Raw genomic sequence first — 52,384 nt, forward strand, 5'->3', positions numbered from 1 at the left:
CTCCCCGCTCTTCTTTAGAGGAGCAATTCCGCCAAGGGACGGGCAGGCTGGCATTCCAGGGGGCACGCAGTGCAGGGACGGGGGCAGCCGTGGGGCCAGGAAGTGGGGCCCCCACCGGACCCAGACAGTGTGGTGGGGAGGACAGGGGGGGTCCCTCGACTGAGCCCTGGGCTGGGGATGCCACAGTGGGCGACTTAAGCGGGGGGGGGCGATCGCGCATGCTCCCCCAGATCCGAGCCCCCTCTGCGCTACCTCCGAGGACACGGCGCTGCCTGCTTTTGGGGAGCCTCCCGGGCCCACGCTAGGAGGGGCCGGAGGAGGGCCGGGAGGGCCGGCCCGCCCTGGCGCTTCTGCCCGGGAGCCCCGGCCGCCCCCCTGCCGAGAAAGGGCGCCAGCGCGGCCGCTCTCGACGGGCAGGGCGCGGGCAAGCGGGCGCGGGCCTGGGGCGGGCGAGGCCTGCCGGGGCTCCGACGGCGCCTTCCTTACCTGCGAGGAGTCCGGCCAGCGCGCCCACCAGCAGCCCCGGCGCGCCCTCCCGGCCGCCCGCCGCTCTCCCCATCGCCGCCCGCCTGCCTCCCGGCCCCGCCGGCGCGCCCGCAGCCGGGCGCGGGAGGGCGAAGGGGAGGAGCCAGCGCGGCTGCCCGGCGGCTCGCTCGCCGCGGGTTCCTTCGCGGGCCGCCTGTGCCTGCTGGGGCGGCGCGGAGGCGGGCGGCGAGCCCGGGGCGCGGGAGGGCGAGGCAGCGGCTCGCCAAGCGGGCGGGGGGGGGGCCCCGGGGCCGCCGGCCCCCTGGGCTGTGAGGGAGGCCCCCCCCCAGCTGGGCTGGCCGCGTCTCTTAGGCTGGTTACCAACAGGCCTGGAGAAGAACGCCCCCACCGTGCCACACCGCCCCGGAGCGCCTCTCCCCTCCGGCTCTTCTGCCCGTCTCGGCTCGGCTGGTCCCCGACCGGGGTCAGTCAGTGGGGGACAGAAGAACTGCCTGGCATCCAAGATCTCCCCCCCCACACACCCGTTTTCGACGGGATGCCCTCCCCTTGAAGAAACAGCTCCGGGCTCAGGCGGTGCACCTGGCGCCGGCCCGCTGCTGGAAACTGGCGGGTACCAGGAGCGCCTTTTACCAGCTTCCACTGAGGGCTTTCACGGGCAGAAAAGATCCGCTCTCCTAGAAACCTACCGGATCATCCCAGCTGTCTTCAGAGGCTCTGCCTGCTTTGGGTGCCCCACCTGCTGGGTCACCACACTCCCCTAGCCGGTGAAGACTTCTTTTTTTCATCTGTGGCAGGTGGGCAGCCGTGCTGGTCTGCGGAGTCCAGTGGCACTTTAGTGACCAACAAGAGTTTCAGGGTGTCAGCTTTTGAGAGTCACCGCTCCTTTCTTCAGACGTGAGTAGGAAGGGACTGCAGAAGGGAGCTGTGCCTCTTGAAAGCTGACACACCCTGAGACTCTTGCTGGTCTCTAAGGTGCCCCTGGACTGTGTTCCTCTGCTGTTCCAATCATGAGTTGTCACATTTTAGTGCTGAACTTACTATTTATTTAGAATATTTCTACGCTGCCTCTTGCGAGTCCTGCTTGAGGCGGCTTACATTTTAAAAACACAATATAAAAACAAGCCACTAAGAAGCCATTAAAATGCACCCGTGCCGTGGAAGCCCCCTCCCCAGTGAACGTATTTTTTCTTCTCCTATTTCAGTGGGAGTGGACAAGGGCCTTCCGCTTGCACAACTGCCGACTTTTGCTTTAGACCCCCTGTCTGAATGATCCCCCTTCCAAGTACCGCCCTGCTTAGCTTCCAAGATCTAATGAGATCGGGCTATGCCCTGCCGCCTCCCCTCCCTGGAACAAGGTAGCGTCAGCTAAGACAAGTTCTCCCAGACACAAGCCATCCGGGATGGGGTGGAGGGGCAGCTGAAGCACACGGGGCCCCTCGGCCTGGTCTTCCTGTGCCCCGTTGAGCAGGCTGGAGCCCTGCTCTTGAGGAGGACACCGTGCTCCCTGCCCTGCCTCTTCACAACTCAGCCATCAGTCGCAGGGCATCACCTTCCAATACCTGAACACTGAAGCAGATTCCAGTGGGGATCGGCTGCAGCCTGGGCGGGGTTGGCACTGTCGGGCAGTTGCCGAGGTCTAAGGAGGGTGCAGTGGTGCCACCCTCTGGCCAGAAGCGGAGGAATGGACCGGCCTCGAGGCCACACAAGCCAGAGGAGGGAGAGGGCCCGATCCACCCTCCGTATCTCGCTGGCATGCAGGGGGGGCTGAGGGGCCCCTACACGGCTGGCAATGCAGCTTCCTAGCCCCGAATCTGTTTCTTTTTTCTGCAACAGCAGCACAGTCTCCTCCCTCCCTCCCTCCCTCCCTCCCTCTCCTCCCAGGCAGCAGCAGGAGAAAGCAGCAGCCCTTCATGCCCTTCGCTGTCCCGCTTGCTCACTCTGCCGGTGGGCGCAGCAACAGCCGCTTGCTCGCTCACCTGCTCCCTTGGGACATGGGTGCCTCGTGCCTTCCCTCTATGGGCTGGTAGTGGGCGGGGTGGGGGGGCACCAGTGGCATCTTGCCGCCCTCCCCCCTAGTCTGACCATCTTTTCTTGGGGAAAGTTGTGCAAACATACCCCAAATCTCTGGACAAGGGAGTGTGTGAGATGGTGGGAGCCCTGCCCAGACTGACGCCAGGTGTCCGACTGCCAGTTCTGCAAAGTGTGCTGCGTGCCTGGAAGGATCTTGGCAGGGGCCCATCCTTCGCCCCTCATGCCACCTCTGGTGTCCAGCACAGGCCACTGTGCCCGCAGCCATTCAGTTCTGTTCCTGCCCCATCCTTTCCAGGATGTTCAATGAGGCAACAGCAACAATCTGCACCAGCAGCCCCACCAAGATGGCCAACCTCAGCCAGAGGAGGGTCCCGCCGTCTCCTGCAGAGGACGAGAAGGAAATGGGGGGTGTGAGGGCAGGGTGGGAGGATTACACGAGCAGGCCCACTGGCCATTGCCCTGGAACCTGATGGCCACATGGGGCAACAACACACAACTTCCCTCTTTGTCAAGAGGGCCAATGGCCCCGCATCTCTCCTGGGTCCCACCTCACGAGGAGGCCCAGCACGGTGCCGTGGCAACTGCCTAAGCGCAACTCCCATTAGGAATTAACATGACAATAATGACTCAGATTGGTCTGTCGATGTGCCGTGGCCATTTGTGGCTACCGCGGTCTCCGAGTCCAAGGCACAGTACAATTGCTGCTTGGGATGGGGGGCCCCTGTTCACCAGTCTGGGGGGCCCATCAGAGGTGCAAGCCAGGAATTCATTGGTGGGGGAGCAACAGCAAAGGTGCCAGAGGCTGCCCCTCCCTCTCCCCCCCCCTTTGCTGTGTCCAGCTGCTACGCAGAGACCCCACAGCCCTGGGACTGCCCGGGCACCTTCCAGTCTGATGTCTTTTGCCAAGGGTCAGGCCACGACCCTTGGACTGGCAAGTGGAAGACGGTGTGGGTTGCACTGGACGGCACTGGATGGCCGCCTTTGCCACAAGAGGAGTCAGCGAAGCCAGTTTCACTGTTAAGCAGTTCTGCTGCAGTCATCTGGTGGGTCCGAGAGGACGGGAGGCTCCCAAGAGGTCCATGTTGGGAGAGGGGGCTTGGGTTTCTAGGGCTGCCTGCCACACAGTCAGTCCACCCTCTCAAGGAGTCACTTTCTCCAGGGGAACTTCTCTCTGGAATCTGGAAATCAGCGGCAGGTCCAGGAGATCTCCAGGACCCACCTGGAGGCTGGCAACCCCAGATCTTGCAGGCGGGGCATGCTGGGGGGCAGGGCGTGATTTCTTTTTAGCAAAGCAATTGTTGACACCTCTGCACAGGAGAGAGAGAGAGAGAGTGTGTGTTGTGGAGCCTCTGGCTGGGCCTGGCTGAGCGGGACCCCCGAGCAGCTTCTCTTGGTTGCTGAGCTCCAACCTGCAGCTCCAACCTCTGACCGAAAGGGCCCTGAGCCAGAGAACATGTGCATGCGACGGCACTTACAGTCTGTCTTCCCTCCACCGGGGAAGTCCAGGAGGTGCTGTGCAGGGGGCTCCTGGCAGACCCCTCCCCTTGGCACCTGGCCCCTGCTTCCCTTCGACAGCATGAGAAGAGCCCCGTTGGGTCAGGCCAGGGGTCCATCCAGACTCGCACAGCGGCCAACCACTCACTCTGGAGATCCAGCCACAGGGCGCAGAGGCCGAGGCCTCCCCCGATGTTGCCTCCTGGCACTGGGATTCAGAGGCTGACTGCCCCTGACGGTGGAGGCTCTCTTTATCTATCGTGGCTAGTAGCCACTGGTAGACGTATGTCTAATCCTCCTTTAAACCTGCCTATGACTGCAGCCATCACTCCGTCCTCCAGCAGGACATTCCACATCTTAACCACTCGTCGTGTCAAGAAGTATTTCCTTTGGTCCGTCCTGAATCCACTGGCCCTCGGTCTCCTCAGAGGCCCTCGTGCTCGGAGAAGATGCCCTGGGCCCACGCTCCTGGGCGGGCTCCCAGCACGGCTGCTCACGTCCCCACCTGGCACCCCTTGGCTGGCTTCTGGGCACTGGTACGGTTGCCAGTGTTGGCCCTGGGCCGCCCCATTGCCAAGGGGGCTGGGCTCCTCCCAGGCCTGCTTTCCTGCCTGACTCTGAGCCAAGAGGAGAGTTGGGGCACCAGTACTGGCACAAATAATCAAGTCGATGCATCCCCATAGGCGCTTCCTCAAAAGTGGTCCTGGGGAAGGACACGGAGGGCAGCTGCCCTGGCAGAGCTTGGCAAGGGCAGAATTCACCGCACTGGCCAGGAGGGAGGCCTGTTAGCCTGCATGGGCAAGGGCAGTGGCCAGTGGACACTGGGAGATCTCTGTCTTTTGGTGCTACACCTCTGAAGATGCCAGCCACAGCTGCTGGCGAAACGTCAGGAACTACAATGCCAAGACCACGACAATACAGCCCGGAAAACCCACAACAACCATCGTTCTCCGGCCGTGAAAGCCTTCGACAATACATCGCAGTGGCCAGTGTTGGGGCCGCGGTAGAGAGTCACGCAAGTTTTGCCTGGGGCGATGCTGCCTAAGCTGAGCTGCAGCAGGGATGGGAGAGAGGAGAGGGGAAAACAGAGAGGGAGGGAAGGGAAGCCAGGAGGGAGAGCTGAAAGGTGTAGGAGGACAGAGAGAGGAGGAAGAGTGTTTGGGGGGAGGATCATTGATAACAGTCTGGGGCGTACATAGGGAAAGAGGAGAGCCAACTGGCCGTCTCCCTCTTGCAAAAGGCCCTGGGGCACCCCATGACACTTGACGAAGAGTTCCGAGCAAGCCAAAGGAAGTGGTTTCCCACACAGGGTCTACTGAAGATCTAAATTAACCCGTAAGGGACTCGTGGACCGTGAGAGGGGCTGATGGCCACCGCCTGAGATGCCTTTAAACGGAGACCAGATAAATTCATGGTGGAGAGGTGGCAAAACGGAACGTCTGTTCACAAAGCATCCTGTGGGTGCCAGCAGCCGGGGGCAGCGGGTGCCTTCCTGCCCTGCGTGTGGACTTCCAGGGGGCATCTGGTTGGCCTCTGCAAGAAGCAGGACCCTTGACTAGACGGGTCCGTGGCTCGATGTTCTTAGGACTTGCATTCAAATCCTTGTGTGACTCACCTTCATTCTGGCAGATGCTCAGCAAGTCAAAGGAGACGTTCCTTTGCTCAGCAGGGTTGCTGAACAGGCAGGTGAAGGTGGAGTCCGAGGAGTCGGGCAGCCAAGACAGGTGGAGATCCGTGTCTGCAGCAGAGAGCCGGTACCAGTCCGAAGCTCCTTCTAGGGCACGGAGCTGCTTCCCTCTTCTCCAGGAGACGTTAATTCCCCCCCTTTCAGGTGCCAGGCACTGCAGCGTCACATTGCAGGCATCCGCAGTCCTGGAGACCAGGCGGTGGCGTATCTGAGGGTCTGGGACAGGCTCTGCTCAGAGGAAATGGGGGAAACTCATCAAGGGGCTTCTCCTTGGAGGCCATCCCAGCATAGGACAAACGGGGGTGATTCCCATCGGCAGCTGCGTGAGAACCCAGGCAAGGGCACTTACCAAAGATGGTGAGGCGGAAGGTCGGCTCATGAATTTCAGCAGTGGCAAAAAGAACGCGGGCTTTGAACAGGCCGCTGTCCTCCTGCTCCAGGGCCCTGATCCGTAGCCTGGTCTCGCCAGCCATTTCTAGCCGCTGCCCAAACCCGTCACGGGTATTTTGCCGCTCCAGTTTTCCATCCCTGAATGTGGCAGTCAGAATTTCTGGGCTGGACCCCCCTTGAAAGAACCACTCAATTCTGTCCACCCTTTGTGTCGAAGGTACCATCAGAGGAAACAGGGCAGATCCTCCCCGGATCCCGTTCACCTGGCAGGGCGGATTCTCTGCCGGATTGCCCCCAGTGCCTGCATTATAATTATTTAAAGTGGGGGCAGGAGGGAAAAGAGAAGAAACGGTTTCAAGCAAAGGAGGAAATGATGACTTTTCCACATCAGGCAGATTGGATGGGGCGGGAGGGCCCCTCACTCTCAGCCCGGCTGCCATCCGAGAGAGACATTCTTCTCTGCCTGGTTTGTGTTACCATCAGCCCTCAGCAAATCATAGAATCACAGGGTTGGTAGGTACCTCTAGGGCCATCTAGTCCAACCCTCGGCACAAGGCAGGACATTCACAACTACGTCCCCCACCCGTATGCTCAGCCCTGCCCCATGCCCCAAAGGGCAGAATGGTGGCAGAGAGCCCTACCAACCAGCCTCATTGCACCTGAATCCATGGACCCACCTGCACACAGGTGAGTGAGGCCCTGGGAGGATCAGGTGCTTTCCTTGCACCAAGCATCATGGACAGGTATCTTAAACCAAGGCAGCCTGGCCCAAAGGCCATAAAACTCACCTCCCCCCCCAGAGTGCTGCATGGCCTGTGTCAAATTACGATTGCCCCGCTGTCTTCCTTCGACTAGCAGAGCCCCCCCCCCGCCCTTCTACAAGTGTCTTATGAAACTTCCTCGTGTTTCAGACGTGGCCAGAAGGGAACGAAAGCCCTGCCGGGCCACCAGTTCTCAGTGGCCTTCAATGGACCACCGGCACTCGCCTAAGGTGAGGCAAAGTCTTGGCCCTCAGATACTGGCCTGCCTTTTGGGAAAGCTCACCTGAGGGCTGGAGAGTCAGCAACGGCAGCAGCCAAAAGCTAAGGGCCTCCATCCTGGCTCCTCTGCCACCGCCCACCTGCCCTCACCGCCGATCACGAGCTGGGCTCTGGCTCAGCATCGCCTGCCTCTTCCGGCACAGCCCCCAGCCCCCGCCCCCACCTTGACCACAGCTAGTTCCTCTTCCTTCAGGCCCCCGAACGGCTCAGTCTCGCATAAACCGCTTTTCTGTGTGGCTCCACCCTGGCCCTCCTTTGCAGCCTCTGTGGTGGCAGAGGGTTCCACAGGTTCAGTGGGGGTGGGGGGTGGGTGGGAGCAAGACTTTGAGACTATTGAAGAACACTGTGAAAAGAAAATCCCTTTCAATGTGAAGCTACAGCCTGCCTTGGGAGGTGCCCCTGCTGAGCCCGGGGGCCGGGGCCAGGACGTTTGCCCCCAAATCCGGTCCTGAAGGTGCCACTGTCCGCCCCCCCCCCCCAAGAAGTCTCAGTGGCACAAACATGTCTGTTACATTCTTGCCCAGGACTAAAGAATCATCCAGACTCTTGAAAGAAGGGAAATTGTGACTTGTTTTGTGAGGGAACGGATCCCTGCCAGGGAATCTCAGCGCCTCCTCAGGGGAGGGAGTGCCAGAGGGTGCGCCCAGAAGATTTCTCACAGACAGACCAGGATCAAGTTCCTGGGGGAAGGGGAAGCCGGTTTCGTGGCGCAGTCTGAACCCTGAGCCGAGAAATACGGGATCTGATGACCGTCAGCACTGCACCAGTTAGGAAATGAATTTGGGATTTAGTCTCAGCGAAGGGTTGCCAGGCTCCAGGTGGTGGCTGGAGATCTCCCAGAATTACGACTGATCTCCAGGCAACAGAGATCCACTTCCCTGGAGGAAATGTCTGCCTTGGAGGGTGGGCTCTGGGGCAGTCTACCCTTCTGCCGTCCCTCCTCCCCTCCCTTAAAAACTGCCCTCCCCAGGCGCCACACCCAAAATCTCCAGGAATTTCTCAACCTAGAGCTGGCAACCACGGTTAAGATGGAATAACCAGTCCTCCACCAAATCTAACTTCCCAGTCCCTTCAGGGGTGCCAGGCAAGGAAGGAGCAAAGAGACTCTCCAAAGGGACCCAGGGGAGGTAGCAATCTGGCCCCCAGGCTGGTAAAACTGAACAGAGGATTATAATCTCATTCGGACAATTTAGTATCTTCCTAAATCAAAGATTAACCCTAAGTCTGTGTCTCAAATAGATTTACACTCGAGTTGTCATCCAACTCACCCTCACTCTGGCAGATGCTGAGCAAGTCGACGGAGACGCTCCTCTGATCGGCAGGGTTGCTGAGCAGGCAGGTGAAAATGGAGTCTGAGGAGCTGGGCCGCCATGACAAGTGGAGATCCGTGTCTGCGGCAGAGAGCCAGTACCAGTCCGAACCCGCTTCTAGGGCAAGAAGCTGCTTCCCTCTTCTCCAGGAGACATTAATTCCCCCCTTTTCAGACACCGGGCACTGCAAGGTCACGTTGCAGGCATCGGCAGTCCTGGAGACCAGGCGGTGGCGTATCTGCGGTTCTGGCAATGGCTCTGTTGAGAGCAATGAAGATGTTTCAGCTGTAAGGAACTGCGTAAGGAACACAAGGCCGATCCTGTTCCCTTCTCAGTCCAAAGACGGGGTGGGTGGCCCTTCCTTACCGTGTACAGTGCAGTGGAATGAATGCTCTTCGACCACAGCAGAGGCCAGCCTCACACGGGCCTTGTAGACCCCCCGGTCCCCCGGCTCCAGCTCTACAATCCTCAGCGTGGCCTCATCCGCCATTTCTAGCCGTTGCCCGAATCTGTCTCTGGGATTGGGCCGCTTCAATTTTCCACTGATGAATTCAGCGATCACAAGTGTGAGGCCAGTTTGGGGCTGAAATTTCCATTCAATTTTGGCCACTGTTTGAGAAGAGGTTATTGATACACGAAGCAAGACTGATCCTCCCCGGATGCCGTTCACTTGATGCCGAGGAGGATTCTGTGCTGGAATATTTGCAGTCCCTGATCATAAACAGAATGGGAAAGAGTGAAGGAGAGAGAGAGAAAATAAATGTCTCTGTGAAGACAACAAAGACCCACCGTCCTTACGCCCGAGAGCAAAGAAAAAGCATCCGTCTAACTTCAGCGTTTCCAAGTAGGATGTCTCCGGATTCCAAGGTCTACTTCTTCCCGTGAGGCCTGCAGTCAGGAACCTGATGGAAGCTCTCGCTCTTTACCCGGGGATGCTCCACTCCTCACATCACACCAGCTGGCTTAGGAAGCCTCAGCCCTCCTGGATCTCATTTGGACCACTTAATGCTAAGTCTGATTTCGGCTCACATTTGTGGAACGCTCACCTGGGCATTGGAGAGCCAGCAGGAGCAGCACCAGCCAAAGGTCGGGGGCTTCCATCCCTGCTACTCTGCCAATGTCCACCCTGGCCAGTAAGCTGGGCTCTGGTTCAGCAAAGTCCGTCTCTTCCGGCACAATCATCAGGTTGGCTTTTCAGCCCCCACCCCCCAGACCACAGCCCCCAACCACAGCAGTTTCCTTTTCAAGCCTCTGAACTTCTCTGCTTGTATCTCACTTCCCTTTCACTGCAGGCCGTCATGAAAAGTTATTACTTTGTGTCCCCCCCCCCCACCAAGCATCATATCTTTTCGCTTGATAGTAGATGTACTGCTGGGAGCAAGTCAGTTTTCCTCCAGCACTAGCTGATGTTCGGCGGGGTCTGCCTCTTCCTTCCTCTGACCTGGGCATCGTGGTCTGTTGCCAGATGAAAGGATTTTTCTGGCCGGGGTCCTATTTCTGCCCATGGCCAGCCAGACACCTCTGGGAAGCTCATGGGCAGGTGGAAATCTTCTGTTGTTTGCTCCTGGCAACATCTAGCACTCAGAGGTATACTTCTTCGATTCATGGAGGTTCCATTTAGCTGCCATGCCTAAAAGCTGTCTTACATGCCAAAAACATTCCAAAATTGGGGAGGGGCTCAGTGAAAGAGCACCTGCTGTCCACGTAGGAGGTGGACGATTTGGATGGTCCGTCAGTTTAGGCACCTCTGGGGGATTTTGAGCGCCTCCCCAGTGACTCTGTGGAGGCCCTGGTAGCGGCATGGAACGAAGGGTGGCTCGGGTCAGAACCAGAGTTGCTCCTTGGCATCATGTTCCGTGCTCTACGATGCCCCTGGCTCCTTGGTTTACCAGGGAACGGAGCAACATGGAGTGGACTGGAAGATGGCTAGAGCAATGCTGGCGGAAGACTTAAAACGAATCACACAGAGCAAACGGGGACAAAGATTTCCTTCTCCACCCTGCCCCCATTGCATCAGCAGAATCTTGTCCAGTTTAAAGTGGTTTGCAACCAGTGGTAATGCCCAAGTCCAACCTGGCAGTGAAGAAAATTTGGCCCATAGCTGCGGTGCTTTTGCAAGGTTCTTTGCTGTCAACGCTTCTGTCTTCCGTTCTGACTTGGAGGCCAAGTGGAGAGCAGACGCCTTACCAGAGGGGTCAGAAGCGCCGGCCTGACCTTTAGTTGTGGAGAGTTCCAGACGGAGCCTGTCTACGGATGCTGGCAGGGTCCTTGGGAGTGTCAGGGCCCCCACTTGTGCTCTGGACCCTTGTCCATCTGGGAAAAGCCATTAGTGAAAATAGTCCATTCCTCCCTGATGGAGGGGGCTCCCCCTAAAACTTCGGAGGAGGCAGAAATTAGACTTCGGCTCAACAAACCTTCATGCCGTGGCCAATGATAGGCCTGTCTCTAGTTTGCCTTTTCTAGGGAAGACGACGGGGCGAGTGGTGGCAGAGCAGCTCCCGGGGGTCCTGGATGGCACCTCTCCCCCTTGACCTCTTCCAATCTGGCTTCAGGCCTGGACTTGAGACCAAGATGGTTTTAGTTACACTGGTGGACAGCCTTCACTTAAAACTGGGGGCAATCTTCCCTCTTGATATTACTAGATCTTTTAGCGGCATTTGACACAGTTGGCCACTCCGTTCTTACCCACCAGCTTGAATATGGTGCGGGTGTTAAGGTGCTGTCTGACAAAGTCTCCACCAGAGGCACAGAGGTGGGATTTGTCTTGTGGGATGCCACAGGGTTCTCTTCTCTCATTCTGCTTTTATATAAACATATTAAATGAGATCATCCAGAGCTTTGGGAGTTGGGTGCCATCGATATGCAGATGACGCGCAGCTCTGTAGTATTTCACTATCCAAGCCTCCAGTTGCGTCTGTCTTGGTTCTGAACGGGTGCTTTGAGGCTGTGGTCAGGAAGCTAAGGCAGAACAAATTGAATCTGAATCAGAGGTGCTGCTAGTCAGTATGGCTGGTATAGAGGGATCGAGTCCACTTGCCCTGGATGGAGTGAAGTTGGCTTTCTCAGAGCAGGTTGAGAGCTTGGGGGTGCTCGCGGACCCTGCCTTGGTCTTTAAAAAGTAGGTTGGCCTGGTGACCCGGAGCCTCTTTCATGAGCTGCATCTCGTGCGCCAACTCTCTAGCTACCTACACTCAACCCATCTGGTCATGCTGATCCATGCTCACGATTGGATTACTACCATGTGCTCTGCGTGGGGCTGCCCCTGAAGACAACCAGGAAACTACAACTGGTCGAGAATGAGGCAGCCTGGCTATTGTCAGGAGCTAGCTGTCGGGAACACGTTATCCATTTTGTAACAGCTACATTGGTGGTTGGTTGGTTTCCAAGTTCAATGCAAGGTGCCATCATGCCTTTGAAAGCGTATTTGAAGGACTGTTGCCTTCCATACACCCCAGTGTGCCAACTATGATCCTCAGGCCACCATTTATTGGCTTGGGGTGGCCCGCCTGGCCTCGAACAGAGCCTGGGCCTTTTCCATCTTTGCCCCTGCTGTGTGGAATGGCCTCCCTGAGGAGGGGGGGGGGCTCCTCCTTGCAGATATTCAGGAAATGTTGCAAGGCCTGCTTATTTTCCAGGGCTTCTGACGAGGTGTGAAGGGAAGGCAACTTTTAAAGGGGGAAGGAAAGGTTTTATCTTGGTTTAATTGGGGAATTTTAAAAACATTTTGTAAGCCACCTTTAACTATGTGGAAAGGGGGGAACGAAGAAATGAACAAATGAAGGAATTGTTGGACTCAGAAACCTAATTAAAGGAGTCCGTGTTTGGGCCATTAGCAGAGTCTATCGTTTAGCATAGGAAGCATGATTGTAGGTGGTTGTTCTACTGGCTGGTGTGTGTGCAGGAGAAAAAATAAAGTATACACTTCCTTAAGAAATAAGAGTTCTTTATTGTAGGAACTCCAAACACTAATAGGAAAGGAAGAGACACAGATCCTAACTACCTATCTAGTCTAAGGATGGCCATGGATGCTAGAACACATCCCGCATCCCTGCTTCCAAGATGGAGGGAGGAGGAGAGAGATGGTTCCTGGAACAAAGCCAGGTAGAGAAGAATGAGGAGGAGGAAGACCTGAGAATAGCAACCTGCATATCAAAGGGATAGTCTAAACAGTAAACAGAGTGCCCTGACCGCTCTATCTTTCTAACTCTTTGGTTTGTCCCCCTCTGAAACCTGAGGAAAGGCACAGCACTGAGTCCCCGTCTTCCAACACAGGTGGCATCTCCAGGTAAAAGAACCAGGTAGTAGGGGAGATGAGAGACTTCCTCCTGAGACCCAGGAGAGCAGCAGCCAGTCAGAGACGACAAGACGGGCCTGGACAGACCAGAGATGCCAAGTCTGGGAGAATTCCTGCCCCCTCCCTCTGTTGCCCACCTTCAATCCAGAGAGCAGTGGGAGAAAACTGGGGAAGGGAAATGTTGCCGATGCTGAAGTCAGGGTCTTTCTGCGGCACTCTAGGAACGGATCCACTCTCTATAGTATTTACCATAGAGATGGGGGGAATTCCTAGACCATCATCATGGGGGGAGGTCGAAGTGTAACCAATGCTTCCCTTCCAGGCTTTGCCCCCAAACAGTTCCCCAGCATCACGAGCCCAGGCCTGGCCACCCAAGACCAGACCAGGGCCTGAGGCAGGCAGGGAAGGCAGCTTCACGTCCCAGACCCCATGCAGGCCCACCTGACTCTCTAAATGACAGAGCAACTTCCCACTTTCGTTAATATGGAAGTGAAAGTTCTCTGGAGGCTAATTCTGGGCAATTTATAATCCTGGCTCGACAGTAGCAGCCATGCCTGGACTGGCTTTTGAGGGGCCTGCCTGTGCCTTTCTGGACCTCGGTCTAGCCTCATCTAGTTCTATCCATAGGCCAAAAAGAGGGGTGGTTGTGAGCATAATGATAACATAAAAGCAAGATTCAGTTCCAGTAGCACCTGGGAATCTAGTTGGTCTTGAAGGTGCTACTGGACCCAAACCTTGCTCTTCTACTCCTGACCAACATGGCTACCCACCTGAAATAATCTTACTACATAAGGTTGAATTCCGAATCAGGTTCAAGGTGTTGGTTCTTACCTTTAAAGCCCTGAGTGGGTTGGGACCGGCGTATCTTTGGGACCGCCTCTCCCTGTACGTTCCCCGGAGATCGCTCCGATCAGCGAATAAATATTTACTTGTGGTCCCCGGCCCTAAGGAAGCCCGCCTCGCTTCAACCAGGGCCAGGGCCTTTTCAGTCCTGGCCCCAGCCTGGTGGAACGCTCTGTCAATGGAGACCTGGGCCCAGCAGCACATATTATCGTTCCGCCGGGCCTGTAAGACAGAGCTGTTCTGCCAGGCGTTCGGTGGTTGAAGGGGGCGGTGCCATGTCGGCCTCCCACCTTTGGGGTGGGGGAGGGTTCTCCCCACCATTGCACCTTAATGTATTTGGTTAATTTATTTTATTATTGTTTTGTATATTGATTTTAGTATTGTTTTTTGTTTTTATTGACTTTAAACTGTTCACCACCCAGAGCCCCTGGGATGGGCGGTATATAAATTGAAATATAAATAAATAAGCCAGCGTCTTTGAGACGACTCACCAGTTATCCCAGGGCTCAGGCATGGTAGTGTGCCCCTAGCTGATAAGAGGGGAGTCGCTCTGTCAGCAGCAGCCGATCCGGTGCCAACGCCTTGCTCGCCAGCTCTCCCCCCCCCACAAGCAGCAATCCTGGGGGGGGGGGGCGAAGGGAGATTGAGCGGCGGCAGACAAGCCTGGCTCGCCTACCTGGGCCCCCTCGCAAGCCATGATCCTGGGGGGCCGGGGTGCATGGAGGTAGACAAGCCTGGCTTGCCTTCTCAGCCCCCCAAACTGAAATCGTGAGGGCCAGATCCTGGAGAGGGTGGGGTTGGGGGAGAGGAGGGATGTCAGCAGCGTATTATGCCAGAGAGCCCACCCACTTCTCCAGGGGAACTGATCTCTGTGGCCTGGAGATCAGCTGTAATTCCGGGAGATTTCCAGCTACTCCCTGGAGGCTGGCAACCCTAGTGGGTGTGTGGCAACAAACAAGCCTTGCTCACGTGCCCTCCCCCCAAAGCCATGATCGTGGGGGGCAGGTGTGTGTGATGGCAGGCAAGCCTTGCTTGCCTACCTTGTCCCCCCAAAGCGTAGAGTTGCCAGTCTCCAGGCGGTGGCTGGAGATCTCCCAGAATTATAACTCATCTCCAGGCAAGAGCTCAGTTCCCCTGGAAAAAATGGCTGCCTTGGACGGTAGGCTCACTGGCACTATACTCACCTGAGCTCCCTCCTCTCTCCCAACCCCACCCTCCCCAGGCTCCACCCCGATCGCCAGAAATGTCCCAACCTGGAGCTGGCAACCCTACTTGAAGCCACAATGGGGAGGGCGAGGAGGTGCGCAGGGCAAGGGGGGCACAGCGGGGGGGGGCACACCTTGCTCACTTCCTGCCGCTGCTGCAATGGGGGGTGGGGACGGGGCGGGGGGGGAGGCGGGCATGCCACCCTGCCCCAGATTGAGGCGCTGATGAGGGGGCGATGGCTGGCCTGGCCCCCCTGCCCTTTCTAGAGCCCTTGTATTTTTTGCTCCAACGGGCTTTGTTGCTAGTGTAACATAATGTACCTTCCCTTCAAGGTGCTATTTTATTTCTATTTAAAATATTTTTGAGTTGGAGAAATGACTCGAGTCCCCCCCCCCCCCGCGCTTGGGGAGTTCTGGCTCAAAACAAGCCCTGGTTGAAAGTTGACTCCGGTCCATGTTCTGCACCCGGAGAGCCGGAAGTCACGGGGCTGAGCAGTTAGCAGGCCCCCCCCCACCCCCGGGCTCCAGACGCCAAGGGCCGAGCCCCCTCCGAGAGTCCGGCCGGTCGTGGGAGGGAGGCGGCCCGGGGCGCGGCTGGAGGGAAGGGAGCGTCCCCCGAGGGCGGGCGGGGGGGGGAGCGCTGTGGCCCAGTGGACTTTTCAAGACTCGGGTGGAATGAAGCCGAAGAAGGACGCGCCGGCCTCTTGAGGCGGAGGCTGTTCCAGTTTCGCCTGGGCCTGCAAGCTCCTCTGTTGGTTCTTCTTTGAAACCCGCCACCCCACCCCACGCGTCCCCCCTGCACCCTCCCCCTCCCGTCGCCAAACGAGGGCCGCTTTCCCCAGCTGCGATTGCCTTTGATTGCTCGAGAACCCACAGCCAGTGTTGTTGTTGTGTGTGCGTGTTGTGAAACGGGGCGCAGCGCTGCTTGCCAGGCTCTGCTAACAAGACTCCTCCTAGCAGAAGAGCGGGAGGTAGTACAGTACTCAGTGCAGACGCGGGCTGTGTGTGTGCAGTGTGCATGCACAAGTGTGCAGGCCTCTGCTTTCAGCTGCTGAGTCGGAAGGACTGCAAAAGTTGGGAGGGGAGTTGGAGCTCTTTCTACTCCTCCCTGCCTGCACCTGACCCCCCCTCTTTCCCTGCGTTGCGTCTTTTCAGGAAGCTGATGGTGTTGGCCTCGGGATGCTAAAGGGTGCCATCTGGTGGTAAAGACATGCATGCGTCTAAACCACTGCCCATAGATGCACATTCGCTGTGGGTTGGGGTCGCAGAACGGCCTGCCTGAAGAGCTCCGGAGGCCCCCACTTGCCTGGCTTTCCTCAATCGGTGCAAAAGTGAATTGTTCAGGAGGGCTGGACTGAAACAAAACGGTTCAGAAAGATGCTCTGGTAAAGGGAGAGGGATGTGTAGACTATTCTACTGCATATGGTTGGTTATTGTATATCTGCTTCCACTAGGTAATTTCTGCATAGTTTAACATGACATGTTTAATTGCTTATGCTCTGATTCCGCTCTATATTGTACATCTGCTTCTTTTCAAATCTCTGCAAATTTGCATTTGCAAACCCTGTTGCATTCGATGTTCCAGCCATTGATCATGTTGACGTATCACTGTGCAACGCGCCTTGAATCTCAGTGAGAAAAGTGGACTATAAATAATGTAACTAGGGGTGTACACCCCCAAAATATTCGGGTTTCCTGCTTTGGATTTACCTGAAACAGGAAAAACATTTGGGAACACCCAAAACCCGAAGTGGCAAGCCGCTTCAGAATGCGCCATAAAGATTCGGAGTATTCCAAAGTGAATGCTCCGTAAAGATCTGGAGCATTCCAAAGTGATTCAGGGGGCTGGGGGCCACTTAAACTATCAGCTGGCAGGCAGGGGGGGGGAATCCCCCCTGCTGTCTGCCAGCGGATAAAGGGCCCTGCTGCTTGCAAGCAGCAAGAAAGGGGACGTATTGTCAAAGGCTTTCACGGCCGGTGAACGATGGTTGTTGTGGGTTTTCCGGGCTGTACTGCCGTGGTCTTGGCATTGTAGTTCCTGACGTTTCGCCAGCAGCTGTGGCTGGCATCTTCAGAGGTGTAGCACCAAAAGACAGAGATCTCTGTGTCACAGTGTCACTGAGAGATCTCTGTCTTTTGGTGCTACACCTCTGAAGATGCTAGCCACAGCTGCTGGCGAAACGTCAGGAACTACAATGCCAAGACCACGGCAATACAGCCCGGAAAACCCACAACAACCAAGAAAGGGGACCTTTAAAGTTTCCCCAAAGCTTCCCAAAGCAACCCGAATGTTTCGTGGAAGCTTTGATTTGGGATTCCCGAATCAAGACCACCATGCTGGTCCTGATTCGGGAATCCTGAATCTTTACAAATAGGGTCCGATTCGGGTATTTTATCTGAAACGGACACCCGAAGCGCACACCCCTAAATGTAACTAAGTAAAATTGTCTGAGACCAAGGATTTGGGTAGACTCTCCCTGTCTATAGGACCCTGCCTGACTGCACGGTATGACTGCCAACCTCGAGGTGAGGCTTGCACATCTTCACAAATTAGAGCGCATCTCCAGACTACTGAGATCAGTTCCACTAGAGAAAATGGCTGTTTTGGTGACCTCAATGGCACCAAATACTCCAGAGTACCCTCCCTTGCCCTTCCCAGTCTCCAAAACTCCAAAAATTCCTCAACCTAGAGTTGACAGTCCTACTGTTGAGAGACCCTGTTCTTTGTGCCCGTCCTCTGGAGGCAAGGTGACAGGTGCCACAGATGAGGCCTTCTCTGTGGTGGCACCTTGTGCATAGAAATCCTTTCCCATACCTCTCCATCTGGTACTTATTCTCGTCATTTAGGCATCAGATGAAAACCTCATTATTTGCCTAAATCTTTTCTTGCACACAAAGTATGATCTTGCTGGATTAAACTGTTAAAATGTTTTGTAAAAGTTTATTTCAATGCGAGAAAGAAGGCTCCTGTGCTTTGCTTATCCCGCAGATTGTAAAACTGAATTGTTCAGGAGAGCATTGTTACAAATGAAACAGGACAGTGGATAAATGAGTAAGTAAGTAATCCTATAACATAATTTAGAAAGTGTGTTCGAGACTCCCATGGCTTCCACAGCAGCACAGGCACACTCTGGCACGCCCCTAGCGGGGATGAGAGGCGAGTCTCGGTAACAGGGCTTGCCAAGGAGGCTGGAGCAGGAGCGTGCCCCGCTGCATGTTCAGAGGCACCATAGCTCTGAAGGGCAATAGATTTAAATTAAACAGACATAGCCCATCTCCCTCCCACTGAGCCTCCACCCCACACCAGCACTGCTGCTTTCAAAGCCAGCAGTTTCGTCCTCTTCTCCCTGGAGAGGGGGACCTCAGAAGACTCTCCAAGGAGGACACCCAAGCCCTGCTCCAGAAGTCTCGACGGCCTCCTCAGATGAGCCCAGTTCCTCGTTTGCTGAGGGATGCTTTTGCCCACGAGCCAATGGGCAAGGGAAGGGTGGCAGCTGAAAGCAGCCCACTTTCTCCACTGATTGTGATTGTCACTGATTCTCCAGAAGCAGAAGATTTCAAGGAACAGAAAGAAGCTCAGCAGTGCGACCTTTGGTTGAGCGAGTCCATTCATTGTTACTAATTTTATGATACAATATTTAGAAATGGGAAACATTCTGCCCCCACCTCTCTGGTCACCGGGGGGTCTTGCCTCCCTGGCGGACAGGGAACGAGGCCCTGCTGGCACTCCTGGACCGCTCAGCAGCCTTCAAGACCACAGGCCTCAAAGGCGCGGAGACAGACCCCTGGAGGGGTGATGGAAGGGAACCTCCATGTCCAGGGGCAGCAGGCCTCGGAACCCCACTGCTCGGAGGCAGCGTCCGAGGAAGGCCTCAGCGTCTTGGCTCTGCTTGCTGGCTTGCCAGAACCATTGGTTGGCCAGTGTGCGCCAAAAAGACCGCTGGCCTGACCCAGCAGGGCTTTGCTTTGGCTCTTCTGGCTCCGGTGTCCTTCTGGTGCGCCTGGCTGGGAACAGGGGCTGCAGGCACAGCCCTCTCGTCATATCCTGCAGGGCCTGGGAGAGAACTGCTCTGCCCCAAGGCAGCTTTGAGGTTCCACAGCTTCCATCTCTCCCGTGCTATTTTTTTTTTATATATATAAAGTTTTTTTATTTTTTCAATATCTAACATAAAAAACTACAGAAAACTACAAAAGTATAAAGGGGAAGGGGAAAAAAAGGGGGAAGGGAAAACTGGGAAAAGGGAAAATCAACATACAAACAACAGACACTACTCTACATGTCTTGTATTCCCTTCATACTGCAATTTTCCTTAAGAGTTAACTTTCTAATATGCTATCAGATTGGTAGGTCTTATACAATACAAATTATAATCAGGATCAGCACCTCTTCCCCCCCCCCCTTTGCGTCTCGGTCTCAATTCTCTCTGCGCAGCTGGAGCAGCTGCGCCCGCTCTCTCCTCCCCCCCACTTTCCCTTTCAGACTTCGAACTTTCTTCCTGCAGAAACTCCTGATGGTTGAACAAAAACTCTGTCAGCTGCGCTTCCGATGTAATCTTGTAGGTTTGATCCTTATATCTGAACCAGACGCCTTCTGGAAACAGCCATTTATATTTTATATCGCATTTCCTCAAGGAAGCCGCAAGTCCCTTGTACTTGAATCTCCTCTTACGAGCCAAAAATGGAACGTCCTTCAATATTTTAACCTTATTGCCCAAATAGTCCAAGTCCACATTATACGAATTATATAAGATGGTGTCCCGAGTCTTCTTAGATGAAAAATCAATAATAATCTCACGAGGCAGCTGCCGCTTCATTGCATACTTTGAAGATGTCCGCCGGACTTCCAAGATGTCGTTTTTAATCTCTTCTTTAGTTGCCTTTGCAAATGGCGCCAAAAGTCCAGACACCAAATCTTTTAAATTTTCACTTTGCTCTTCTTTTACATTTTGAAGACGCAATACCGTTTGGGCACAGTCCACTTGTAATCCTATTATTTGATTCTCCAAAAGCTTCACTTCCTTACTTGTTGCTTTCATGAGTACTGCGTTCTCGTGTGCAGACTGCTCTGCTCCGGTCGCTGTTTCTTTAATGGCTTTCACCTCACTCTCCACAGAATCAACCTTTTGCCCCATTTCATTCAGTTTCGCTACAAAAGGCTGCACAGCATCGAAAACTGCTCGTCTCACCAGCTCTTCCAGCGTTTCCCCCTTCCCTTGAAGCGTTGCCGTCACCGATTTACTCATTGCTGGGCTCTGCTTTCTCGTCGCCATCTTAGGGGACGGGGAGGGGGCGCCAACTTAGTTCCGAAACTCGGTGCAGGGGAAGAAGTCTGCGCCTTTTAGCTTCAATTTCCACCAATCCTTCGCATACGCTCAAAAATCAGAAGGGATTCGCTTACTTACAGGTCTTCACCTTAAATCTGCTTATTGCCGTTCTCCATGGCCCGGCCGCACACATGGTGCTGCGCAAGACTGCCGGCCTCCGTTGGGGCAAACGGGCAATTTGCCCCCTGCATTACTTCCAGGGGGTTCTTCCTGCAGCGCCCCGGATCCAGGCTCCCTCCCTGGGAGCCCTGGAGGTTAACCCTCGCGGGTCAACCGCCCAGTCAGCCTGCTCAGACAGTTCCCCCTGAGCCTGCGGAGAGGAACGTCCGACATGGCCGGGAAAACGAAACCGAATCCATCTCTCCCGTGCTATTTACACCCAGAGGAAGAGAAGGTCCAGGACCCTGGAGTGCTGCCTCACTCCCTTGCTCCTTTTCATCTGAGTTGAGTGAGGCACTAAGGGCTGGATGAGGACCAATAAACTGAAACTCAATCCAGACGTGGCCAAGGCACTGTTGGTGGGCAACAGAATGGAGGCTTATGGAGTCTGCCTGTTCTGGACGGGGCCGCAATCCCACTGGAGCAGGTTGGCAGTTGCGCATCAGCCTTTAAACATCAAGGGTGTGGCCCATAGTGCTTTCGCCAGCCTTGGCCGCCAGCCAGTTGCAGGCTGGACTCTTGCAGTGCCCCGTGCCTGGGGCTGCCCTTGAAGCAGCCACTGGGCCCCCGTGCAGCACCTCACCTGAGGTCTGGTGCCGGCCACAGAGATCATCTCCGTCTTCAAAGAGCTCCACTGGCTGCTGATTTGCTCCTGGGCCTCTTCAATATGCTGAGAGCCCCCTTCAAAGCCCCAATTCCCTGGGGACCTGGTCCTTCAAGGGCCACCCCCCCCCCCCGAATACTTGGCAAGGCATTTAAGAACTTCCGGCCAGCCCCCTCAAGGCAGGAATGGAGGAGGAAATGGCATTCCTAGGAACTGGCTCAGGCGGTGAGACACTCGGGCCAGGGCCTTCTCTGCAGTGGTGCCACTTTTACGAAAACTCCCTCCCTTCAAAGGTTTGCCAGGTGTTGGGCCTGGCTAATTTTCAGCACCAGGCAAAAATATGCCTTTTTGATCCGGCCTTCGACTGATTGGCTGCCAGGTTTCTTCACGGCTGTTCACAATCAGTTAGGACTGACTGATGCGGTTTTACTGGCAGGTTCTATTTGAGTTTAAAGCTGTTTTTATTTCTGATGGTTTATTGCTTTTGTTCTGTTTCCTTTGTTCCTTCTTGTTACATTGGAAGATGCTTCAAGTTGAGAGAGGGGCATCCACTTAACAGACCGCTTATGTCCAGGCATTTTGACCTGGGCTTGAGGTTTCCCCCCAGCGTTCTTCTGCCCCTTTCCCTTGGGGGCTTGACTTCTAGTCCGCTGCTCCTCCATTCCCATCCAGTCTTGGCAGTTACTTCGTTTCACAGGGAGTGAGATTGGGGGGGATTCCCCAGGTTGCTTTCTTGCCCTGACAAAGTCTCCATCTGAGTGGGCTGAGGACAAACATCGCCATTTTTTGACTTTTTAACTTTCTCGAAAACTTTCATTCCATACTTTTCAAATTTCTTACAGCGCTTCCAGATGCAAATCACAAAGCATGGCATCGGGATGGCAAACAGCCAAAGGAGGTGAAGCATCCAGGTCCCTCCAGGTCCACTTTCATCTGCAATATGCAAGCAGTGTTTCATGAGAGAGATCACAACAGCCCCCCGCTTGCCCCCTCCCCTGCCTAAGAGGGACTCGGTCACCAAAGAGACGGTCCTGAGAAGAGGCCCCCCACTCCTCTGCAGCCCCCAGCCTCCACTCGATGCTCCTTTGGCTTTAAATCTTTACCTGGAGCTGGAGGTACAGTCAATGCACTATTTCTAGTGCAGAGGGGAGATACGAGGGCAGTATTTATCAAACACGGCCAGTGTCAGGCAGGGATGCTTGCAGCTCCTCTGATCTCCAGAGCATCCCTAGAGGTGATGGTGTGTCCCCATCCTGATTCACTAATTCTATGGAACGCCAGATCAATGAGACACAATATCGCATGCCTTGTTGGTGTAATGCCAGTTAGGTGCAGTGGTTAAGAGCAGCAGGACTCTAATCTGGAGAGCCAGGTTTGATTCTCCACTCCTCCACTTGATGCCAGCTGGGTGACCTTGGGTCAGTCAAAGCTCTCTCAGAGCTCTCCCAGCCTCACCTACCTCACAGGGTGATTGTTGTTGTAGGGATAATAACAATTGCTCTGAGTAGGCATTAAGTTGCCCTGAAGGGTGCTACATAAATCAAATATTGTTGGTGTTGTTGTTATTACGTTGGGATGCTACAGGAAGAGGAAATTGTCCTTGCATGGTTTGCATAACAGAGTAGTGGTTGGAAGAAAATGATGTGGTGAATCTACACTAACTCTATAAAATAATAACAGTATTAATAACAACAGCTTATATACCACTCTTCTAGACAGATTAGTGCCTCGCTGAGAACAGTGAACAAAATCAGTGCCATTATTATCTCCACAATATAGCTGGGGAGCTGGGGCTGAGACCAGAGTGCTGGTTCACAGCCCAAGCACTTAACCACTCTGCTACAGCAGCTCCCTCTGGTTATGCCTGGCTTTAACTCTGCCTGGGGAGGAAGGTTGCTATTATCCCGTGAGTCCCTTAACTTCTACGGGCTCCCATTACAGACTACAGCTGGCACTGACTGTCTGCTACTTATGTTGGGAGTGAAGGACAGATTAGGGGTTCTGCTTCTTTCCCGGCCGCCTGGTTCCCCAGTAAGCACATTTTCTGTGTTGGCAGAGGTGCTCTCAGGTGTGCTGCTGGAGACACCTAAGTTGTTCTGGGTGAATTCAACGTCCATGCTGAATGATCCACATCTAGGCCAGCTCAGGACTGCCCTGGGCCTTTCTCAAAATAGTGCCTGTCCCCATACATGAAAGGCTATACCCTGGACTTGATTTTTTGCACTGCGCCTTTGAGGGAAAGTCTTCTTTCAGGACTGGAGATTTGGTCTCAACCATGGTCTGATCATTATCTACTGAAGGCCAGGATGAATATGGCCCAGACCCTCAACAAAAAGGGGCACACATTAAAACAGTCCGCCCACAGAGGATCATAGATCCTTCTGGATTTCAAAATGCTCTGGGGGGATTTTAGAATTCCAAACACAACCACTATTAAGGCTGTGGTAGGAGTTTGGAATGCAAAGCTCCTCAAAGCTACTGACAAGATTACTCACTGACAGGCTCTACTGCCCTTGGGCTGGACGCCAGCCCCACGGTTTACCACGGAGCGAGGTGAGCTAAAAAGGACCGGAAGATGTCTAGGGTGCTGGAGGAAAACCCACACTGATTCTTATGAAGCATGTGTGATGTTTTTTCATGTAAATGTTTTGTGGGGTTTTATTTCTGATAAGTAAGGTGGGGTTTTGAATGTATGTAGCACGGTGCGGCTGAGATGTAGTGGTTAAGGGGTTGTTCTGCAAATCAGCGCTCCGTTGGTTCAACTCCCGCTCCTGCTCTGGCCTTAGTAAGTGGCCTAGGGTGAGCCCCCCCCCCTCTGCCCAGCTCCCCAACTATATTATGGGGATAATACAAACTCTGACTTTGTTCACTGTTCTGAGTGGGGCACTAATCTGTCCAGAAGAGCCTTATATAAGCGCAGTTGTTGCTACTGTGGTTAAAAATCAGGCCTCTAAAGTAAGGACGGGGGCTGGAGGGGCGAGTGAGCGCCGTGATAGCGCTAGGACTGTGCTCTGTAGCTATACCGGCCATGTAGGCCAGCATATGTGCCACGTTTGTATTTCGCACTGTGTACTGCTTATGGCTGTTGGCCAGTTATATGCTGCATTCTGTGTAGGTCACCTGAGAGTGTCTTCACCGCTAATTGCAGGAGAGCCAGAGAGACCCTCCCCGTTACCTGTTCGAAATATCTAGTTTCACTTCTTCCAGCAAGTGTCCTTGGAGCTGGCCGCTAACAGCACCCACCGCATCTTTCCCCAGGAACTGAGATATTTCCCTGTGTGCTTCATGGAGCCTAAACTAACTTGTTCCCATGTAACTTTTGTGAAGTTTTGTGCCAGAATGTCAATGGGCTTTGGAAAGTGGGAAAGTTCCCTATAACTAGTGATACCTTGATCTGAATTGTCACTTCTGCCAATAACCACCTTCGGGTGAACACCTGTACTGTATGGATCTCAGTAAAGCTACTTCAACTGGAACACCTGCGTGTTAACAGTGGAGGGCTTGAGGGACCCGACTGCCAGGGACTGACAATACCCTTGGGAGGGGGTGGAGTGAGCAGAAAGCTTTAGTGAATGGTTCTGAGGGAAAGTTCAATCTGTGCGAGTGTGAGGCGGACAAGCAGAATAAAAGCGTGGTGCTCTTACAGACAGATAGAAGTCTGTATGCTTTTATGTGGGGATGATTCACCGAAGTGGCAAGTGTGTGGGTCATGGGTTGTCGACAGCTGTTCCAGGGAAAAGAGGGACAAGGAGTGAGGTGCTGTAATCTGAGGAAAGTCTGTGTATTCTTTTCTTTGTGGATATTATTAGCCTATGTGGCAACTGGGGGGAAACAGTCTTTGAGTCAGTTTATAAACCTTTGAAAATCTGTACCTATCCTGAAACCATTACGTTTCTGAACTATTCTAAAACCAGTACACGTACATACTTATAAGCAGGGCTTTTTTTCTAGCAAAATGGGTGGTGGAATTACCATCATATGCATATGCAAGCGTGGGCACTCCCAGGACAGTTCAATGACATCACTTTCAGGAGGTGACGTCACCACGCAGGACATTGGGCCCAGGAGCACTTTAAATTTAAGCCCCTGCACTTCAGCTGTGTGGCAGGGACTTCCCTGCCAGCCAGCTGGAGCAAGCTGGCATGGTTTAAATGCCCCTTTCCATGCTGCTGCAAGACAGCATGCAAAGCAGCATGGAAAGGGGCATTTAAACCCCGGGATCAGCTGCCTGGCGGAAACTTCTCCACCAGGCAGCTGATCCAAGCCAGTGGGGTTTAAGTGCCCATTTTTGTGCTGCTGTGAATCAGCGGGAAAGGGGCATTTAAACCCAGGCTTCAGCTGTCTGGTGGAGACTTCCCCGCCAAGCAGCAGAAGCAAGCCAGTGGCACTCTCCAAAGTGATCATGGCACACATGATCGCTTTGGAGAGCTGCCAGAACACCATTCCGCTATGTTCCGGCTGAAAGAAAGCCCTTCTTATAACACTTAAAACATCTACTTTATCTAGAACCTCACAGCCACTTCCACACACTGATCATTGTGTCATTCTACCAAATATAACAAAGCCTTTCTATACTACAAGTCAAACTGAGAAAACCGAAGTGAGAGCTTCTGGTAACAGGGAAAACCACCATTTGGGAACACAAAGGAGGCAGATAATACAGGTCATTTCAGAACCATATGGCGAGGTGCTGCTGGAGGAATTACATACCAGAGGTCTCATAAAAGGAACGGAATGACACAGCATATTATAGAGCCGACTGGAAGACATTTGAAACAACACTGATAGTGGTAAACAAATGTTTATCTGCAACCACTGATCAGCTAGTTCGTGACCATCTCAATTGTTTAAGGTTATCTTAACATCTTTTCTTACACAGGTAATAGAGATTTGCTGTAAGTAAATGGTTTGGAGAGATGCACTGGTCCAGGGAGTTTGAAAAGGATTCTGGCAATAATGCCTGCCATAAGACTTAAACAAAAGAGTCCTGAACACTGCAGTTCTCATGTGAAAGCCGTTTCAGAAGATGCTGTTCTTATCTAGTACAGTAACAGAACTTTCAGTATAACAAATCTTTTACATTCTTTGTGCATAACAAGAAGACATTTGTTGCTGTTTTTCTTCTATAAAATCTGTGTTAAAACTTGGCTCAGGCAGTTTACCCTCACAAGAGGAGGAACTCCAGCTACAGCTGTCTGGTTTTTTAAAAATAAACTTCAAAATTATCTTGTTGGAGTATACAGACTATTTTACTGAGGTTGTTGTGGATTTTCCGGGCTGTATAGCCGTGGTCTTGGCGTTGTAGTTCCTGACATTTTACTGATTCTCTCTGTTGTTGTAAGTATGTGCCTACGGGATAGGTCCGTGTTTGTTTAATATGTCAAAACAATCTGCTTACGTTTTGTTTCAACACTGTTTTTCAGCACTAACCTGGATTTCCCCTTATTTTCTTTCAGCGTTGCCTTTCAGCTGTCTCAAATTTCTGCTATCCTTACCCTATGCTATTTTTTATTGAATGCCCCAGCCATTAATCATATTGACTAATTTTATGTACCCCACCTTGAGTCTCAATGAGAAAAGTACACTGTAATTAGGTAAATAAATAAATAGAAATAAATAAATCTTGAACTGTTACTCTCTCAGGAACATTAAAGTACCTGAAGAAAGGAAAGTGGCTAATGGTTAAATGACAGGAAAAAGTTCTGGCGATGGAGGGAAGTCCGTCATGGGGCCCCAGAATAACTGGCATTGGGACCAGTGCTATTTAATTTATTCATAAAGGATGTGGAAGGGGGGGGGTGGAACAGTGTAGTGACCAAGTCTGCAGAGGACACAAAACTACTTGGGACGGTGAAAACCAAGGCTGACTGCGAAGAGCTCCAGGAGACCCTCCATGAATTAGGGGAGTGGGCAACAAGGTGGCAAATGAAGTCCAATACAGGCAAGCTTAAGGTGATGCACACTGGGACAAAAAAATCCCAACTTCAGATATATGCTAATTGGGTCTGAACGAACCACTCTGAGGCGAAAAGGCCTTGAGGGGGTCACTCAATGCAAGTGTCAACCCAGTGTGCTGCAGCAGGAAAAAAAGTGATCTCTATACTAGATATTATTAGGAAAGGGGCTGAAAATAAAATGACCAATTATCATAATGCCCGTGTAGAGATCTATGGTGCAGTCTCAACTGGAATACTGTGCGCGGTTCTGGTCACTGAAGATTAAGAGGCTGGAGCATGCTTCCAAAGAGTTAAGGCTGGAGAGTCAGGGTCTTTTCAGTTTAGGAGAGAGAGAGAGAGAGAGAGAGAGAGAGAGAGAGAGAGAGAGAGAGAGAGTGTGGGGGGGGCTTGCCTGCCCTCAGCCACAGGGCCTACTCACCACTGCTGCCCAGCTACCCAGAGTGCACAAGTGACACTACCCATCTGCTGCCCACCCACCAGCAAACTGGGGAGTGGGCAGCAGAGCAGAGACTCCAAGGGGCTGCCCCACTGCACAGCAAAGAGACCAGGGAGAATTCTCACCCGAAACCTGGAGGAGAAAGACGTGCTCTTGCACCTCGGCGGTTCTGTATCTCACGTGAGCCGTATAGACGCCGCTGTCCTCCTTCGCCAGGGCCTGGATCCTCAGCGTGGTCTCGTCAGCCTTTTCCAGCCGCGGCCCAAATCGGTCTTCGGGATTGGGCCGCTCCCATTGCCCAGGTGTGAATTCCGCAATCACCAGGGCTTGGCCGCTGCCGGGCTGGAAATCCCACTCGATTCTGGCCACTTCTGTGCCTGGCGGTACCGAAACCTGCAGCGAGACCGACCCTCCCAGGTCCCCGACCACCGGACGCTGCACTGGATGGCTGGAGGCGCCTTGGAGGAGGAGGAAGAGAAAGCAGAGCCGACCCGCTCCCTCAGAACAGCGAAGAGCCCGGCAGCCCCTTTGAGCCTAACCCCCCTAATCCAGGGCAGGGTCACTGGCTGCATTCGCCTCGCACTGGGTCACCCGCCTGGAGTCTCAGTGAGACTCCATGCATCTGACGAAGAGAACTGTGATTCTCGAAAGCTTATGCTACAATAAAATTGGTTAGTCTTAAAGGTGCTACTGGACTCTTTTTGATCAGAAAGAAAGGTGGACTATAAACGGTGTACATTAAGACATTAATAAGTCAGCCTTCGAGAGCCACAGCGCTCTTCCTCAGACGCGGCGCCGCCGCCGGGCCTCTCTAGGGGGGCCGCTCGCTCGCTCGCCCCCCCTTCCCAGGCTCCCCCAGCCGCCCCCACCGCCCGCCCGCCCCGGAGCCTCCCGTACCCTCCAGGGCGGCCAGCAGCAGCAGCAGCGCCAGCAGCGGGGCCGCCTCCGCCAGGCCGCGACGGCCTCCCTGGCCCCGCATCGCCGAACGGGCTCAGCCAGGGCGTGCGGCGCCTCCTTCCGAAGCGGAGGGGCGGGGCGCGCATATCCGGCCTCGCCCCCTGCACGGGCCCGTCTCCCTGGCAGCGGGGGGCGCCGGGGCGGGGCCGCGCGGCCTGCTTCCGGGGCCTCCATCCGCGGCCTCTCAGGCTTCGGGAAGCGGCGCGGCGGCGCTGGGGCCGAGGCGGGCGGAGCGGCGGGGATTCCCCTCGCCAGCCGCCCCGAGCCGGACAGGGTCAGCCTCAGCCCGAGCGAGCGGACGGCGTGCGCGCTCCCGCCGACCGCGATGACGTCTTGGCCGAAGGGGCGTCGCCGCGCCGGCCGCTGAAGTGCGCCTGCGCACGGGGAGTTCGTGGGGGGGGGCCCCTCTCAGGGCGGGCGTTGAGCGGCAGGCGGTTGAAAGGCAGGCAAAGGAGCCAATTGGGGCGCTCGGAGGCCCACGAGGCCTCACCCTGCGCCCTCCCGCTGGCCCTCGCGTCAGGAGCTGCCATGGCAACTGCGGCCTGGAAGCGGCCCAGATACGGCCCCGGGGCAGAGCGCAGGGCGGGCGGGCGGAAGGCCCCCGGTTCAGTCCCTCGCCCGGCAGCATCTCTGGGTTGGGAAATTCCTGGAGATTTGGGGGAGGGCAGCCTGGAGAGGGCGGGGTTAGGGGAGGGGCGGAGTCTCCCGGCGGAGGGGTATATTGCCGTAGAGCCCCCCCCCCTCCGAAGCAGGCATTTGCTCCAGGGGAACGACCCTCTGTCCCCCGGAGACCAGGCGCCCGTCTGGGAGATCTCCAGCCACCCCCTGGAGGCTGGCAACCTTGCGTGGGATAGAGACGCTGGGGAGAGCGAGAGCTGCCGCCGCCCGAGGGGGGCTGTGGGACGGAGCCTGAGCAGAAGGCGGCGCCTCCCCCCCCCCGGGCTGAAATGCCCCTGCGGGAAGGCCGCATTCCCCGGCCGAGAAGCGCCCCCCCCCAGCCCCCGAACGGAGAGTGCCTCGGAGCAGGGGGCCTCTCCTCTCCCTCCGGCCCCGACCACCCCCAGGGCCCCCCCCGGGCCCCGGTTCTCCCGCGCGGCAGCCCCCTCGCTTGGCCTTCAGGAAACGACGGAGCAGGGCCCGGCTCGAGGGGGTGAAGGAAAGCGCCTCCCGGGTTCCCCGCGGCTCTCGCCTCTTATCCTGAAGGTGGTCATCCCGCAAATCTGCTGTCCTCTGCGGGGCTGCAGTGCTCAAGGGGCCGGGCAGGAGCCGGGGGCCAGACCGCGCTAGGGGGCAGAGCGGGCCCTTCCCGGCCTCCAGCCCTGGTCTCGCGTATTTCAAGGCGCCTGGTCTGTATGCACCGGCTGCCGCAGCCCTTGCATGCAGACGGTGACTCTCACGTCGTTTTCGAACACAGCCTAGCAAAACCAGCTGCTGGGCTTGCCAGACCTGGGGCCGACTCTCTCCCGGAGGTACAGCTGATCTCCCGACTTGAGAGATGTTCCCTTGGAGAAAACGGCTGCTTTGGAGGGTGGACTCTGTAGCATTATACCGTGCTGAGGACTGCCCCCACCCCCCAGCCCTGCCATCCTCAGGCTCCACCCCCAAATCTCCAGGATTTCTCCAACCCAGAGTTGGCACCATCTACGTAACCAGTCATTTATTTGCAGCATTCGTCTTTCCCTTCCTAAACCACGACCTTCCACAGGAAGAACTGATGAAAACACCACCTGTGCTCCCAGGTCCTTCACTGCTTTACCCAGAGCCACTTAAGTTTCTTTTAATGTGCTCTGGGCTGTGCTGGGAAATGTCATTTGTTCCCACATTGATAAGCAAGTTCATAGAGGTTTTTAAAATGATGCGTGGTGGGGAGAAAGTGGGTCGAGTTATCTTCCCCCCTACTGCTAGAACGGGGGTGGGGGGGACCCAATGAAGTTTTGGGGAAAGTTCAGACAACAGGCTATACACCTCTTTAGGGAATGAGTCGCTATACTGGAATGTGCTGCCAGTGGGGGTGGAGTGCTGGGCATGAGCAGAGAAACTTTTAAAAGGGGGGGGGGTCACACACAACCCTGAAGGAGCCATGGTGGCTGAAGTGCGCCTCCATCTACAGAGGCAGCAAATCTCTGAATGCCTGGAGGCAGCACTGCGGAAGCCTTGGTGGCTGCTGCTTTGGCCCTGCAGGCTGGCTGGCTGGCTGGCTGGCTGGCTGCTGTGTGAGGCTGGCTGCTGCCTTGGAAGGACCCCCGGTCTGACCCAGCAGGGCTCTTCTTACACTCTTATGTTCTAACTCATTAAAAGGCAGGATTCGGTTGCTATGAAGGGAGACTTTGGAGGCATTCCAAAGCAAGCCCCTTGTTGCCCAAGCAGAAGGTGGCTCATTTTATACTTATTTTAATCCATTTCATCTTCCTTTTTGTCACTCTTACCACAGTTGTCACCATGTTCCCAGTAATCCTCCCCCCTTTTGCGTATTTCCCCTGAGCCATGTGCTTCCTCCTTGGGGGTTTAGCTCAAGTTAGCTGCGCGCTTTCTCTTGAGAGCAGGCCTTCAGCTACTGGCCTTGGAGTGTCTGTGTTATTCCAGGGGGCTGAATCCCCACGCTCAGCTGTTCTCCAAACTCACTTCCTTACCGTTGGGCATTCTCCGAGGAAGTGGGAACCAACTGGTTGCCAGCTCCATGTTGGGAAGGGGGAGCCTGGTGAGGGTGGTGTTTGGGAAGGAGAAGGGCCTCGGTAAGGTACAATGCCACAGGGTCCACCCTCCAAAGCAGCCATTTTCTCCAGGGGATCTGATCTTTGTGGCCTGGAGATCAGCTGGAACGCCAGGATATCCCCAGCCACCACTTGGAGGCTGGCAACCGTAATTCCTGCTTGCATGCTCTCTCCCCCTTATCGAAATGACGGCTGCTTTCTCCAGCTGTGACGGCCTTTGCTCGGTGAATCCACGGCCGGTTTTGCGGTTGGGTATGCGTGTTGTGAAAAGGGCCACGGCGCTGCCTGCCCGGCTCTGCTAGTAAGACTCCCTGCATAGGAGGTTGTGCCTGGTGTGCGTGACCGAGCTTGTGCCCCCTCCTTTCAGCTGCGGAGAGCAGGGAAGACTCTGACGGTTAGGTGGGGTGTTGGGGTTGTTTCTCCTCCCGTCCCGAGCTGCACCTGGCCCCCTTCTCTACTCAGGCTTGCTTCTCTTTAGAATCCATGTTGGAGCCTTGGGATATTCAGGTGCCATCTGGCGGCGGAAATTTAGACATTAAAATAAGCAAAGTGTTGGAGAGACTGGAGGGTGGGGCAGTGGCGTGACAGGGCTGTGGGCCTGCTTCTGCTCAGATGAGGCCCTGGGCCTGAGAAGCTGGGCCCTGCACCCCGCGCTGGGATCCTACACGGCTTCAGCCACTGTGGCATCCATTTTGTGGCTCTTGTGATCCACAGGGGAAGTTTGAAACCCTGCAAATAATTCTGGGGGGGGGGTCTGATTCTTTCACAAATAATGTCCCAATCCAAGAGCTGTTGCTCTCTTTGGGGGAACTTGATCTGCTCTCATGGTCTGGGACCAGGGACCCCGGTGGACATTCGCTCTCTGGAGGAGCCTGCCAGACTACTCAATTCTGCCCCTCCTCTGGAGGCAAGAGGACAGGCTGCCAGAGACGGGGCCTTCTCTGTGGTGGCGCCTCATGTCTGGAAATCCTTGCCCACGCCTCTACGTCTGGCACTTGCTCTTGACTTTTAGGCATTAGGTGAACGCCTCATTCTTGGCCCAGATACTTCCTTGCATGCAAACTATTTCGCGCTCTGCCTTACGTGGGATTTTGCTGCCGCTGGATCAAGCTGTTTTGTACGAGTTTATTTGGGCGAGATAAGGAAGGCCCCGGCACTCTCGCTATTCCACAGACTGGGAAACTAAATTGCTCAGGAGAGCATTATACACGGGAAAAGATTGTGGTTACTGGGGAGCCTGTTTTGGTGAAAAGGCATCAAAGAAATATTTTAAATAAAAAATAAGTCATGCAAATAAATTTAAGGAGCCAGGACTAATTAAGTCTCTATAAATCCTGCCTTTTTGGTGCTGCAGCCCAGTTTCCCAGCCAGAGGCAGCATGCCTGAGAGGACAGAGATTAACGCAAACTCATGAAGGAGGAGAGGTCCTCCCGTAGCTCTTAACCACAATGGCTAAATAAAACCTCCATGTTCAGAGGCACTATAGCTGAAGGGCAGCAGTGAAGGCGAGGTCTTTGGCCTCTGCCCCTCTGCTTGCAGCCTTTCACTTGGTCAGCCACCAGATGGTGGATTAAGTGGACCAGGCAGCCTCGTCTGCCCCAGCAGGACTCTTTGGATTGTATTTTAGTTATTTTTTAACTTTGAAAGTGTACAAGATGCAGGAAGAAGCTGCCCTAATCAGCAGGCAACGACAGAAGCTTTTAAGACGCTGGCTTTCTTTGCAAAGCGCTTGCCTTCCAGTTCACGGTATGGGGCTGTGTTTGCGTTGTCCGTTAGCAGGCACAGTGCGCCTGTAGGCATGAGCACATAAAGCTATGGGGAGAAAAACACTCTAGGCAGCAGGGTGGGGCCAGCTGGCTGCAAATGCAAGAGGGCCTGGCTGAGTCACTTCTCCCAAGAGCTTCGCTGGCTGCAGGCTGCCGGTGCCCCTCCCCAGAGCAGGGCCGGGATACGTTTAACAGGAGAGAGAAGCACGCTCTTTATTCAGACCAGATGGCAGAGCCACATCACTTGATGAACTCTAATTCATACCAAAGCCGTCCTGTTGCTCGTGTCTAGGGTGTTCTGGGGGAGTCGCCCACATTTGTATATTGCCATTTTTAAATGTCATATTTATTCTTTCACGTAGAGCAGGGGTGGCCAAACTGCGGCTCGGGAGCCACATGTGGCTCTTTTAGACATTGTGTGGCTCCCAGAGGTCCCTCCCTTCTTTCTTTCCATGTCTTTCCCTCCCTCCCTTTCCTTTTCTTTCTTTCCATGTTTTCCCCTCCCTTTTCCTTTTTTCCTTCCTTCTTTCTTTCCATGACTTTCATATTTTCAATAAAAATGTTGGGGTTACCAGGTCTGACTCAGAAAATACCTGGGAACTTTGGGGATGAAGCCTAGCAAGGATGTGACATCATTTTTGTGATGTCACTTCCAGCATACTGCACCAAAACCCCACCCCTTCCTGTGATGTCACTTTCAGGACATTCCCCCAAACTCACCTCTTCCTCTGAAGTCACTTCAATGCCTCATATCTTGTGGCTCTCAGACAGCTGACGTTTATTGTACGTGGCTCTTACATTAAGCAAGTTTGGCCACCCCTGACATAGAGGCTGACCTCTGCAGGCAGTAGAAGGGCACAGACGATGGACTCTGCCTCTTTGGGTGACTGATGTTTCTGGGTGCCGGAAGGGGGCTGCCCCACCCAATATGTGGACAAGAGGAGGGCTCCCCTACCACCATCTCCCAAAATAGTCCACAATAGGAGCTACCTCACCACTCACGGCATTGCCAGCGTGACGGATTTTATTTTGGATCTGTGCAACCTCTTTTACACCTATCCTCTGCTCCCACCATTCACATTGAAAGAAAATGCATTCTCCAGAAGCAGAAGATTTCAAGGAACAGAAAGAAGCTCAGCAGTGCGACCTTTGGTTGAGCGAGTCCATTCATTGTTACTAATTTTATGAGACAATTTTTAGAAATGGGAAACATTCTGCCCCCACCTCTCTGGTCACCGGGGGGTCTTGCCTCCCTGGCGGACAGGGAACGAGGCCCTGCTGGCACTCCTGGACCGCTCAGCAGCCTTCAAGACCACAGGCCTCAAAGGCGCGGAGACAGACCCCTGGAGGGGTGATGGAAGGGAACCTCCATGTCCAGGGGCAGCAGGCCTCGGAACCCCACTGCTCGGAGGCAGCGTCCGAGGAAGGCCTCAGCGTCTTGGCTCTGCTTGCTGGCTTGCCAGAACCATTGGTTGGCCAGTGTGCGCCAAAAAGACGGCTGGCCTGACCCAGCAGGGCTTTGCTTTGGCTCTTCTGGCTCCGGTGTCCTTCTGGTGCGCCTGGCTGGGAACGGGCTGGAGGCACAGTCCTCTCGTCATAGCCTGCAGGGCCTGGGAGAGAACTGCTCTGCCCCAAGGCAGCTTTGAGGTTCCACAGCTTCCATCTCTCCCGTGCTATTTACACCCAGAGGAAGAGAAGGTCCAGGACCCTGGAGTGCTGCCTCACTCCCTTGCTCCTTTTCATCTGAGTTGAGTGAGGCACTAAGGGCTGGATGAGGACCAATAAACTGAAACTCAATCCAGACGTGGCCAAGGCACTGTTGGTGGGCAACAGAATGGAGGCTTATGGAGTCTGCCTGTTCTGGACGGGGCCGCAATCCCACTGGAGCAGGTTGGCAGTTGCGCATCAGCCTTTAAACATCAAGGGTGTGGCCCATAGTGCTTTCGCCAGCCTTGGCCGCCAGCCAGTTGCAGGCTGGACTCTTGCAGTGCCCCGTGCCTGGGGCTGCCCTTGAAGCAGCCACTGGGGCCCCCTGCAGCACCTCACCTGAGGTCTGGTGCCGGCCACAGAGATCATCTCCGTCTTCAAAGAGCTCCACTGGCTGCTGATTTGCTCCTGGGCCTCTTCAATATGCTGAGAGCCCCCTTCAAAGCCCCAATTCCCTGGGGACCTGGTCCTTCAAGGGCCACCCCCCCCCCCGAATACTTGGCAAGGCATTTAAGACCCTGGACCCTAAGAACTTCCGGCCAGCCCCCTCAAGGCAGGAATGGAGGAGGAAATGGCATTCCTAGGAACTGGCTCAGGCGGTGAGACACTCGGGCCAGGGCCTTCTCTGCAGTGGTGCCACTTTTACGAAAACTCCCTCCCTTCAAAGGTTTGCCAGGTGTCGGGCCTGGCTAATTTTCAGCACCAGGCAAAAATATGCCTTTTTGATCCGGCCTTCGACTGATTGGCTGCCAGGTTTCTTCACGGCTGTTCACAATCAGTTAGGACTGACTGATCCGGGTTTACTGGCAGGTTCTATTTGAGTTTACAGCTGTTTTTATTTCTGATGGTTTATTGCTTTTGTTCTGTTTCCTTTGTTCCTTCTTGTTACATTGGAAGATTCTTCAAGTTGAGAGAGGGGCATCCACTTAACAGACCGCTTATGTCCAGGCATTTTGACCTGGGCTTGAGGTTTCCCCCCAGCGTTCTTCTGCCCCTTTCCCTTGGGGGCTTGACTTCTAGTCCGCTGCTCCTCCATTCCCATCCAGTCTTGGCAGTTACTTCGTTTCACAGGGAGTGAGATTGGGGGGGATTCCCCAGGTTGCTTTCTTGCCCTGACAAAGTCTCCATCTGAGTGGGCTGAGGACAAACATCGCCATTTTTTGACTTTTTAACTTTCTCGAAAACTTTCATTCCATACTTTTCAAATTTCTTACAGCGCTTCCAGATGCAAATCACAAAGCATGGCATCAGGATGGCAAACAGCCAAAGGAGGTGAAGCTTCCAGGTCCCTCCAGGTCCTCCTTCATCTGCAATATGCAAGCAGTGTTTCATGAGAGAGATCACAACAGCCCCCCGCTTGCCCCCTCCCCTGCCTAAGAGGGACTCGGTCACCAAAGAGACGGTCCTGAGAAGAGGCCCCCCACTCCTCTGCAGCCCCCAGCCTCCACTCGATGCTCCTTTGGCTTTAAGTCTTTACCTGGAGCCGGAGGTGCAGTCAATGCACTATTTCTAGTGCAGAGGGGAGATACGAGGGCAGTATTTATCAAACACGGCCAGTGTCAGGCAGGGATGCTTGCAGCTCCTCTGATCTCCAGAGCATCCCTGGAGGTGATGGTGTGGGGCAGCCCCAGTTGACCCCACCTCTTTGCTAATTCTGTGCAAAGCCGCATCAGTGAGGCCCAAAACTGCATGCCTCCGTTGTCTGAACTGCTCATTCCCAGGGCCCTTTTGGCTACCTTTTATCCCATCTTCGGGTGCAGAAATAATTCTCCCCATTCTCTTTTACGCCCCAAATTGCTTTGTGGTGGGCTCGGCTGAGAGAGGGACTGGCCCAAGATCACCCTGAAAAATTCCTGAACAACAACTGGAGAGTCAAACTGATTTCCTACTCTGACGCTCTAACCACTGCACCATACTGCTCTCAGAGCTTTTTCAGTTCTCAAATCTGGACATCTTAAAAAAACCCATGCATTCCAGCATAAAATATGTACAGCATTTTGCAGCCAGAAGGCCGGGTTATTCTCCTTCCAGATCCTATTCAAGGTGCTGGTATTTGAAGACCTATACAGCTTGACCTGTATAGGTCTTCAAAGGAGCCCCGTGGCGCAGAGTGGTAAGCGGCAGTACTGCAGCCCAAGCTCTGCTCATGACCTGAGTTCGATCCTGGAGGAAGCCTGGTCCAGGTAGCCGGCTCAAGGTTGACTCAGCCTTCCATCCTTCCGAGATCGGTAAAATGAGTACCCAGTGTCCTGGGGGGTAAAGTGTAGATGACTAGGGAAGGCAATGGCAAAACACCCCATAAAAAGTCCGCCAAGAAAACGTCAGGATGTGATGTCCCCTCATGGTTCAGTAGTGCTTCGATCCAGTGATAAACAGCTGCTACTGGCCCCTGGCCCCAGGGAGGCCCATTTAGCGTCAACCAGAGCCAGGGCCTTTTCAGTCCTGGCTCCAGCCTGGTGGAACGCTCTGTCTAAAGAGATCAGGGCCCGGCCAGATCTGCTGTCCTTCCGCCGGGCCTGTAAGACGGAGCTCTTTCACCAGGCATACGGCTGACGCTCTGGGCCTCCCTGCCGGCCACCTAGAGATAGAGACAGCTGTGCCCCCACAAAGGGATATCTACCACCCAGCCTCTGCCATATATTATGTTTTCAAAACCTGCTGCCGTATTGCTTGTTGTGTGTGTCCTTTTAAAATATTTAAGATGTTTTATTGGTTTTAAATGTATTTGTATTTTATACTATTGCATTATTGTATTAACTGGAATCCACCCTGAGCCTGCTGATGTGGGGGTGGGTGGGTGGCATACAAATGGAATAAAATAAATAAAAAATAAAATAAATAGTGACTCGGTGCTTGCACAGGGGGCTACCTTGACCTTTCCTTTACAGCTTGACCCATGCAGCATGCCTCAAGGCCCACCGACAACCAAGTGAGCCCAGCTGATCTCTGTGGTCATCTTTGGGGACCACAGAAAACCTTATGGGGGTTTCTGTGGACCCCCCATAGGAGCTGTGGTGCTGAAATTGCTGAGATTTGTTTGCCCACTTCTACCGTTATCTTTTGCCAGCGAGAAGGGTTTTTTTCTGTTTTGTTTGGTGTTCCCTCACTGACCCTCACTGACCTCATTGTGTTTTTGTGTGTGCATCTATGCCTTCACCTTTTGTGAAATGGTTTTTATTTTGATAGATATAGATATAGATATAGATATAGATATAGATATAGATATAGATATAGATATAGATATAGATATAGATATAGATATAGATATAGATATAGATATAGATATAGATATAGATACATGCTTTTTAAAATTTGTTTTAATGTTCTCAGTGTGCACCACCTTGGGGTCTCTGAACTGGGTGGAAAGGCAGCATGAAAATGATTTACATAATTAAATAATAAATAACTTCCTTTTCTTCTTCCAGAGTTCACAGAGCCTGTGCTGCTTGTGGGACTTTTGGATTTCCTGTCAGCACTAAAGGTAAAGGTGTGCAAGCACCGAGTCATTACTGACCCATGGGGGGGACGTCGCATCACAACATTTTCTTGGCAGACTGTTTGTTACAGGGTGGTTTGCCATGGCCTTCTCCAGTCACCTACACTTTACCCCCAGGAAACTGGGTGCTCATTGTACTGACCTCGGAAGGATGGAAGGCTGAGTCAACCTTGAGCCGCCTACCTGAACCCGTCTTCCGCCGGGATCGAACTCAGGTCGTGAGCAGAGCTTGGGCTGCAGTACTGCCGCTTGCCGCTCTGTGCCACAGGGCTCTTAACTGTGTCAAAGGCTGCAGACAAATCTAGCAGGAGCTCCCTGCAAAAGGAGATGCAGCAGCGGGTGCTTCAGTGGTGACAGACGGGGGACCCTGGAGCAGGCACAGTGGGCAGGAAGCCAGCTGGCAGCCTCCTCTGTGGGCAGGTATGCCACAGAAGGACTTCTGATCTGCTGCCCTCGGTCTCCATCACCTCTCATGCAGTTGGGCAAGTGAGGGCAGCAACTGTACCATCCCATCTGCTCGTCTGCCCTCTCCATCAGGCACCGGGTGGGGATTGGGCCTGCCCTGCCCCTTCCCACAAGGAGAAAGTAGAAGTGTGTGTGTGGGGGGAGGGGGGGCTTGCCTGCCCTCAGCCACAGGGCCTACTCACCACTGCTGCCCAGCTACCCAGAGTGCACAAGTGACACTACCTATCTGCTGCCCACCCACCAGCAAACTGGGGAGTGGGCAGCAGAGCAGAGACTCCAAGGGGCTGCCCCACTGCACAGCAAAGAGACCAGGGAGAATTCTCACCCGAAACCTGGAGGAGAAAGACGTGCTCTTGCACCTCGGCGGTTATGTATCTCACGTGAGCCATATAGACGCCGCTGTCCTCCTTCACCAGGGCCTGGATCCTCAGCGTGGTCTCGTCAGCCTTTTCCAGCCGCGGCCCAAATCGGTCTTCGGGATTGGGCCGCTCCCATTGCCCAGGTGTGAATTCCGCAATCACCAGGGCTTGGCCGCTGCCGGGCTGGAAATCCCACTCGATTCTGGCCACTTCTGTGCCTGGCGGTACCGAAACCGGCAGCGAGACCGACCCTCCCAGGTCCCCGACCACCGGAAGCTGGGGAGAGACATGCACTGGATTGCTGGATGCACCTTGAAAAAGATCAATATGGGTAGCTGAATTAGTCTGTCCGTAGTAGTCGAAAAGAGCTCAGAGGAGCCACTCCTCGGCTCCCCTGAGCGCCACCTACCCTTTGGGCTTCTCTTGTGAGATATTTAGCCTGCAACTGCTGCAATTCACGGCAGGGTATTTTTGTGCAGGCAGCGAACTGGGGGACGGGGCTGGGTCAGAGGCTGGGGTCTGTACGACTGTATAGCTCATGCCGCCTGTTGCTGCAAGGGAGAGCCTATTATGTAATTTTTGCATCATTGAACCCGTCATACTAACACTTTTGCTTTGCAGACAATCCAAATCCTCCTGCATCGTTTATTGGATGTCTCATCCTGTGGGTTATTTATTACTAGAATCAAAGCTTGTTGTAGCAAAAAATACAATGGGCTCTAGAAAGCATGGGGGGGGCATTGCCTGCTCCCCAGTGCCCTGATCTGGGGCAGGGGAAGGAGGGTAGGGTGGCATGGGGGGGAGGAGAGCAAGGTATGCCATGCCCCCCTCACCCCTGCATGCCCCCTCGCCTTCCCCATTGTGACTTTAAGTAGGGTTGCCAGCTCCAGGTTGGGACTGGAGATCGGGGGGGGGGAGGCTGGGGGGGTTTGGAGAGGGGAGGGACATAAGGTGGATATAATGCCATTGAGCCTACCTTCCAAGGCAGCCATTTTCTCCAGGGGAACTGAGCTCTGGAGATGAGTTGTAATTCTGAGAGATCTCCAGCCACCACCTGGAAACTGGCAACTCTAGGCTTGGGGGGGGGGAGGCAGGCAAGCAAGGCTTGCCCACCCCCGCCCCCCACGATCATGGCTTTGTGGGGAGGGCAGGTGAAAGAGGCTTGCCCGCTGCCACATGCCCCTAGGGTTGCCAGTGTCCAGGGAGTAACTGGCGATCTCCCGGAACAACAGCTGATCTCCAGGCCACAGAGATCAGTTCCCCGGGAGAAAAATGGCTGGTTCAGAGCGTGGGCTCTCTGGCATAATATGCTGCTGAGGCCCCTCATCTCCCCTAACCTCACCCTCTCCAGAATCTGGCCCCCTTGATCTCAGCTTGGGGGGGGGGTGAGCAGGCAAGCCAGGCTTGTCCACCTCTGTGCGCCCCCCACCCCCCAGGATCATGGTTTTGGGGGAAGAGCAGGTGAGTGAGGCTTGCCCACCTCTGCTCGACCCCCCCCCAGCCAGGATTGAGGATTTGGGAGGGGAGAGGAGGCCAGCGATCCAGGCTGCTGCCGGCAGGGAGCATGGGGGGGCAGCTCCAGGTGCCTCTGCCCAGCAGCCACTCAGATCGGGGCACTGCAGGCGGGAAGCGAGGGGGGACTCCAGGCTCCTTTGCCCAACAGCCACCTGGATTGGGGCACTGCGGTTGGGAAGCAATGGGGGGGCCTCAGTTGCCCCGCACAATTGCAGCTTTGAAGAGGGGTTGAGCAGGCGAGCCCAGCTTATCCACCTCTGTGCGCCCTCTACCCCCCAGGATCATGGCTTTGGGGAGAAAGCAGGAGAGCGAGGCTTGCCCGCTGTAGCTGGACCCCCCCCCCCTCAAGATTGCGGCTTTTGGAGGGATTGGAGGCCAGTGATTGGGACCACTGCCAGCAGGGAGCATGGGGGGGGGGCGCTCCAGGCTCCTCCGCCCGGCAGCCACCCGAATCGGCCTGCTATGGGTGGAGAGTGTGTGAGGAGGGTGGCTTCAGGCTCCTCCGCCCAGCAGCCACCCAAATCAGGGTGCTGCAGTGAGGAGCGTGCTGGGAGGGCAGCTCCAGGCTCCTCTTCCTGGCAGCCGCTGTGGGCGGGGAGTGGGCAGGGGGCGGCTCCAGGTTCCTCCTCTCAGCAGCTGCCCAGATCGGGCTGCTGCGGGCGGTGAGCGACTCTCCTCCTATCTCTGCTAGGGGCGCAATAATGTGCCTGCGCTGTGGGATCCGGAGTGAGTCGTTGGAAACCCACTTACTCAATTATGTTCATAATAAATAAGTTGTGTAGTCCTCCCTGAGTGCCACTGAGAACATAAATACAATAAATGAGAAAGAACTGGTGCAAAGTGGGACACATGGGGGGGGGGGCAAATGGCTAGTTTTGTGGACACTCTGAGGGGCTCTGAGTGGGTGAAGACAGACTGCCGGGAAAAGGACCTTGGGATTGTGGTGGACAGCTCTCCGGATGAGGGCATCTTATTGAGATGGTCCGCAATTTTGGAGGAGTTTATATCATCAGTATGTTGGTTTATTTATTTATTTTTATTTATGCTATTCCTTCCTTGCCGAAATTCAAGGCAGATTACACAGTGCAGTTCAATACAGTCAACAGCTGGGACGTTCAATAACCATTCAGTACATCAAGGTGTGTTTGGTTGAGGGAAGAAGGGGATCACATACAGAGTGGCTTGGATGAACGATCCACTCTTCTGCCCAGCACTTTCTCAGGGCACTGGACTTTGTGAAGTAACTGAAAAGACCGTCTTCATAGAATCACAGAATTGGAAGGGGTCTTAAAGACCACCTAGTCCAACCCCCTGCCCAATGCAGGAACAGCCTCAAGCATCCCCGACAAGCATTTGTCTAGTCACTCCTTGAAGACTTCCAATGAACGGGAACCCGCTACGTACCTGGGCATCCCAACCCTTGCTGAAATGGTGATCGCTGGATCCCCCCCTGGAATAACTCGCATTATATCTCTTAAGTTTATTAAGGTTTGCCCTACTAAAATCTAACTTACGCATTTGGCTAAAAACTCCCTTGGTACCCCACAGCAAAAGGAATTCTAGGAGGACGTGATCACTTCTCCCTAAGGGACTCACCACCTTTACTGCTCTTGTTAGTTAATATCAAGTCCAGTATGGCCCTTGTCGCTTCCTCTACTATTTGAGAAAGCAAGTTGTTGGCCAGCCAGGACAGGAAGTTGTGCGATCCTGGACACGTAGCTGAGTTGGTGTCCCAGCACACATCAGGGAAATGGAAGTCTCCCATAACTCCAAGATTGTGTTGCTTGGATACACAAGAGCCCGCTTGCGGGAAGGGCGGGTTCGAAATGTAATTAATAATAATAGTAATACCCCATTAAGCTGCTCACGGAGGGCGGAATCCGGCTCATCTCCTTGGTTAGGCAATCCCCAGCCACAATGCTGCTGGCCCTTCCCTTACCTTCACCCAGATGCTTTCCATTGGGCTGTCGCTGCTCTTCCAGTGTTCCCTGATAACCAGCCCCTTCCTCACATTCAGCGCCAGCCCACCTCCCCTGCGACGCTTCCTGTTCTTCTTGAGGGCCTGTTGCCATGTAAGCATTCTTCTATTGAAAAACAAGCCAACCCCCCCCCCCCACTTGGAACTTCCTAAAGTGACTTGAAAGTGAAACCGAACTACCCAAAAGAGCTTTTCTAGACGTGCTGCAACAAAATGGTGCTGAAAGATACTTGGGTACAGCGTTAGGGACTGATCTACACTACAATGTATAATTTGAATTGCGGCTTGTTGTAAGTAAGATCCTATCACATAATTTTTGTATCATTTAAGGTGTATTAATACTTCTGTTTTACTTCTGTTTATACTTCTGGTTGGTTCCAGGTTCCTGCAGTCCAAATCCTACGGCACAGTCCAGTGGATTTCCGGTCCAGGGCTGAATCCACATTCACCCATTACCCGCTTATAAATCGCTTTTCTTTCGGTTTCCTCCAACCCGCAACTTTTCCTTCTCCGTTCACATTCAGGCTCCCCATCCGGCTTTCTCGCGCGAGCCTCCGGTCACACGTCCGCTCGCCAACCGCTTTTGTGGGCGGTACCTTTTTTTCCCTCCCTTTTTTTTTATTTTTTTTGAAAACACTTTTCCGTTATTTCGTTTTATCGATATGAGGAAACATCAACAAAGCGACAAATCACGTGAACATCTCGATAGCCACTGGTTAACTTTTTTGGGCGGGCGATTCGAATGGTCTATAAAAGGGAAGGTTCTCGGCAAAATCTATTTGTGGGTGTGAGCGGATGGTTGGTGTGCTTGGTGTCGTTGTGGTTACTGTTGCCGATTCGGTTGTGGGTATGGATCCTATAGTCGCCCTCATCGGACAGCTGATGTTTACGTTGCTGGCTTGCCAGACGCAGCTGCTTCTTGCTTACCGGCGCTATTCAGCCCAACGCCGCAGAGCTGCAGCCAGGATTCTGTTCCAGGATTCAGTCTCCACCGTCGCCTGGACGCGCTCCAGAATACGGCGCCGGCAGCGCTTCCAACATTGGTTCCTGCTTGCGCAGATGGAGGAGCCACGGCAGCACTGGGTATACCCGAGAAGCACCGACTGGTGGGAGAATATCGTGTTGGTGCACTGGGATGACCGTCGGTGGATGCGCCGCTTCCGGATGTCCAAGAGGACCTTCATCGACTTGGTGGAAGCCCTGCGTCCAAGGCTGCAGCGTCAAAACACCTCCCTTCGCTCTGCAATATCGGTGGAGAGACGAGTCGCGGTTGCAATTTGGTGGCTGGCCAGCGGAACAAGCTACCAGGTGGCGAGCGATCTGTTCGGGATTGGGAAGTCAACGGTAGCCTCCGCGGTGGTCGAGTTCTGCCTCGCGGTCGAGGTGGAACTTCTATCGAAGACTGTCTCCTTCGGAAGAGCGATTGGACAGGTAATTTTTATTTTGAAATATCAAAATTTCGCTATTACAATTTATCGTTTAAAAAAAAATTGTGACATTAACGGAACGACCAGTACACAACACTCTGGTGTGTACATCATCCCCCTCTCCCAGTCATTTTAAAGGTAATTTTGAAACCCTCTCAAAATCTACAACGCTATGTGTTTGTTTGAGTGTGAGTGAACATTGCCCACAGACACCTTAAGCATGCAATGGCATTCAACCCTCATAGTGTGTTCTTCCACCACACAAATCCCTTTTTTTTAAGAAAAAGAGGGGCAACAACTGACACACACACACACCCCTCGCCGTGTGATCTGAAGCAGTTAACAAAATGAATTGTCGTGGAGAGGGATTGCCTTTTTTGCCTCTGTGATATAAACATTTGGTTTACATAGGTGGGGTGGTGTGCAGGAATGCAGTTTGGTCTTTCCCCCTACTGTGTGACCCAAATCGTTACACAGTTGTCGAACACCTTCTCCTAACCCTCCTTTGTCAAACCTCCAAATTTAGGAATACTTTGAAATATGGGGATACAAGTTTACCCCCCCTCCCATCCAATTCTCCACGAATCCTCCTAAAATCTCCATGGTTTTCTATGGGGAGAAACGTCTCCCTTCATGGTGGCTCTGGGTGGCATTGTGAAAGCAAAGTAAACACAACGTGCAAGGCACCTTATCCGACCTGTTATCCCACTCTCCAACAATTTCTAGTTAATTTGTTACCTGGGGGGATGTTTTGGTTTACCCCGAAAAACAGTGCCTCATACACCGCCAAACACCTGTCTCCAGGGTAAGAAAAAATAGAGGCCTCTGTGGCCCGGGGTGGAATTTTGAGTCCAGAATGGACCCAATTGTCATGGGCCCGTCTCACACCCGTTCTCGTTCCCTCTAGCAAGGCACAAGACGATCCCAATTTGGTGGGCCAGTTAGTGGCCTCAAAAAGATGCTGATTTTTAAACCACCAACGGTCACCTTTATTGCCAAAGGGTGAGAAGAGAGAGACTTGTGTGGATATGTGGATCATTCAATTTAAATTACACCAAACATAAGAGAACCTCCACCCAACATTTCAGAATGCAAAAAAATCCTAAATTCAATTTACAAAAATAACCCTTTCAGGGTGTTTAAGAACTAGACATCGCTGAGTGATGATGATTCTTTAAAGCACAGTTTGCCTGATAGCACTATGACTTTTTTTTTCCTTTCTTTTTTCTTTCTCCCAGATAATGGACGGTTTCCGTAGAATGGGTTTCCCGCACTGTGTGGGAGCTATTGATGGAACGCATATCCCAATCTGCGCTCCTGGAGGCCGCCCAGATCAGTACGGCAACCGCAAGAACTATTCCTCGATTCTGCTCCAAGGCACAGTTGATCACCGGGGAAGATTTGTAGACGCCGAGGTGGGGTGGAGTGGGAAGAACCACGATGCCTTCGTGTTCGCCCACTCCGCCTTCTGTGTTGCCATGGATAGTGGCTCACTAATTCCGGGAAACCCTTTCATGGTGGTGGACGGTGTAAGAATACCCCCGGTGGTCATTGCCGATGGAGCCTACCCCATGCGTAGGTGGCTTATGAAGCCCTACGGGAGAACGGCAACCACACAAGCTCAGAAAATGTTTGACACCCGCCTATCGCGAGCCAGGAACGTGGTGGAATGTTGTTTCGGAAGACTGAAGGCCAGGTGGAGGTGTCTGTCACACCGCCTCCAAGTTAGGGAGCACAACGTCATCGCTGTGGTGACAGCATGTGTTGTTTTGCACAACCTCTGTGAAAGCCGGGGACATCCCATCACTGGCCGCGGAGCAGCCCCAGAGACAATACTTGTTTCTCATGGAGAGGGACAAGAGTTGACCACCCATCACAGGCATCTTGCCGAAGGAAAGGTGGTTAGGGATGCCCTGGCCAAGTATATGGGCCTAGATTCGACAAGTTGATGTTGCCTCCCTCAGTGCGGCAAGTGATGGACATCGGCTAACCTGCTTCAAAAAGCCGCTAAACCAAGGGGAACATAAATGGTCTCAACCAGCAACTCTAATCTGTGTAAATAAAAAAAAAATTTGGTTAACTGAACTCAAAAGACTATTGATTATTGGGGTGCTGTCAGACAAGCGGTGGATGTGAATTCAAGTCCTGGCACATGCAGACAATACATTCCCACACAGCTGAGTGGTCCCCCGCATACATCGTTCACAGTTGGTCATGGTATTTTTGGCCAAGTCTGGAATAGGGCCCCCCCCCAAATTTCCAATTTGGACTGCAAGTGCTCCTCCCAAAGATATAACTTAGCCGCATGTTGCAATCAAGGGGGGGGGAAGCGCCACTCGATTGGTAACTGCTGTGTTTCACTTTTTGCAGGAAGGCTGTTTAGAATGGTCACTACATGAGTGATGCCACTTACACAAAGAAACACAAATGTGATTCTTACTGTAATTTCATTGTATTGTCTGATGTTAAATATTCCTAAACTTTGGGGATTGCGTTGAAAAAAAAAAAGGGAGTCAACATTGGAAACGATTGGCCATCATCTTATACCTTGATGATTCCATTTGATCCCAGAAAGTTAAGAATTTTAAAACAGACATACATGACTGGGGCGACAACTCCTTAACACACATTTATTTCAAATACAATAGATAAAGACCATTAAGGGGTCACCAGTGCAATGGAATCTGTCAAATGAACTTTGCTGCCAAAAACCATGATATGTGGCAAATAAGGAGGGCAACGCAGAACATAGCTCCTCAAAGCGTCAGCCTCTCCCTGGCTTTGCCAACACAGGAACGCCTCGCTGCTGCCTTCTTCGGGGTTGCCTGTGAGGCAGGTAGGGCGGTTTGCCCATAATCGTGTGTTGGGGGGATGATTTGACGCTGTTGGGCGAGCATCTGTCCCAATGACTTCAAAGTGTTCACAGCATCAGACATCACCGAAATGTTCTGTTTCCAGGCCTCGGCAAACTTCTCACTCTCCATTTTAGTGTGATCCAAGAATTCCCTCTGAATCTTGTTCTCATCAGCCTTCCAACTGCACAGCATCTCTCTGTCCGTTCGCCATTGGGAAACCTGGACATTGTGCTCCTCTCGAGAACGGCGCATCATATCATCGGCTACTCCATAGAGTGCTGCGTTTCTGCGTCTCCTGTTTCTTAGTTGGAATAGTCTTGTTCCCGGTGAAACTTCTGCTAGGCATCTGTTATCTGCCCCGTCTGCTGTGGATGTAAGTCAGAGCAACAGATCAATAAATTGTTAACATCTCAGACATTATTCAGAAATCTAAGCCTGCAGAAAAGGATGCAACATGTTTTTTGGTTGGCCAGCAGCAGGCTTCATAGTTTGGGCACTTCCCCATGACTTCCAAAACCCACATAACAGATTTCGGCCTAGTTCATCCCGTTGCCCCCGCCGAGGCCAATGTGTTCCACATCTTTTGATAACCATGCATGCACAAGCATCAAGGTTTTTCCATAACTGGAAGGCTTTTACAATGCCACTTGCCATATGGGTTGTACAGAAATAACATGGAGGACATACTGGCAGCAGTCAAAGCTATTATGTTTAAAACTGCGTTAGTGAGAGAGACCAATTTATCTGCTTTAGATAGCGAGGAGACGTGCTGTGTCCTGATCTGCCTTTTACACCAATGCTGACCAACGTTGCTCTTGCAATGTGCCACAGTGAGCACATTCTGACCATTTTCAATGTTATGCCAAATCAAGAATTTCCTTGAAATCCTGACAACATCAGAACATATATGGTGGGAGCAACCATTAAAGAGGATAGGTGATCCAAGACGGTGTCTGGGTGTCCCTCAGAATTAATTTTTGGAACTGTGATTCATGTCAGTGCAGATCACATCAACAGTGTTGGCATTATCAATTGAGGGGTGCAAGGTGCAGTTCAATGCGCGCTGCAGATCTGAGAAACCAGCCAACAAATGCGAGAAAAAATACATTGACAAAAATCTTACATGATAAATGGGAAATTTCAGCTACCAGTGGGAGAACACTACACTCTTCTGGGAAAATCCAATGCAGACTGTAAGGTAGCCGTAGTTTGTCCCAATTTTTTTTTTTTCTAACCTATGCACCCTGCGTGGCCGATGAATTACAACACACATGAAAATTTCATCCGTTCCATTTGGTTCAGAATGGGGACTATGCATGCTGTTCACAGTGAAACAGGTGACAGATTTTATTGCACCAGGTGGGGTCTGGGTGAGCTCGGTGACACCTGGCGTGGGCTTCTGGGAACAAAATTTTTTTTTTTTAATTCATCTTGCGGGTAGGTCTGTGTCTATAGGAGGGTCACACGCCAAGGGGATATTATGGTCTTGCTGTTGGGCTTACAGAAACTAACCGGGCAACTGCCTTGGAGGCCAACAGTCGCACACAAAGAATGGAGATTTTGGACATGTGACATAAAAGGAACGATTGTGAGGCACCCTCCGGCCTCCCAAGATGACTCAGCTCTCTCCTCCACTTCTCTCCCCCCCTCTATATTTGACCATGCTCTGTTTCATATGTCAGACAAAGATAACGTGATTCAGGAGAGCTTATGCCACTCTGCAATTGTCTCTTCTCAAAGGTGCAACTGGACTCTTTTAGATTCTGCAGATCAACTAAGCTTACCCGTGTTATAGCGTGAACGATGCCCCAGGGGAAGGTCTGAATCACTGTCGTCGTCCTCTATTGCGTTTGCACCTGTAGTGTCGTTTTCTGAAAATTGATAGGTTTTAAATGTGATTTGTTTGAAAAACACGGGGATTTGATATAGATAAATACAATTCAAACATTCACTTCGCAGGCACTGTCTTCTGCGTTGTCCTCTTTTCTTATTTGTATCTGTGCCACTAGCAATATATAAGAGATGATAGGAGCTGTAATGGGACGTCTGACATTTTTTTTTGCACCACTATAACGACAAAGAGGTGGCCCTGAAAACCTGAAACAGATTTTGAATGTGCCCTCTGTCATCTACCCCTTATTCAGCCTTTTAGTGGACCGGAATGTCTCACACAGAAAATTGCACCAGTCCGTGCACCCGTCCACGGTCTCATATTCCTGTGTTCATCTGTCCCTGAAGCTGGGCACTGGGTTTATATGCTTCGAGTGTAGAGATTGGAGTTCAAGTCAGGCATCCATTAATGAAAAGGAGACTGATCAAAAATATATTTGAATCCAAAGCCAACTCCATCCATGCATTTTGGTAAATATAGAACGGATAAACCGTGGTGTTGCTTGCATGGATGGCCTGGGCAGGAGTGGACAGTTGACGATTGGAAACCATAAGTCTAAGACAACCTCCACGGTGTGGCCAATGATGTCACATCATCCCCATAAATGAAAGACCTCCAAACCATCCCATCACTGACAGACTTTCCCATATCTTGCAAACCTGAGGTCGTGCCCTTTTTTTCCCCTAAAACAAGCACTCTCATCTTGGCGTTCCCACTTTCGAGATGTCTTCAGCCTTTCCAGGGACTGTTTTTGGGTGGGCCACCATTGGAGCAACCTGTCAAAACAATGCTCACCCTTGTCAGCAAGTCCATCTATGGTGCGGTCAAGATCCTCTTCACTGGCATCGGTGGATGATGACGTGTTCTGCGCTATAAACGTGAAATCAATAAAGGTGTTACGATTTCATAGACAGGGAAATGTGAAAAGGAAGAAAAATCATAGCTCTGAACTAGAATAATCAACGCTCCATCACTCACGTGCTGCCATGGGATTTGGAGAAGAGCACCACAGCGGTGCAGCATCAATCGTCTGCATGTCGTGCGAGAAGAGTTCCTCCGATCCCTCCATCACTTCCCTGGGGGCGCTTATCTGCGGGGGTCCTTGGGCAAAAGAAATGCTTCGCGCTATCCGTTTAGGTTTAACACTTGCGTCCCCTCTTAGAATACTGTCCAGCTCACGAAAAAAAGGACATGTAATGGGGCCGTTTCCAGAGGTGGAATTGTGTGCTATGACGCGCTTGTACTCCAACCGCATACTTTTTGTTTTGTTCCTGCATTCCAATGCAGTGCGCCGATGACCACGTGAGGACATCATTTTGGAAATTTTTTCAAAGTTGTCTAAGTTCCTGTGGGAGCTTCTAAGGGCTTCCTGTATCTTGTCCTCCCCCCAGAAAGAAAGGAGGTCCAATACCTCTTTTTCCCTCCATGTCGCTGATCGTGGAGCCGCAGGAGCAGTGGCCGACATTTTCAAAAAACAATTGTTTATGATGGTGTCCGCAGATCAGAGTGTCGGTTGCTCTTCTCTCCCCACGTCTGCAAGAAAGCAAATGGAGGGCAGTCCACTGCACTGTGATCCGTCGACCAAGCACTGTTCTCCCGCCGGAAATCCAAGCCGTTAATTGCGCATGCGCTGTAGCCACCACCCGTTCCTTTGCCTAATTAATTTTAATGTGACAAAATAACGCTATGACGAATTTTCGATGAAGCATTGGCGCGCCAGGAAAATGTATCGTGAAAAGGACTGTAATGCGATGTGAAAATTGAACCAATTTGTTGATAAGAAATCAACCCCTGTTCTTGTTAAAAATGCTTTCTCGTGCTTCACTGGACCTCAAGTAGCAGAAATAAAAATTATTGGCCTGAAAGGGCCTTCCCATGAGTGTGGGAGAACATAGTGTTCATTCAACAGCATTTGGCGCCGAAATCAAATCCTTAACACCGATTGGTCATCCTGTTTAAGCGCGTCCAATCAGCAGCCTTTTTTTCCGCGCCTTTATGGAGCCGTTATGAAGGCATGCTTATTTATGCAACAGCACATTTTCGGTATTTCGTTTAGGAACAAGTATGGCAGCAGCGGCAAAAGGAGTCTTCTGGCGGGATGAAGAGGTGGAGACCCTGCTGGACCTCGTTGCACGCTCCGGAAAAGCGGCGCGTGTAATGAGGAGCACACATCTGCCCACGAAGCTTATATTTCACAAGCTGTCGAGGCAGATGTGTGCCCGTGGTCACAGCAGGACCCCCGAACAGTGCAGATCGAAGTTCAAGAGGGTGAAGGGGGACTTCTACGGGGCGCTGGAAGCCTGGCAGGGGATCCCTCGCCAGAGTGGAAAGCCCCCGTACTTTGCGTCCATGATGAACCTCTGGGATCTCGCCGGAAGGCCAAGCTGGCAATCCCGTCATCATGCTGGTAAGAACCTCTTAAAAGCATTTAATTTTAAATTAACAACGCAGTTAAGTGCACGTCAATGTGGAGAAACCAGGCAAAAAGTTAGATGGTGGGGGGAGAGCTGAGATTCCATTCCCCCCCCCCCGTAATCGTCGCACAACGCCGTTTTATTGCAATAGCGGATTTTTTTTCTCCTACAAAGAAACCTTTTTTTTTTATGCTCGGCGTGGGGGACCCCAAGTTTGGGAATGTGGCATGTGTCGAGCCGCTGTGTTCATCACGGTGCACAGTTGCTGGTGTTATCTTTGTTGCACCTTTTTGTCATGAATGTTCCGATTGCAATGGTTTGATGGAGTGTGCCAACATTTCTTCTTCACTTTGCAGCCCTTCTCCGTGGTAGAGCTCCCACCGCTGCCGTGGGGGAGGCAAGAGCAGACGAGGAGCAGGAGGCGCTTGAGGTGGCTGGGGAGCAAGCTTCCTCTGAGGACCCTGCACAGGGATCAGAACAGGCACCCCCTGGTAAGCATGTATTTGCCTAATATATTCTTCCCCACCTAAAATCAGGCAGACCAGCAACTGATGCTTTCCCACACCGTGCACTTGACCATCAACCTTCATAGAATGTGTCCATGGATGAGTGGGACCACATTCGCTTCCACACTTCCATGGATGGAGGGGAAGTTGTATATGACAGTGGTGCCCCAAGCACGGAGCATCACCACCCACCGGCCTTTTCCACGATTTCAAAAGTGTGCTGTGAAAAAAAATAATTGTCAGCCTTTTTTTATCTCCTTTGTAACAGCAAGAAAAAAAAATTAATGCTTTCCGATGTTTTATTTGCTGGTGCTATAACAGAGTTCCCATTTTTCTGTAATCATTGAAATGAAATCAGAGAATCTGGAGGTTGATGCCACAGTGGATCAGCCATGATGTTATAACTGCTGTGGCCAAACCGTTTTACAAGACTTTGATTTCTTCCTTTCATTTCTGAAGCTAGTGCACAGGAAAGCCAACTGGAACGGTCGGAGGAGGGTCCCTCAACCAGCAGAAGGTCTGCTCCCCCAGGAAGAGCCCAACGCAGAGGGATAGGAGATCTGTTCACGGCCATGGAGAGGATGGAGGAGAGGCTAGGATCATCCAGTAAGTTTTTGCTCTGAATGGTGCTGTCACCCTTTTTTTGGGTGCCGTCTCTCAAAAACACTTTTCTTTCCCAAATTCAGTCTCAAATGTGCAAGAGAGGTTGAGCAGCGTGGAGGACCGACTAGCACGCCTAGGGCGGCGAGTCAATGTGATGGAGCGCCGTGAGAGAAGGAGACATCGTCCCTCTGCCTCTGGGGATGCACCCTGATTGTTCTCACCACTGTATATAGTTACCCAAGTTTTCTTCCCCTTCCCCCACAGTTTATTGTTGAGCTGTTCATTTAAAAAAAAAAATTTTTTTGTGGTTCTCTTTTGCTGAATTTTTTCCTTAAATTAAAAAAATATTTTCCATGATGTCACAGTGATATTTTCTCTGTACGTGGTCCATGTCTATGCATCCATAAGATAGGTGTAATGGCTGTCTGGACTGTCCACTAGATTTCCCAAATTACAATCAATGCCCACCCCTTG

The 52,384-nt window shown here is 53.0% G+C and overlaps 4 protein-coding genes across 7 annotated transcripts; 1 reads left to right on the plus strand and 3 right to left on the minus strand.

The window, feature by feature from the left end:
- Positions 1 to 2,504: 2,504 nt before the first annotated feature.
- On the minus strand, positions 2,505 to 9,620 carry LOC129325794 (T-lymphocyte surface antigen Ly-9-like). Its single transcript, XM_054973701.1, has 6 exons — positions 9,485 to 9,620; positions 8,805 to 9,149; positions 8,397 to 8,696; positions 6,048 to 6,389; positions 5,627 to 5,926; positions 2,505 to 2,895 (listed from the first exon to the last, which is right to left on the minus strand). The coding sequence occupies exons 1-6, from the start codon at positions 9,618 to 9,620 to the stop codon at positions 2,783 to 2,785; spliced, it is 1,536 nt and encodes a 511-aa protein (XP_054829676.1). The 3' UTR covers positions 2,505 to 2,782.
- An 8,093-nt stretch (positions 9,621 to 17,713) lies between these two features.
- LOC129343057 (uncharacterized) lies at positions 17,714 to 29,679 on the minus strand. 4 transcript variants are annotated; one of them, XM_054999025.1, is made up of 3 exons: positions 28,158 to 28,536; positions 27,386 to 27,718; positions 17,714 to 21,800 (listed from the first exon to the last, which is right to left on the minus strand). In XM_054999025.1, exon 3 carries the CDS (start codon positions 20,048 to 20,050, stop codon positions 19,106 to 19,108), a length of 945 nt encoding a protein of 314 aa, XP_054855000.1. In that variant the 5' UTR covers positions 20,051 to 21,800; positions 27,386 to 27,718; positions 28,158 to 28,536; the 3' UTR covers positions 17,714 to 19,105. The 4 variants fall into 3 exon arrangements, with proteins under 4 accessions (XP_054855011.1, XP_054855000.1, XP_054855019.1 ...); XM_054999036.1 differs by lacking the exon at positions 28,158 to 28,536 and adding an exon at positions 29,664 to 29,679; XM_054999054.1 differs by lacking the exon at positions 17,714 to 21,800 and adding an exon at positions 25,305 to 27,135.
- Positions 29,680 to 35,291: 5,612 nt separating this feature from the next.
- Positions 35,292 to 42,316, minus strand: LOC129325803 (uncharacterized). Its single transcript, XM_054973712.1, has 3 exons — positions 42,176 to 42,316; positions 38,688 to 38,997; positions 35,292 to 35,708 (listed from the first exon to the last, which is right to left on the minus strand). Exons 1-3 carry the CDS (start codon positions 42,314 to 42,316, stop codon positions 35,467 to 35,469), a joined length of 693 nt encoding a protein of 230 aa, XP_054829687.1. The 3' UTR covers positions 35,292 to 35,466.
- Positions 42,317 to 42,659: 343 nt separating this feature from the next.
- LOC129325811 (uncharacterized) lies at positions 42,660 to 45,590 on the plus strand. The gene is made up of 2 exons (XM_054973725.1): positions 42,660 to 43,645; positions 44,880 to 45,590. The coding sequence occupies exons 1-2, from the start codon at positions 43,010 to 43,012 to the stop codon at positions 45,588 to 45,590; spliced, it is 1,347 nt and encodes a 448-aa protein (XP_054829700.1). The 5' UTR covers positions 42,660 to 43,009.
- Positions 45,591 to 52,384: the final 6,794 nt, after the last annotated feature.

This window comes from Eublepharis macularius, chromosome 1 (assembly GCF_028583425.1).
Source record: "Eublepharis macularius isolate TG4126 chromosome 1, MPM_Emac_v1.0, whole genome shotgun sequence".
In the NCBI taxonomy this organism is placed as follows: Eukaryota; Metazoa; Chordata; class Lepidosauria; order Squamata; family Eublepharidae; genus Eublepharis; species Eublepharis macularius.

What these genes read in the sequence shown, in the direction of transcription:
- LOC129325794 (XM_054973701.1), bottom strand. Translation starts at nt 9,620, where the DNA reads ATGATTGTGCCGGAAGAGACGGACTTTGCTGAACCAGAGCCCAGCTTA. An exon ending in GCTGGCTCTCCAATGCCCAG is followed by an intron (nt 9,150 to 9,484) that starts GTGAGCGTTCCA and finishes GTTTATGATCAG; the next exon opens with GGACTGCAAATATTCCAGCA. An exon ending in GAGCATCTGCCAGAATGAAG is followed by an intron (nt 2,896 to 5,626) that starts GTGAGTCACACA and finishes CCTCTGCAGGAG; the next exon opens with ACGGCGGGACCCTCCTCTGG.
- LOC129343057 (XM_054999036.1), bottom strand. Translation starts at nt 20,050, where the DNA reads ATGGCGACGAGAAAGCAGAGCCCAGCAATGAGTAAATCGGTGACGGCA.
- LOC129325803 (XM_054973712.1), bottom strand. Translation starts at nt 42,316, where the DNA reads ATGCTTACATGGCAACAGGCCCTCAAGAAGAACAGGAAGCGTCGCAGG. An exon ending in TGGAAAGCATCTGGGTGAAG is followed by an intron (nt 38,998 to 42,175) that starts GTAAGGGAAGGG and finishes GTCTCTCCCCAG; the next exon opens with CTTCCGGTGGTCGGGGACCT. An exon ending in CTTTCTCCTCCAGGTTTCGG is followed by an intron (nt 35,709 to 38,687) that starts GTGAGAATTCTC and finishes TGCATATTGCAG; the next exon opens with ATGAAGGAGGACCTGGAGGG.
- LOC129325811 (XM_054973725.1), top strand. Translation starts at nt 43,010, where the DNA reads ATGGTTGGTGTGCTTGGTGTCGTTGTGGTTACTGTTGCCGATTCGGTT. An exon ending in TCGGAAGAGCGATTGGACAG is followed by an intron (nt 43,646 to 44,879) that starts GTAATTTTTATT and finishes TCTTTCTCCCAG; the next exon opens with ATAATGGACGGTTTCCGTAG.